The 72089-nt window shown below is 44.1% G+C and overlaps 6 non-coding genes and 1 pseudogene across 6 annotated transcripts; 5 read left to right on the top strand and 2 right to left on the bottom strand.

The window, feature by feature from the left end:
• Positions 1-4834: 4834 nt before the first annotated feature.
• Positions 4835-4906, top strand: trnaq-cug (transfer RNA glutamine (anticodon CUG)). The gene has a single exon. It is a non-coding gene; the product is annotated as a tRNA-Gln (tRNA).
• Positions 4907-30055: 25149 nt separating this feature from the next.
• On the top strand, positions 30056-30127 carry trnaq-uug (transfer RNA glutamine (anticodon UUG)). Its single transcript has one exon. It is a non-coding gene; the product is annotated as a tRNA-Gln (tRNA).
• A 502-nt stretch (positions 30128-30629) lies between these two features.
• Positions 30630-30833, bottom strand: LOC144485573 (U2 spliceosomal RNA; annotated as a pseudogene).
• A 5250-nt stretch (positions 30834-36083) lies between these two features.
• Positions 36084-36155, top strand: trnae-uuc (transfer RNA glutamic acid (anticodon UUC)). The gene has a single exon. It is a non-coding gene; the product is annotated as a tRNA-Glu (tRNA).
• A 3980-nt stretch (positions 36156-40135) lies between these two features.
• trnai-uau (transfer RNA isoleucine (anticodon UAU)) lies at positions 40136-40230 on the bottom strand. Its single transcript has 2 exons — positions 40193-40230; positions 40136-40171 (listed from the first exon to the last, which is right to left on the bottom strand). It is a non-coding gene; the product is annotated as a tRNA-Ile (tRNA).
• An 8394-nt stretch (positions 40231-48624) lies between these two features.
• Positions 48625-48706, top strand: trnal-aag (transfer RNA leucine (anticodon AAG)). The gene has a single exon. It is a non-coding gene; the product is annotated as a tRNA-Leu (tRNA).
• A 1528-nt stretch (positions 48707-50234) lies between these two features.
• Positions 50235-50306, top strand: trnae-uuc (transfer RNA glutamic acid (anticodon UUC)). The gene has a single exon. It is a non-coding gene; the product is annotated as a tRNA-Glu (tRNA).
• The last annotated feature ends 21783 nt before the right edge of the window (positions 50307-72089 follow it).

The following is a 72089-nucleotide window of genomic DNA, read 5'->3' as shown; positions in this document are numbered from 1 at the left end:
GTACTAACACTGCAGTAAAATTAAATGCAGTAGAAAGGATGGCACGGTGGCACAGTGGTTAGCAATGATGCCTCACAGCGCCAGTGGCTCAGGTTAAATTTCTCTGGGCACTCTGTGTGGAGTTTGCACGGTCTCTCCGTGTCTGCGTGGGATTCCTCCGTGTGCTCCGGATTCCTTTCCAAACATGTGTGATTTCGGTTGCTTGGCTATGCTTGTCAGCGGGATTGTCAGGGTAAATATGTGGGTTTCCGGGAAGAGGGCGTGGATGGGATTGTTGTCGGTGCGCACTCGATGGGCCGACCGACCTCCTTCTGTACAATAGGGATTCTACTTGAATATATCATTATTCATTTTGACTGGAGGAACCAAAAGAGGCAATGCAAATACAAATTGTTGTGGGTAATTGACGGGTTTGTGGAATGCGACGGAGTTTTCTCTGTACTGTTGAAACTGGCACCAACATCACTCCTGTTTTCGATCAGGAAGTAATTCCAATTCCACTTAAATCATGTGCTGCAAAAAAACAAGAAATCTTGATTCCCTGGCCAGGAATCGAACCGCTGCGGTGAAAGCGCCAAGTGCTAACCACGAGATCACCAAGGAAACTGCCTGCAAGTGTTTTAATCTAAACGAGCCATGCTAACTTGGCGCTTTGTTTCCATTTTAGCATTTTTTTTGTATACCAGGGACAAGTCTGTCTGACAAGTGTCTCTTGATATAAACACACTTACTGTAGATGCTGGAACCTAAAACAAGAACAGAAAATGCTGGAAAATCTCAACAGGTCTAAAAGCACATGTGAAGGGAGAATAGAGCTAACGTTCAAAATCTGGATGGCCTCCGTCAGAGCTGAAGACAAAGAAATCTGGACGAGATTTATACTGTAATGGTGAGGGATATGGGTGTGGGGTGGGTGACAAAGGTGTTACATATAAATTAAGAAAAAGAGAATTTTAATGGTGGTGATCATGGCTGAGAAGGGTGCTGCTGGCTGCCCATTAAGAGATCAGAATGTGCAAATGGCAGGACAAAGGAAATGTAAGAGACGGCCCGAGTGGGGTGGAGGGAGAGGGGGCAACAAGATGGAAAGTGAGATTTTAAATAAACAATGGAAAACATGGAAATTATATATATATAGATATATATAAGAAGTTATAAAATAATAAAAATAAATAAATAAGATAAAACGAAATAAAACAAAATAAATGGAAATTGGGTGAGGATGGAGGAAAGGAGATGCTCTGAAGTTGTTGAATTCAGTGTTAATTCTGGAATGCAGTCAGTGCCGAATCGGGAGATCGGGCGATGTTCCTCCAGTTTGCATTGGAGTTCCTCCTGATACCATTGTTTATTGCCCCTTCCGTCACGTTACTGATGATCAAGAGTAGACTGATGGTAATTTGCGGCGTTGGATTTGACCTGATATTTGTAAACCGGGCAATCTTGGGCAAATTGAAGCATTGGCGGTTAGATGGCAGTGTTGTAGCGTAGGAACAGCTTCGCTCGGATTGCGGTAAGATCTGAATCTGAATTCTTCAGCACCATTGCCAGAATATATTTTTACGGCCATAGCATTGGCTGTTTTCAATGCTTTCAACTTTCTTTTTCTTTAATTTAAATCAAATGGAATTGGCATTTTTTCCGTTCAGTGTCTTCCCCACTCCGTCTCTATCTTTCTCTTTGTCGATCTGCGTCGGTTATTCCCTCGCTCAGTCTCTCCATCCAATTCCCCTCTTTTGTTCTTTTTTATTCATTCTATTCTCTCCATGTCTGGGTGGAACCAAGCTTCATTGAATTGATTCCTGAGATGAGGTGGTTGTTGAGCTGGGGACCCATCTTGATCTTCAGTGGCGGAGGAGACTCAACGGGACATGTGATCCAATCCCACCTCATTGGTTCTGTTCACTGCCAATACCAGCTCTGGTAGCAATCACCTCTGATGGTGTCACTGATGAGAATTCGAGGACACTAAATTGAGGAGAGCGCTATTTGTGGAGGAATGGGTTCAAATTCCCCCACCGTCAGATACTCACTTAATTTGCTTTAAACGTTAAGAATAAAGTTGGTCAAACACGTGATCGCCAAAATGTTTCGCAGTGGAATGTATTATCATTCATTTTGATTAGAGGAACCAGAAGAGGCAATGTAAAATGAGAAACTAACGGGATTGTGGAAGCAGTTTTGTTGCTTCTCCAGTAAACCTGCTTCAGCTGCAAGGACTGCTGTGTTTCTGCAGTGTAGTGGTTATCACGTTCATTTCACACGCGAAACGTTCCTGGTTCAAGACCGCGTAGAAACATTTCCAAATGCTTGTTATTGCTCATTGATTCATATTTCAGAATTATTCTCGTTTCTCACGAAACTTTAATTGAACTGTTGAGTTATTGCAGCATTTAAGTCGGGAATTGCTCTGTCTGGGAACAAAACGGAAGCTATGTGTTAGAGAGCAAGAGAGGATGGACTCACTGACACAAGGAATGATGGACAAGTGCAACATTGAGCTGGTGATGGTGGAGTCCGGGTGATCTATTGGTGCCGAATCAGTGTTTTCACCGCCAGGGCCCGGGGTTTATAACAATCGATAACTAAGTAGAACATCTTGAATTTGCTCCGTTTATGGGGATAATTGGATCTGAACACAAGGAAAGAGGTGCGTTTTACTGGAATCATAAATTGATATCATGATTGAGTGAATGTGTCTCAGGCGAAAGTGGCCTGAAATGAAGCAATAACTAAAGCGATGATGATCAACTAATTGCAAATCTCTTAAATCAGCTTCACTGGAAGTTTCGTGGTCAGGATTCAGTACGGTGGTTCGAGTTTGATTTCCACCCAAGAACTGAATAACTTTCTATAATTCTTCATTGAATGCAAACACACCTCACAGCATCTGAGAAGGGCGAAGCAAGATTAATCTTCCAGCTGGATGAACTTGCACTAGAGTTGGAAAAGTCAGACATATAACATCAGCAATAAGCTCTGACGAAGAATCACACGGCAAACACATGGCAGACAGTGATCACTGAAAGTAACTGACACATTTCAAATTCTGCCGATTTCCATTAACATCTTTGAACTTCGTATTGTCCATTTCAGACATTTCCTATGAATCAAATATTACCCACAAAATCTTCGCTCTGATGCTCGTTCCACTGATTATAGAAGAGTAACTGTTAAAATGGGCATGCGGTTGGCTTCATAGCTCAGAGCGCCAGTCATCGTGGCTGGCTGGTTAACGTGATGGAGTTTGAATCCATTGGGATTTCCCGCTTCTGATTATTCCTGGTTTTAACTCTGTGTCCACAGAGCGAATTGAATCAAATCCACCCAAACAATCGGGCGGTTTCACATTTCCGTTCATTCACAAAAGCATCACGGAACCTGCAGTCAGAAATGGAACAGAGACGGAACCAGGTTGTGTTTTCAGTGTGTTGTCTCTCCTTCGGCCTCTGTCACGCTGGGTGCGTGTATGTGTCTGGGTTTCTCTGTGTGCGTCAATGTGCTTTAGCTCCCCCTTGGAAATGAACAGCTTTTTAGCGTCACAAAATTATCCACAATAGTTCAAAAGTTTAATCATGAAATGTTTCAGAGAAAAGATCAGAGTGAAAGATGTAAGAGGAGTTTGTAATGTTTGGAAGGAGGTGCAGCAAATAAATAGAAGATGGGAATGATGTTACTGCTGACTGAGAGGAATGCATTGTAACGGTGGGGATTTTATTGATCGGTTAACTGTAAACTTTGAATTCAGAACAAGCTGAGGCACCAGATGGAAACAGCGTTTGGCTTCACGTATGTTAAGAAAGGGTGCAAGCATCGCTGCAGCAGGAGGACGGTTAGCTTAGTCGCAGCATATCAGATGTAATTTCAGAATCGTTGATTGCAGCCCCACGTTAGACTCCATCGTGTTTAATCTTTGCTGCTTTCCTGGGTGAACTCCAGCTCTCCATCCCTCCGGCAGCGTCACCAATCAAACTGAATCTTTCTCCATCCCGCTTTGTTGATCTCAGTGAAGGAATGAAAACTGCAATCAATAAAGGTGAAAGAGTTTAATGTTCATTCGGTGAGAAGTTTTCTTCTTCGCCTGGGAATTTGTATCCAGAAATACGTGATATTTTTGTCAGTGTAAACGGGTAAATCTGGCCCATTAGCACCCAGACGTTACGTTGTATCACGATCTCTATCGGCAGAACCTTACAATCTATCACTGTCCTTCACTATCTGTGTTTGTCCTTTACCTGTTGCACATGTGACATTTCCAGCTCGCAAGCCAACTACAAATCTCACTCCACTGATTCTGACAGAGCTGCTATCGATCAGGAAGTACTTCAAGTTTTTTAAAAATCAAAACCATTAAATCTTAGTACATCGAAGCCAGTCTGCGACCCTGAAAACGCCGACCCCTCACCACTCGATGACCAGGATCCCACCTGCCCGATTCTCCCAGGTACTGATTACAGCAATGTGCACAGTGCCAATTATCCACAGTCACACTCTCCTTCCTGTCTGTTAAGGTTAGAAATTGTTCACATTTTCACACTGGCTTCCAATGCGACGAAAATAGAGGGTGAACAGCTGATGCTGTTCAGTAGATTTACCACAACAGAGTTTGTAACAGGTCGATGCTAACATTGCTGTTTGAATGTGGTGAGCTGCAGTGAAATTCAATGCAGTTGAAGGTAGAGTACTCATTATTTTCGGAGGAAACAGCAGGGCAATGTCAGTATGAATTGCTGTGGGTAATTGACGGGATTGTGGAATGGGAATGATTTTTCTCCCTGCTGTTCAGACTGGCACAGGTATTGCATGATTATTTGCAGGCGGGTATTGTGTGTTTGGTTCCGTGGTGTAATGGTGAGCACTCTGGACTCTGAATCCAGCGATCTGAGTTCAAATCTCGGCGGAACCTTGGTCAACGCTGATGGTTGATTTGCCGAAGGGCGTTTCGTTCAATTTTTTCACAACGTCCGAATCGAGAGGGCAATTTGTCAGCCAGTTCAATTGCTATTCCAATGCGCATTGCTGAGCCTCTGGCGCCAGATGCCTGCCGCGTCAATGTCTTTTCATATTTTATCTTCTCTTTAACTCCTCTGTTGAAAGAAAGGAGCAGCTGGTGCCGGAGCAACAGCCCTTCGAATGGAGTCCAGCAATTATTGGGCAAGTGTGTGTGTGTGTGTGTGTGTGTGTGTGTGTGCGCGCGCGCGCTCGCGCGCGCGCGTGAGAGAGAGAGAGAGAGAGCGAGTGTAGGTACGTGTGTGTGTTTTGGGAGACAAGTCTAGTGTCTTCGGTCACAGAGCTGTCGATTCCATGGTGTAACGGATCGCACTCTGGCCTCTCGCCTCCGAACTCTTTAAATTGGGACAGATGAGTGAGTGAATGACACGACACATGAAGATGGACTCCGCTGTCTACAGTGGCTTCCCTGCCTCTCAGCGCATTGTATTCCTGAGCAATCATCCTCTGGGGCTGATGCAATGACGCCAGGAGAGGCATTCGCTGCAGCGTCTGCAATTTGAATGCCGTGGAATTTGCTGAGATTTCGTCAGTGTTTAGATTTCCACTTTCTGACAATTTAAAATAAAATGCCCTTCTGCAAACCCATCATCGGCTTTAGCAAAAAAACTCAAGGTTTTGCCACGATACGAACTCGAATTGCTGGATTCAGATTCCAGAGCGCTCACCGGTACACCACAGATCACAGAACACGCCCATTGCCGGCAAATGATCACTCGAACAATTTGATCTCTTTCATTCGATGTGACAGCAACAGCAAGTATGATAACAATGGGTCGTTATAGGCCACCGTTGATATCAGAAAAGCTCAGAAGGCAGAGTGCCCCAAATCTCAAATTATTTCATCGCAAGACCTATCGGGAGATATCTCCAGAAATAGCCATGTTTCGCAGGTCATTTGCAAGTCATTGCGGTGCTCTGTGTTCCGTGGTGTAGTGGTGAGCTCGCTGAGCTTTCAATGCTGCGATCTGAGTTCAAATCTCGGTGGAGCCTTGCTCTCCTTTACCAATGCTGATAATTGATTTTCTCCATGACATTTATTCTCCATTTGTCACCATGTACGAATCGAGAGGGCACTTTGTCAATACACATTGCTGAGACTCTGGCGCCAGATGCTTGTAGCATCAGTGTTTTTCTTTTTTCATCTTTCGCTACTCTTTGACGTTCTGTCGAATCAGAGGAGCAGTTGGTGTCAAACAAAAACCCGACTGGAGCCTGGCAATAATTGAGCAAGAGTGTGTTTGTGTGAGATTTGGGTGAAAGACCTCCCGCATTAAAACAGCGCCCAGTTGGTTCCATGGTGTAACGGTGAGCACTCTGGATTTTGAATCCAGCAATCCGAGCTCGAATCTCAATGAAACCACTATTCTCAACGCCCGAACTCCTGCTTAACTTGGGGCAGATGACTCAGCGAATTATATCGGTAGAATAACTGTGGTTGGCACTGCTGCCTCCCAGTAACAGGACCCGTGTTCAGTTCTGGCTTCGGGTGACTGTGTGCAGTTGCACATTCTCCCCGTGTCTGTATGTGCGGAAGAAAACCGAGCACACGTCCTATAAGACAAAAATGTGCGGATTAGGTTGATTGGTCATGTTACGTTACCCTTAGAGTCAGGGGATTAACTGGGTAAATATGCGGGATTACAGGGATGGAGACTGGGTGCGATTGCTGCTGGTGCCGGGTAGATGAGCCAAATGGCTTCCTTATACACCATAAGGGTTCTATGATTCTGCCTCCGAACTCCTCATTTTCTTGAGCAATCGTCCTCTGTGGCTGAAGCCATGAAGCTCGGAAATCATTTCCTGCATCGTCTGCAATGTAAATGCGGTGGAATTTGCTGAAATTTCTTCAGAGATTAAAATTTCACTTTCTGCCAATTATAAATAAAATACCCTTCCGCAAACCAATCATCGGCTTTAGTAAAGGAAAGCGAGGCTCCACCGAGATCTGATTTCAGATTACTGGATTCAGAGTTCAGAATGCTCACCGTTACACCACACAACCGGGAACACGGGCGCCACTTGCAAATCGTCACCAAACGCATTTGGTTCTGTGGTGAAATTGTGGGCACTCTAGAGTCTGAATCCAGCAATCTGAGTTCGAATCTCCTTGGAACGTTGTTTTTCTTTGCCAATTCTGATGATTGATTTGCGAGATGATGTTTGATTTGATTTTGATTTGATTTATTATTGTCACATGTATTAGTATACAGTGAAAGGTACTGTTTCTTGCGCATTATACAGACAAAGCATAACGTTCATGGGGAAGGGAATGAGAGAGTGCAGGATGTAATGTCACCGTCATAGCTGGGGTGCAGAGAAAGGTCAACTTAATAGAAGGTAGGTACATTCAAAAGTCTGACGGCAGCAGGGCACAAACTGTTCTTGAGTCAGTTGGTACGTGACCTCAGACGTTTGTATCTTTTTCCCGACGGAAGAAGGTGAAAGAGAGAATGTCCGGGGTGCGAGGGGTGCTTAATTATGTTGGCTGCTTTCCCGAGGCAACCGAGGTTTAACTTTCTCACAAAGTATGAATCGAGAGGACAATTTGACAGCCAGTTCAACTTCAATGACAATGCACATTGCAGAAAATGTGTGTGTGTGTGTGTGTGTGTGTGTGTGTGTGTCTGTGACTAAGAAAAAGATCTGGGAAAATGGCCTGCTGCCTCAAACCAGCGGCCTGTGGGTTCTATGGTGAACTGGTTAGCTTTCTGGACTGTGAATCAAGCAAACTGAGTTCCAATTTCGTTGGAGCCACTATTCTTTCCGTTCTAAGTCTTGTTTAAATTGGGAGAAAGGGCTCAGTGAATGATACCGGTTGGGGAACCCCTGCCCTCTGTGGCATTTCCGGCACGGTTGCACAATGCTGCCTCACAGTGTTAGGCACCGGGTTTCAATTCTGGCTTCGAGTGACTTTCTGCAGTTTGCACATTCTCCCCGTGTCTGCGTGTGTGGAAGGACGCTGGGCATCCGGCGCAGAATTCAAAGGTGTGTGGGTAGGTTGATTGGCCATGCTACATTGCCCGTAGTGTCAGAAGGACTAAGAGGGTATGTATATGCGGATAGGTTCAGGATGGGATTGTTATCGGCGCAGGCTCGATGGGCCGAATGGCTTCCTTCTGCACTGCAGGGAATTTTTGATTCTGCCCCCGAGCTCTTTGCTTTCTTGAGCAATCGTCCTCGAGGGCTGAAGCAATAACACCAGGAGAATCATTCGCTGCATCGTCTGCAATGTGATTGCGTTGGAATTTGCTGAAATTTCCTCAGAGTCTAAAATTCACTTTCTGAGAATTTCAAATAAAATGTCCTTCAGCAAACCAATCACCGGCTTTAGCAAATAAAAGGAACGTTTCACCGAGATCCGAACTCATATTACTGAATTCAGAGTCCAGAGTGCTCACCATCGCACCACTTAACCAGGAACAGAGCCGCCAGATGCAAATGGTCACTCAAAGCATGTGACCTCCTTCATTCAATGCGGCAGCAACAACAAGTGGGTCAATTGCTTTGAGCGACAATTTGAAGCCGATTGCTGGTCTAACTGTGAGCACTCTGGATCCAGCGATCCAGGTATAAGTTTCGGTGGATCCATGCTCTTCCTTCCCATTGCTGAGGATTGATTTGTGAAACGACCTTTTATTGAAATTTATCATGAAGTGGGAATCTGGAGGACAGTTTGTCAGCCAGTTCAACTTCTCCTACATTGCACATTGCTGAGCGACAGATGCCTGCAACATCAATGTTTTGTTTTCATCTTTTCGCAACATACACAATTGTTTCCTTTTCTTTATGTTGAGCTCCTGTTTTCTGTTTTTGGTGTCTGTCACAGTTCTACATATATTGGGCAGCTCAGAGCACACGTGCTCTGTTCTCAATATGAAAATCAATCGTTATGTCCTCTTCTGTGAACTTTTAAAAAAGTTTCTGTGAAATGTTCTCTGAATTTTTAAAATGAATCTTGAATAAAATATGAACAAATTATCACTTTGCCAAACTCCTTTCCCCATCCGGCAAAATGGATATCCATCCTTGTGTCCAATCTGCGCTTCAAACCAAATCTCTCAGAGTAAAATATAACTCTCTTCCCCACTGCACGAGGCACACTGTCCAAGTATGAGGATCTCCCACACCACAACACAGTCCTGTGCAATCTCTCAGGGAGAAGTGGAACATTGAGGCTCATAATTCGAACAAATGCCACCAGAGGGCGTTTCAGCTTTACTCGAGTTTTAGCATTGGGATATTGACTCGCTCTCAGTGAATATATGCCAGATACTTACTTTCATACCTAACATAAATGGACATTAATGATTGCAACGCAGTTCAATGCAACCAAAAATAGGTATTTGAACAGGCATCTACGGAACTATGACCAAAAGTTCCTCAGCAACAGCACTGGTCGGCAGCTCAGTCTCGATATTGACATTCTCAATAAAACATTCGCCTTTAAAACATTTTCAACATTGAGAGCAGAACGGTCGAATACACTGGAGTGTTTTACCTATAGTGACGTGTGATGCGACAATGACCATGCTCCAATGTCGGCTGCAGGTTCCTACAGTCAATGCTTTTCCATTTTTTCAAATCTTCTGGCCTGAATATCATAAAACCATCGAATCCCTGCAGTGCAGAAGGAGGCAATTTGGCCCATTGAACCTTCACCGACTCCCTGACACCAATCCCACTCAGGCCCTATCCCCAGAAGCCTGCACATTCAGCCCGCTAATTCCCCTAACCTACACACACATCTTGGTACACAAAGGGGTAAGTGAGCTTGGCCAATCCACCGAACCTGCACATCTTTGGAGTTTGGGATGAAACAGCAGCACCGGGAGGAACTTTCTATTACTGGAAAAGCTAGATGTGCTACACATCCTCTTTCACCATATTAATAGTCCCGAGAGACCACAGCAGTTTAAGAACCTGCACACCCCCTCTCCTTCTCAAGGGTAATTAGGAATGGAGTTGAAATCTAGACTTCCCAGTAACGCTGACATTACTTCATGTATTAATAATAATTAAAGCCCGTGAGAGGAATTTCACTGCAGTCATGGTTATCACTACGCTGATAGTGGAGCAAAATCCGTGAAAACAAAGTGACAAATTCATTCAAAAAATATTTACTTTCTTTAGTACAATTAAGGTGAAGGTGTTCCTTCCCCAACTCCGGTGGATAATTCGGGAAGCATTTTCTCTGCAAGAATAGTGACTGTAATGCAGCTCGGGGTGATTCTCTTTGCTATCTGCCGGCCTCACAGCACCAATGGAAAAGCAAGGAGGTGAGGTGAGTATAGCCTGAGACACGGCAGCAGATTATTGAGGGCGGGGTTTAGAACGGTTGGCTAAATATCCAACCCCCTCCCCTTTCACAGAGCGGACAGAGACAATGCGGCTGCTCAGCATCTGGGTTGTGTGCGGAATATTTCTGGCAGGTAAATGTGGATGCGTTCTTTCATTCCCCAAGCTTGATTGGAATCAAATTCCAACCAGCCACCGGTCTATACTTTTCCTGATTAATTTATTATATTCCAGATCTGAGTCATGGAGATTCTGTCACTCAGCCGCTGCCCTCAGATGTTAAGGCAGAAGGAGCAGCGCTCATATTAACCTGTAACTATGAAACTACACAGAGAAACTATGCATTACACTGGTACCGGCAACTCCCAGGAAACCATCCCGAGTTTATCGTGTGGAGAAATACATACAACAGTGAAGATAAAGCAGATTTTGCCAAAAGCCGTTTCTCTATCGAGCTTCATACATCGACTAAATTCACCAGTTTAACCGTTTCGGATCTGCAGCTGACTGATATCGCCGTGTATTACTGCGCTTTCCAGCTATCACAGTGATGGAAAGCAGTCTCACCCCTGCACAAAAACTGCCTTTGGATTGTTGGTGCGAGCTCTGTTCTGTTGAGCCTTAAGTTGGACTGCAGCTGTTGCAGTGCAGCGGCGCTCGCAGGCGCTCAGATACACACCGAGAGGAAACCAAATTAATCTCGGATCAAACCGTCACCCAACAGTTAGCAGGAGAGACTGAGAAAATGAACTGCATAACTGCAGTGGAACAGAGAAACATCACATAATCATCATAGAAACCCTACAGTGCAGAAGGAGGCCATTCGGCCCATCGAGTCTGCATCGACCACAATCGCACCCAGGCCCTACCTCCACATATTTTACCCGCTAATCCCTCTAACCTACGCAGCCCAGGACTCTAAGGGGCAATTTTTAACCTGGCCAATCAACCTAACCCGCACATCTTTGGACTGTGGGAGGAAACGGGAGCACCCGGAGGAAACCCACGCAGACAATGTGCAAACTCCACACAGACAGTGACCCAAGCCGGGAATCGAACCCGGGACCTTGGAGCTGTGAAGCAGCAGTGCTAACCACTGTGCTACCGTGCCGCCCCAACTCCATAACTGAAGCCACCCGTTGTAATCCCCGCCCTCAATGATCCGACGTCCTGTGTGAGCTGGATGTCAGTGAAAGGAAACACCTCGATCTGTGCTGCAGCCAATGTCCTGGTGGGAGACAGCGTTCTGCTGTGTGGGTTGGTTTGTTAATGATCATCAGAAAAACAATAGTTAAAGGAAAAGGGGAAACAAGATTAGCCTCAGGAGACACCCTGACGCACAGGCAGCTCATTCTCAATTCTCAGTTACTACTTTGTGGAACATGTTGATTGCAGATACGCTGTTTCTGATCCAGTAACACGCACTGATTAAATATACCTCTGAACAGGCCAGTTGTAAGCTGCTGGAGAGTGAGAGAGGAGATGATAAATGGTTGTTTCATAGGCGGGCAGGCGGGGAAAGGATAGTAAAGGAGACAAAAAGCACATTAAAATATCATGAGTGTATTTGTGACGTTTAACTTCTGTATAAAGGCGACTTGTAATCAACTAATGTAATAAGTCCACTTGTGGCCATGTGAACATACAAATTTGGAGCTGGAGTAGGCAACTGTGCCACCTCGAGACTGTCCGACATTTGTTAAGATCCTGGCGGATTGAATTGTGACATCTGTATTTCCATGTTTCCCCTGTACACTCTGACTCCCTGGTCATTCAATAATCGACCCCACCCCGTCCTAATTGTTTTCAATGAACTTGCCACCACTGATTTCTGGGGAAGAGGATATCACAGACCAAGGAACATCATGGTGACAAAAAGGCATAATCTCATCATTTCTGAGGAGACCTTGAGGAGTTTATTAACATTATCTCCCAAGTTTTTGTCCCTGTCACAAAAGAAACATCCTTTCAGTTTGGAATTAACCTCTGCACATTCTATACTGATGTGCAGATGCCGGCGTTGGACTGGGGTAAACACAGTAAGAAGTTTAACAACACAATGTTAAAGTCCAACAGGTTTATTTGGTAGCAAAAGCCACACAAGCTTTCGGAGCCCCAATTGATCAGCTGTAAGTATTCGCATTCCAACCATTATTCATGTAAGTTGAGTCTGTGTCTTTATATGCCCTGTTTGTGAACAAAATTCCCAGTTACCTGAAGAAGGGGCTTGGGGCTCCGAAAGCTTGTGTTGCTTTTGCTACCAAATAAACCATTTGGACTTTAACCTGGTGTTTTTTAACTTCTTACCATTCTATACTGACCCAGCGATGATAACGGAAAAAACAGTATAATTCCAGGAATGAATGATACGGATTTTTTCTGTTTTATTCAAATAGGTTATGTATTTTTTTTGTATCTTTAACACTATGCTATATTACTCTGCACACAACTGACCTTGACAGGCCGGAAGGAGATTTATTGGAATGGTATTTGTGATCAGGGAGCTCTCCAAATATGGTCAGCTCATTCAGCGTAAAACTGATAGCAATTCCGCACCACTCCAGGTCACTGGGGGACGAGACACCAAAGATATCTCCAAAACAACCATTTTAAAATTAATTTGACAGAGTGTGGGCATCATTGCTGAGTCCAGAATGTATTGTATTTCCTAATTGCTTTTTAAATGGTGGTGATGATGTTGGGGCTGCCCTCTTCCAGGCAAGCTGATATCAAGAAAACCAAACTCAGCTGTGAATTCAAACTGCAGTTTCACTATCTTGCGATGAAAGTAATACAATATCACCATCTGGTGGTGACTTGCACTTACGGCAGGCGCTGGCCTCTGTGAGTCTCGGGGAAGTTCAGTCACTGGATGGTTGGAACTGGCATCCGGTTATAAAGAATCTTAGAAACCCTACAGCTCAGAAAGAGGCCATTCGGCCCATCGAGTCTGATCCGACCACAATCCCACCCAGGCCCTACTCCCATATCCCGAGATATTTACCCGCTAATCCCTCTAACCTACGCATCCCAGGACACTAAGGGCAATTTTTTAGCATGGCCAATCAACCTAACCCGCACATCTTTCGACTGCGGGAGGAAACCGGAGCACCCGGAGGAAACCCACGCAGATACGAGGAGAATGCACAAACTACACACAGACAGTGACCCAAACCGGGAATCGAACCCAGGTCCCTGGAGCTGTGAAGCAGCAGTGCTAGCCACTGTGCTACAGTGCCGCCCGTTGATGAAGTGCCATTATGGATTAGCATTGTTCATTCCATATTGCAAACTTTCATTCCTAAATTGGAATGAAAATTTGCAACAGGTGCTCGCGTGGTGCATTCGCCTATTTGTCACCAGGCACTGAATAAGAATTTTGTGACCCATTCCCCATGGGAGATATTGTCTGGAGTTGCAGTTCGGATTATTGTGTACATTAATATTTAAAATAAATATTATTGAAGAGATATGGCACGGGAGATACGTTTCAAGATGTACCGGACAGATGTTCTTGCTGTTTTGCGCAAAGGATATAAAACTGTTCTTTTTAATGTTGCCGGGATGCTTCTCTCTGACACCGCCGTGTATCTCTGTGCCACGGAGCCCACACTGCTGCAGAGATAGAGCGGATCCCAGACAATAAGCCCACACATGGGAGTTCCAGTTAGGTACCACTAGAGGGCGGTCTTACGCTGATAAACATAATCAATAATTCACTCTCCATGTGAGTCACAGGGACCTTCCCAAGAGATCAGAAGAAAATCACAACCTCAACAAGAGGTGAGCAACATTTGAGGAGTTATATTAGTTTATTTTAACTTGCATTTGTGCTATCGCCGATCTTCTTAAATCTATTCCATTTTGTTAGTTCACTTGTTGCCCTTGGATGCAGTTTCCGTGTCTCTAATATTGAGCAACTCGATCCCCATCTCCCCTGGCAGGTTGCTGATGTCTATCACCGCGGCCTGGTCACTGGGTTTATTTGATCCGAGAGATGTGCTGCTTCCGAGAAAGTGTATACACAATGAAGAAATTTCACAATGAAGTGACTGTGATCTTTTAAATAGACATTGAGCACAGAATTCCCCCAATGACCAGTGAACTTCAGAATGTTTCCTCAATGATGTTTGTTACTATTAGCAACCCAGAATTTGCAACTGCTAATTAACAGAGCAGGGTTTCATCCCCGCAACCCCATCCGGAAAAGTGCACCTGTTCCCCTATCGAGGTGCTGAAATCAGCTCGGCTCGAAGGATTTCCTTTCGATATCAGCCAGCTCACAACTGAGAGATCACACAGACTCATAGAGACACAATGATTGAAGTGGCAGGATACTGGAAACACTTGGACTGATCACAGGTTAATGAGCAATCTTGCATAACTGACAGTCACATTATGGCTGCATCTGCCCGCGATTCTGAGCAACCCGCAGCAGACAGGGTTTTCAACCTATAGTTAAAGACAGTTTTCATGCAGCAGTCTGACTGCTTTCCATCACTGAGAGTTTCAGCGAGAGCGCAGAAATACAAGGCAGCGTCAGTCAGCTGCAGACCCGAGATGGTCAAACTGGTGAATTTACTCGATACCTGAAGTTCTCCAGAGAAACGGCTTTCAGCAAAATCTGCTACATCTTCACCAAACATCGAGTTCTTCCCCATTGTAACAAAGGGTGTTGCCGGTACCAGTGTAAATTGTAGTTGCTCATTCTAGTATCATAGGTACAGTGTAAAGTCACCGTTTCTCCTTCTGTCTGTTATTCTGAGGACAGCGACTGAGTAACAGAATCTCCATGACTCAGATCTGAAAAACATGTTCGAACGCAGACAGATCAGAACGACTGAATACGTAAAAATCAGTTCAAAAACAAGGTTGTAAAATTAAAGTAGATATGAAATGCGTTTCTTCCATAATTCCCTGTCAGGAATGTGCCCCGCACAATCCAGAAGCTGAGTAGCAGCATCGTTGTTGTCTGCTCTGTAAAAGTGGAGTTGGATATTTGAAGACACCCTTTCCAAACTTCACCCTGTATATTTTGCTGTCGTGTCTCGGGATGCTCTCACTGCATTTCCCTGTATCCGCGGTGGTGCTGTGGGGTTGGTAGCTGGTGAGCTGTCTGCCAGTGAGTGGATTCACCCCGTGCTGGGTTCAGTCAGAGTTCCGATCGGACGAAACAGTTTCCTAGTTAGACACAAAGAACAAAGAACAGTACAGCACAGGAAACAGGCCCTTCGGCCCTCCAAGCCTGTGCCGCTCCTTGGACGAACTAGACCAATCGTTTGTATCCCTCCAATCCCAGGCTGCTCATGTGACTATCCATGTAAGTCTTAAACGATGTCAGCGTGCCTGCCTTCACCACCCTACTTGGCAGCGCATTCCAGGCCCCCACCACCCTCTGTGTAAAAACCGTCCATCTGATGTCTGAGTTATACTTCGCCCCTCTCAGTTTGAGCCCGTGACCCCTCGTGATCGTCACCTCCGACCTGGGAAAAAGCTTCCCACTGTTCGCCCTATCTATACCCTTCATAATCTTGTACACCTCTATTAGATCTCCCCTCATTCTCCGTCTTTCCAAGGAGAACAACCCCAGTCTGCCCAATCTCTCCTCATAACTAAGACCCTCCATACCAGGCAACATCCTGGTAAACCTTCTCTGCACTCTCTCTAACGCCTCCACGTCCTTCTGGTAGTGCGGCGACCAGAACTGGACGCAGTACTCCAAATGTGGCCTAACCAGCGTTCTATACAGCTGCATCATCAGACTCCAGCTTTTATACTCTATACCCCGTCCTATAAAGGCAAGCATACCATATGCCTTCTTCACCACCTTCTCCAACTGTGTTGCCACCTTCAAGGATTTGTGGACTTGCACACCTAGGTCCCTCTGTGTTTCTATACTCCTGATGAATCTGCCATTTATTGTATAACTCCTCCCTACATTATTTCTTCCAAAATGCATCACTTCGCATTTATCCGGATTAAACTCCATCTGCCACCTCTCCGCCCAATTTTCCAGCCTATCTATATCCTGCTGTATTGCCCGACAATGCTCTTCGCTATCCGCAATTCCAGCCATCTTCGTGTCATCCGCAAACTTGCTGATAACACCAGTTACACCTTCTTCCAAATCATTTATATATATCACAAATAGCAGAGGTCCCAGTACAGAGCCCTGCGGAACACCACTGGTCACAGACCTCCAGCCGGAAAAGACCCTTCGACCACGAGCCTCTGTCTCCTATGGCCAAGCCAGTTTTCCACCCATCTAGCCACTTCTCCTTGTATCCCATGAGCCTTAACCTTCTTAACCAACCTGCCATGTGGGAAGAGATTTGTAACCGGAAACATGGGGTCACTGATGGGGTTTATTTATTCCGGCTTCAATTCTTCATCTCCGATTCCAGTAGAATCGATGCCAGTGAATGTGGGCGGATAAAACCCGAGTCTCAGCTTCTTTGGTCAGTTCGACAGATAGACGCCTCAGTTGGATACGAAGCAGGCGTTTGACTCCTTGTAAATTCTTCCGAATATTAAACCCAGGTCCTGGTTCTAATCTGAACTCCCTGGACAACTGCTTCAGCAGAAATTTCATATGATCTGAAAAATGCTCCGAATTTACAGACTCTCTTTGCTGTGTTTCGCTCTGACATGCAATGGGGTGACTGGAGCAGATGAGGTGATGCAGCTTCCTCGGCGGAAGGTTGTTCGTGAAGGGGGAACCGTATCCACGAACTGCACCACGACCACTACATTTAGCAACGTATATTGGTACAGACAGTCTCCGAATCAGCCACCCCAGTATCTGGTGATGGCCAGAACAGAAACCGATCAACGCGAGAGGATCACTGCCTTAATCGGCGGAGGCAGCAAATTCAGCGCCCTGACTGTGAGAGACGCCAAAGTTACAGACACTGCCACCTATCTCTGCGCCGTGAGCCACAGTGTGACAAACATAGGGTGAGCCCATACAAAAACATGCACAGACTGCGAGAGCAGCTCTGCTGAGTCCGGAGTGTCGGCAGAGTGAATGGAATTATAAAAAGTCCATTAACACAACACAAAATAAAATATAGAATCTAATTATTATAATTCCGTCAGAAATGAAGATGGATGAAAACAGAGATGGAGAAGAAAAAAGAAGGAAGATGTAAACCACAATGAGCGAGCAGCAAATAGAAATAGAACCGTTCAATCTTCATAGGAGAGATGGACAGAAAATGAGGGAACTATCGAAAGGGAAATTGAAGAGACTGAAAAGCACTGAGAGTGATAAACGGGTTGAAGATAAGGTTAAATCATAAATAAAGAGAAGCTTTAATAAAGTAGCATGTGTTTTCTCTTTAACATTACTAATATTTACTTGCTATTTAAATAGTTGAATGTTCTGAAACATGCCACCGAAAGACCGGCCACTGCAAGTTGCCCGACCGGTAAATTTGGGCTTTACTCATTATCCCGACTGGGGGATTTCACATTCACTTCATTGCAGGGTTAATGTAACCTTTCTTGTGACAATGATCAATAAGCTTTAAAATATAAAACGGAGAACAAGCTACAGATGGCATTGAACAGATACAGCACCTGAGGTTTATTATCATGGACGCAGATTTCAGAACACAAGGGGACACGTGTAAGGCTGTACACATCATTGTTGAGAACGCAGTTCAAATACTTAGATCCGTGTCGCGACTTTTCGTTCCTTTGGCGTTAATCTCAGTGACAGTGTGGAAGAGTTACTGGGAAAGATGAAGTGGGGATGAGCGAGCACCATATTAAGCGGAGGCTCGTCAACCGATTCGTGTTAACCTCAGAGACAGTGAGTAAGAAAGACTGGGAAGGAGTCCTCTCACAGTGGGGATGAGAGAGCACAGTGCTCAGCGGAGACTTGAGCAACTGGGGATATTTTCAATGGAGCAGTAATTCTGCTCAGAAGTAGTTGGCAGATTTGTATCCAATCAAGTTTGAGAAAGGTTGAAAAGAAAGAGAGTTAATCGGCTGGTCTCTCAGTGCGTGACTGGATGGCGGCATTTCTGGTGATCTTTATGAAACGGAGGGAGCGATTAGAAGACTTTTGTGTTTTGAGCAGTCGACTGTGAGAGGTTGCAATGGTCCATGCCAATCTGTAATAGAGAGAGAGACTACCAGTAATTGTCAGAGGCAGGTGGATAACTGTTTGACTCGCAAACGGAAATTTTAAGAATATAAGATTTATTGAATGCAGGTTGCGTATCAAGAATAAGTGGATAATCCATCAATACAGAAGTACGTGAGCAATGGCCAGAATGATCTCTGTTAGTGCTACAACGATTCTAAGATTATGAACGGCTCTTTTCATTTTGAAAGAGAACAGAGCACCAACCTCGTGAAACAATTTACGCTGTTGCTACACACAGGAAGGGAAGAAGTTCGGAAGCAGTGACGGTTCAATTAGTCTCTGGTTTGAGAAACAACTAATCGCTCAGTGGCACCGTAAGTAACGTCAGGTACCGACATCCCATAAGAGCCCAATCGGTGATAATATGGACCTCCAATGTCGCATTCAAGAGGAGAAAGTACAGCTCACTCCTCCCAGTCCCTTCCCCACCATTCAGAGTCCTGGACTCGGCATCAAGTCCCAGTCTCGGAATCAGACTCGGATTGATCCTCTCGTGCATCCTCATCATCATGAAGCGAAACCCAAGCAAAGAACTGCTTCCTGTTGGAGCTCTGTTACTGCTGATATTGTGTGAGTTTATTTTTCTAATCAGATGTGCCGTTTCTAATAATCTCTTAATACCGTGCAATTTGTGGGTGATTATTTTCCTTCATAGCCGTTCAGTGTCAGGGTCCGAGCTCCCACCCCGAGCAGGTTGAGTCTCGGGAAGGGACATGTGTTGCACTGATGTGTGAGCTCTCCATTGGATCTGGCTATTCTGTGGCCTGGTGCAGACAAATGCTGCCGGGGCTGCGATATTTATCGTCTCCATTTACGATGGGAATGTGATCGAATGTGATCAAAACTGTCCTTTGGCCAAGTAAAGAATTCCAGCACCATATTTATCGATGACACGGCTGCCCAGGACTCCGGAATGTATCGCTGTGCGAAGCAGACACAGTGAGATAGAGAGCGGATCCAGCTGGACAATATTTTGTTCTCTGGCCTGTCTCCACAGCATTTTGAAACTTTCCCCAAATCAGGGGAAGTCATGTCGGTGATACTAGAAGCTGGGACATCCCACGTTTAACCTCCAATTGGATAGATTTACCACGTCCTATAACTGTCATTACAGATGCAATGTGCGAAACATATCCAGTCATCTATTTTGATTCGTTGTTAGACACACAACGTAAAATGCAGATAGGAAAGAATAACTACCTTTCAGATATCTAGGCAGATAGGTGTGCGAGAGAAAATTCTAAACAAGAATATAGAAATATGAAAATGTCGATAATAATTAGATGAATGGATAGAGGCACAGATAGGCAGACAGATCGATAGATAGACGCACAGATTAATTACTTCCGTCTATGTACACAGACTCTTTATTTAATTTTCCCTGTATAAACCTTAATGCTGATTTTATTCTTGTTTTGACAGCTGTTCCTTGTCGTTCGGAGACAGTTCAGATATCGATGTATCGGGTAAAGCAATGAAAAATCATCTTTCTTCATCACAATATTACTGTCACTGCAAGTGACTTTGTATTCTCGTACTGGCAATTCACCGATCAAACTACAGAGTATCTTTTATCCACATTCAGAGATGAAACAGCTGTGGGAAGGTTTCAAGTATCTGTGGACCGTGAGAAAGGCTCCACGACTCTCCCTGTTAACACGGTTGAGCTGTCAGACGCTGCAGTGTATTACCGGGCAATGAGGCACGGTGAGAGAGAAGGATACTGCACAATAACTCGCTCGACATGGGGACTGTGGACACAATACACAATCACTTTAGAGGTGAGCATGATTCAAGCAATACCGATACAAAATGTTCTTCTTGCGAGTAATATGATGGAATTAAAACATATTTTATTATTTATCGTAATAAAACTTGCAGATTAACCCTCAGTAGAAGCATATAACTCACTCTTTGATACATTTGCTTATTGAAATTTGGTTGGCATACTTGTTTGATTATCAGCCAGCGTCCAAAGCTTACGTTCTTTCGAAATGAACAACACAGACTTATCAGTTGTGGGTGTATGAGTTTATTAAAATGAAATTGATCCATCGACTCAGTTAAACAGGTACTGTGCTAATGGCGCAGGCGCCTCCGGAAACGGAGGCAAATGATCTGGTATCAATACTAAACAGCAAATGTAGCTACATTATAATAATGAGAAAGTTATCAGATGCAGTAGCACTATCATCAAACTAATAAAACCCATAATAAACTGCTACACTAAAAATCCCGCAATATCATGCAGCAATGTTAACAAAATTGAGAATTGCTGTTTCACAGATGACGGTCCCAGACCTCATCTTTCGTTAAAACCGGCAAAGCCGTCAGTACCCCTGTCACAGGTGACAGCTGGACTTACAGGAGGTATCTGTGCGTCTTCATGCCACCGCAAACCACAGTGCATTTCGGACAAGAATTTATATGTGAATTTCAGAAGCTCCGGCACAGAAACAGGTTTTCTGGACCAGAAGCTCTCGGACTTAAACCCACTTCGAGGCTTTATACTTACAGGAGAAGTGATCCGGTCCGATTATCAGCCTGCAAATTCTTCCAATATGCCTAATGACAGGTGACAAGATCTGGTGAGTTCCCACGTCACAGATATTGCACGAGTTAATAGAAAGCACTCAGGTTAGCACTGCTGCCTTACAACGCCAGGGACCCGGGTTCAATTCCCAGCTTGGGTCACTGTCTGTGCGGAGTCTGCACGTTATTCCCGTGTCTGCGTGGGTTTCCTCCGGGTACTTCGGTTTCCTCCCATCGTCCGAAAGATGTGCTGGTTAGGTGCATTGGCCATGCTAAATTCTCCCTCAGTGTACCCCAACAGACGCCAGAGTGTGGCAACTTGGGGATTTTTACAGTAACGTCATTGCATTGTTAATGTAAGCCTACTTGTCACACTAATAAATAATCTTTAAACTTAGCACTTTGTCATGCATGATCATGCACCAATCTAATTAAGTCCCTGGTCAACTAGTGCCACCTCAGGGTATGTAATTGGAGGATGAGGATGGAGGCACAGAGAACTTAGAGAGTGAACTCTATTGATCATTGCATTTCAGTGTCACTGGATAATTTGAATAAGACGTTTAGCACATTATTTCTAATCAATGTGGTCCCTCAATGAATCATAAAGAGAAGGATAGTGTGTGAGTGCGGTGTGTGTGTGAGTGCGTGTGTGTGTGTGTGTGTGTGTGTGTGTTTGTGTGTGAGAGAGATATTTCAAAGTAATCGGAAAATATCTGGACTCCTCAACGGCTTTACTCCAGGATCAGTGTAGCAACCCTTTTGGACAGAGAATTAAACATTCCCACTGATTTTTGTGTTAATAACGTTCCTAACATCACCACAGCGACTACAGTACAAATGAGTTTCCTTGGGTGAGAAAGTGCTTTGGGATATCTGAAGTCTGTAAAAGACTGTCAATAAAAGTATTTCCTTCTGTTTTCGAGTGAAATTTCTTTCTGGAGATTAACTTCATTGTCCATATGCTTCCACGGTCCCAGTAAAGTTTATTTTTAATTTCATTTTCTTTAGTTCAGTCCGTTTGTCTCCCGAATTGGGTTAATGAATGTTCACCACCTCCTCTGATTTCCCGGGTTCTGTCTGCAGTCTGTTCAGAAACTCTTTGCACTCCAGAGGACATCGGCAGTCTGGCAGGAATGAGAATCCGGGAATTTCCCGAAGGGACACTGTAGTGCTCAAGGAATGCTGCACCGTCAGAGCTGCCAGCCTCTCGATGACCTGTGAAATCTTCCGTCTTTCCTCTTAGGTGGAGGTGACATATCACATGTTCACTGTTTTCAAGAAGAGTAGGCGAAATGTCCTGCTTGATATCTGTTCACCAATCACAATTATTGAAACAGTCAGAACGCTACAATATTATTGAATGAAATGACACGCTGATGCCAAATTGGCTGCTGTGTTTCCCACAGTGACAGGGAAACAGTTTGGGAGATCAAACTCTAGAAATATTCTAATGCCCATTCTCTAAACTGCCCCCATTGTTTTAGTTTGGTAATATATTTAATAATAAAAAAGTGTATTAGAATTAAATTTTTAAGATGCCAACAAGACTCACTCTGATCACAACGTTCGTCTAATGCGCTGTTATGTTGAATGAGGCTCTGACAGTTTTGTACAGGTTCAGCCCAGCTGTGAGTCTCTGTGGGTCTCAGTGCGTAGTAATACACCACGGAGTCTGCCAGCTCTGTTTTAGACACCTTCAGTGGGACGGTGCGGGCTGTATCATTGAGCTCCGCAGAAAAACGGTACTCTGAAGACCTGTCTGTGTTCCCGGTGTATTTATTTGTCTGCACCAGATACTCCATGGACCCGCTGGGATACTGACGGTACCAGAATAGATAAATGTGGTTGCTTGTCGTTGTATAATTACAGAACAACCAAACATCATCTCCTTCAGTGACAGTGACTGCAGTCGGTGTCTGTGTAACAGAATCTTCTCGGGAATGTCCTGTAAGGGTACAAATAAATATTAACTTACACAATGCGACTTGACTGTTTCGGCCCAGAATCTGCCCGCCATGTTGAACAACAAAGTCATAAAGTCACGACAGTGCAGAAGGAGGCCATTCGACTTATCGAGTCTGCACTGACAACAATCTTACGGAGGCCCTATCCCCGTACCTCCACATATTTACCCTGCTAATCCATCTAACCTACGTATCCCAGGGCACAAAGGGTCTCAAACTCTCAAACTTAGCATGGCCAATGCAACTAACCCGCACATCTTTGGAATGGGAGGAAACCAGAGGGAAGAACGTGCAAACTCCACACAGACAGTGACCTAAACCGGGAATCGAACCCAGTTTCCTGGAGCTGTGAGGAAGCAATGCTAACCACTGTCTCACCGTACCGCCCACAATAATAACCTCAAAGACAAATCAGACAACTGAACAGAAAGATATTTTTCACAGTATATTCGCTGGAACGGGAAGGTGCTTGTGGTGATCGAATAAAACTTCCATCATAAACATTCCACACTTACTAACGAGATCAGTTCCTCTGTTACTGTAACAGGAACTGCTCACTCTCTGTGTTTAAAAGTCTGGCGTTTGCAAAGACATTCACTGGCACCAGAGGAGTTTGAATCTCAGCCCAACTATTCCTCTCTCATTCCCTGGGGTAAATGTGCCAACTCCCAACAAACAGTGTTCTGTTTTGAGACCAGCGAGATCCGAATGACTTTTCGAATTTGGGATCAATCCATTTCCCCGATCACCCACCCCTCGCCCGTTGCATTGACCCCATTGAGCTCAACAGAATATAATGTGTGGTAAAGATGTGAAACACAGAATTGAGTAACTTGTGAACCTACGGGTTAAAAGAGCTGACGCTGTGAGGAATAAGTACAGCGTAACAGGAGACATGTTTGAAGGGAGCTCGGACGGATTTGACCAGAGCTGGTTGAAGCTGAAATTGTTTGCGGCAAGAAATGGGGAGAAGTTGAGTCACATCCTGGCTCCTGCTGATTGGTTCATTGCCAACAACGTCATCACGTGGCATCCAATCGACTCAAGCTCCTGTTTTCCTGAATTCAACCAATAATTTCACAGCTCCTTTATAAGAACATAAGAACATAAGAAATAGGAGCAGGAGTAGGCCATCTAGCCCCTCGAGCCTGCCCCGCCATTCAATAAGATCATGGCTGATCTGACGTGGATCAGTACCACTTACCCGCCTGATCCCCATAACCCTTAATTCCCTTACCGATCAGGAATCCATCCATCCGCGCTTTAAACATATTCAGCGAGGTAGCCTCCACCACCTCAGTGGGCAGAGAATTCCAGAGATTCACCACCCTCTGGGAGAAGAAGTTCCTCCTCAACTCTGTCTTAAACCGACCCCCCTTTATTTTGAGGCTGTGTCCTCTAGTTTTAACTTCCTTACTAAGTGGAAAGAATCTCTCCGCCTCCACCCTATCCAGCCCCCGCATTATCTTATAAGTCTCCATAAGATCCCCCCTCATCCTTCTAAACTCCAACGAGTACAAACCCAATCTCCTCAGCCTCTCCTCATAATCCAAACCCCTCATCTCAGGTATCAACCTGGTGAACCTTCTCTGCACTCCCTCCAATGCCAATATATCCTTCCTCATATAAGGGGACCAATACTGCACACAGTATTCCAGCTGCGGCCTCACCAATGCCCTGTACAGGTGCATCAAGACATCCCTGCTTTTATATTCTATCCCCTTCGCAATATAGGCCAACATCCCATTTGCCTTCTTGATCACCTGTTGTACCTGCAGACTGGGCTTTTGCGTCTCATGCACAAGGACCCCCAGGTCCCTTTGCACGGTAGCATGTTTTAATTTGTTTCCATTGAGATAGTAATCCCATTTGTTATTATTTCCTCCAAAGTGTATAACCTCGCATTTCTCAACGTTATACTCCATTTGCCATATCCTCGCCCACTCACTCAGCCTGTCCAAATCTCTCTGCAGATCTTCTCCGTCCTCCACACGATTCACTTTTCCACTTATCTTTGTGTCGTCTGCAAACTTCGTTACCCTACACTCCGTCCCCTCCTCCAGATCATCTATATAAATGGTAAATAGTTGCGGCCCGAGTACCGATCCCTGCGGCACGCCACTAGTTACCTTCCTCCAACCGGAAAAACACCCATTTATTCCGACTCTTTGCTTCCTGTCGGATAGCCAGTCCCCAATCCACTTTAACACACTACCCCCAACTCCGTGTGCCCTAATCTTCTTCAGTAGCCTTTTATGGGGCACCTTATCAAACGCCTTTTGGAAATCCAAAAACACCGCATCCACCGGTTCTCCTCCATCAACCGCCCTAGTCACATCTTCATAAAAATCCAACATGTTCGTCAAGCACGACTTTCCCCTCATGAATCCATGCTGCGTCTGATTGATCGAACCATTTCTACCCAGATGCCCTGCTATCTCCTCTTTAATAATGGATTCCAGCATTTTCCCTACTACAGACGTTAAGCTGACCGGCCTATAGTTACCCGCCTTTTGTCTCCTTCCTTTTTTAAACAGCGGCGTAACATTAACCGTTTATCTCCAGTTAGTTCTATTGGTGGAGGGACGAAAGGGACAAAGTGAATTTCTTTATCGCACGACAGGGAATTTGACAGGAATTGAAAGGATTTTTGGCTGTTTAACCCTTCCAATCACTCGGGTGAAGATAACGGAAGGAAACAGCGTTTGATTTTTCAGTACCTGTGCCTGAGGTCTCAATTAAATTAGCTTCTCTCCAACGATGAAATATCTCCACAGCCGTAAGCTGCAGCCCGGGAGTCATGAGGGATTGGAATAGAACAATGTGTTAAATAGATAAACGCCACATTGTAAATGAAATAAATGATTGAAGGGAGTTCATTGTGTGTTTGATGCATATGCGCAGAATGGGCATGTGTGTTCAACGCACGGGCTCAGTGATGTTGGAGTGAGATGTTATTTAGAAATATTTATAGGTTTCTTCCTTTAAAAATAACTATGTTTCAATAACTTAATATTAACTAACAGAGCCACAGGCTTCCACTGAAAATTGTTGTTTGCATTTAAACCTATTTGATTCAATACACTGGTCAAACCTTCTTTCACAGCATCTTCCGAAACCGCAATCCCTAACAACTGTGATGATTGCGCCAAATCCTAATCACTGGACTACCAGGAAACTGCCTCCAAGGTTTTTAATCTAAACTACTCATGCTAACTTGGCGCTTTGCTTCTATTCCAACATTTACTTTTTGTACACCAGGAGCAAGTCTGTCTAACAAGTGCCCCTTGATATAAAAACATTTACTGCGGATGCTGGAATCTGAAACAAGAACAGAAAATGCTGGAAAATCTTAACAGGCCTGAAAGCACCTGTGAAAAGAGAATAGAGTGAACGTTCACTGTCTGGATGACCCTTCGTTAGAGCTGAAGACAAATAAATTTGGACGAGATTTATACTGTAATGGTGAGGGATATGGGTGTGGGGTGGGTGACCAAGGTGTCACATATAAATAAATAAAAAACAAAGGGAATTAATCATGGCTAAGAAGGGTGCTGCTGACTGCCCATTTAGAGATCAGAATGTGTAAATGGCAGGACAAAGAATATGTAAGGGATGGCCCGAGTGGGGTGGAGGGAGAGGGAGCTACAAGATCGAAAGTGAGATTTTAATTAAACAATGCAAAACATGGAAATTAATATATGTATGAGCAATATACAATAATAAAAATATATAAATAAGATGAAATTTATTAAAACAAAATAAATGGAAATGGGGTGAAGATGGAGGAGAGGAGATGTTCTGAAGTTGTTAAACTCAATGTTAAGTCCATAACGCAGGAAGTGCTGAATCGGGCGATGTTCCTCCAGTCTGCGTTCAAGTACCTCCTGATGTTTATTGCCCCTTCCGTCACGTTACTGACGATTAAGAGTAGACTGGTGGTAATTGGCAGCGTTGGATTTGACCTGACTTATGCAAACCGGGAAGGTTGGGCAAAATGTAGCATTGGCGGATGATGCCAGTACTACAGCTTAGGAACAGTTTCGCGAAGGTTGCGGTGAGTTCTGACGCGCAATTCTTCAGCACCATTGTCAGAATATTTTTCAGGGCCATAGTATTTGCTCTTTCCAATGCCTTCAAGGTTTTTTTCTTGAAAACATATGGAATAGTGAAGTGTATCTGTTTCTTTGAGTATCAATCCCACTCTGGCTCTGTCTTTCTTTCCCTCTGTAGTTCTGCCTCAGTCCTTCCCTCTCTCCGTCCAGCTATTCATTCCCCTCTTTTGTTTTTGTTCCTTCTATGCTCTTCCTGTCTGGGTGGACCAAAAGAGAAATTGAGTTGATTCCTGAAATGAGGCGGTTGTTGAGCTGGGGATCCGCCCTGATTTTAAATGGCGATCTAATCCAGTGTGATCTAATCCAACTCCATTGATTCTGTTCACTGCCAATATCGGTTTGATAGCAATGACTTCTGCTGGTGTCATTGATGGGAAGTCTAAGACACTAAGGCGCATCGAATGAAGCTTGTGTTCCTTTACATCTGCAAGAAACAGGAAAAGTTTTTTTGTTAATATGTTGAATGATACAGAGGATGAAATGAAAATGGGAACAGGGACAGCGTTGAGAGAGAGTAAGACAGTATTGCTGGAGACAGATGTCGAGTGTCTTCAAATGGCAGCGCATGGGATAGCTTGTGTTTCTTTACATCTGCAAGAAACAGGAAAAAGTTTTTTGTTAAGACCGTCGAATGATGTGTATGATGATGCCACCACCAAACACATCTGCCCTTCACTCCTTCTGTCAACATTCCGCAGAGACCGTTCCCTCTGGGATAACCTGGTCCACTCCTCCCCCATCACCTTCCATTGCAATCGCAGAAGGTGTCACATCTGTCCTTTTACCTATTCTTTGCTCACCATCCGAATTCCAAAACATACATTCCCGGTTAAGCAGCGTTTCACTTGCACGTTTTTCAATTTGGTGCATTGCATTTGCCGCTCCAAATGTGGTCTCCTCTATATCAGAGAGAACAAGAGTAGACTGGGTGATTGCTTTGCTGAGCACTTTCGTCATGTGCGCAATCAGTATCCTGACTTTCTGGTTGCTTTCCACTTTAACATGCGATCCTGCTCTCATGCCCACATGTCTATCCTTAGCTTGGTACAATATTCCAGTGAAGCTCAACGCAAAGTGGAGGAACAGCATCTCATCTTCTGGCAAGGCACTTTACAGCTTTCCGGGCTCAACATCGAATTCAACAACTTCAGATGATTTGCTCTACCCCATCTCGTCCCCCTATGTTTTCACTCTATTTTATTTAATTTTTTACTGTTCTCTAACTTTTATTTCTTTATTGTCTTTCTTCATTTTTTCTTCCTACTGTCCCCCTACTTCATCCCCCTCCCCTTATCTTCTTCCCCCCCCACCACTTCCCCTTTTCAACATTCTACCTCTGTCCCATCCCACCGATCACCCCGCCACCACAGCCGCCCCCCCCCCAACATTTTCATCTGATACAGCTTGCAGCTTCTCTGCCATTTAGCCATATACACCCTTTATTCTCTCTGTGGATAGCTATTAGCAGTATTTACCCCTGGTTTCTATAGCTATGACCCATCCTTCATTTCCATCCCCCTGCAGCATAAATATCTCCCATTTTGTATGCATTTTACCTTTGACAAAGGGTAATCTGGAATCGAAACATCAGCTCTTTTCTCTCCTTACAGATGCTGCCAGACCTGCTAAGATTTTCCAGCGTTTTATCTTTTGGTCGAAGGCACTAAATTTAGGATAGCGATATTTGTAGAGGAGTGGATCAAATCCCTCCACTGTCAGATTTTCACTTATATTACTATAAACGTTGTGAACATCTTTGGTCAAAGATGTGATTCCTAAAATTGAATGCAGTAGAATGCATCATCATTCATTTTGATTAGAGGAACCAGCAGACAGAATGTAAAGTGAGCAACTGACCGGCTTGTCGAATGAGCGTGGTTGCTCCAGCAGTAAGCCGAAACTACTCCATGCACATGAACTGTTTCTGTAGTGTCGTGGTTAGCACGTTTGCTTCACATGCTGAAAATCCACCTTTCGAGACCAGCCAGGAGCGTTTCCAACCGGTTTTATTTCAAATTGATTCAAATTTCAGAACGATCTCGTTTCTCACGAAACATTAATTAAGCTAATGAGTTCCTGCGGCATTGAAGACGGGAATCACTCAATAATTAGATTAAAAGGGAAGGTTTGTGATGGAGAGCATAACAGAATGGATTGACTGACACAAGGAATGATGGACCAGGTCAACATTGGTTGGTTCTCATTATTTATAAACTTTGCTGCTTTCCTGGATGAACTCCAGCTCTCCATTCCTCGGCAGTAAGTAACCATTCGACTGGAGACTGGCAATTATTGAGCAAGAGTGTGTATGTGTGTGTGTGTGTGCGTGTGTGTTTTGCGAGAAAGTCCTCGTGTCGTAGGTCAGAGTGCGACCGTTTCCATGGTGTCATGCTTAGCAATCTGAACTTTCGCCGTCCCAACTCAGGCTTATATTGGGACAGATGAGTGAGTGAATGGCACCCGTAGGTGGACCCCCTGCAAAATATATATTCAATTGATAACATCTTTTGAAATGATTAATCCTCATTTTATTTCATTTCATGTCAAACAGGGTGACACATCCGTGTATCTAATTTAAAAAAAAATCTCAACCCTTTAACTACGTAAGGAGATAAAGTTCAGTCAAAGAAAACTAATCCAAATTGAACGAGAAAAAAAGACGCTGAAGTTAATGCAAATCATTTTTACCAGAACATTTAATCCATCCATCCATCCATTTTTACCAGAATTTTTTTACCGCAGTCAGGTTTATAACAGTTCGATACCAGCATTGCTCTTTGCACGTGGTGAGCTGCATGAAATTTAATGCATTTGAAGACAGCTTACTCATTTTTTTTCAGGAGGAACCAACAAGGGCAATGTAAATATGAATTGCTGTGGGTAATTGACGGGCTTGTGCAATGGGACTGATATTGCTCCCGGCTGTCCAAATTGGCACAAATATTGAGCGACCATTTGCAGCTTGTTGTCGTGTGGTGGGTTCCGTGGTGTAATGGTGAGCACTCTGGACTTTGAATCCAGCGATCCGAGTTCAAACCTCGGCGGGACCTTGCTTCAATTTGCAAATGCAGATTGTTAAAAAATACTTTTTCAATTCTATCAAATCAAGTCCAATTCATGGTCTCAACAAGTTGAGAAATTTCCGATCCAAGCTGACAAGACAGGGCCTTCACTCTTGTCTTGCGCCTGATCTACATGAGCCAAGCTGATTGGAGTAGGTGCAAACTCACCTCCTTCAAGGCTTGATCTCATTTGCATCTTAGCCAAAAGGCCGAGATGCCGCTTTTAAAAATTGCTTCAAATGAAGCTTAAATGTAACCTAATGACCTCCACCAAGCGCAACATCCGATCCATACTAAACTTGATCTTAGCCAAAAGGCCGAGAAGCCTTTTGCAAGTACAGATTTTTTTATATATATTTTTTTTTAAATATACTTTTCTAATTCAATCAAATCAAGTCCAATTCAGAGTCTCAACAAGTTGAGACATTTCCGATCCAGGCTGGCAAGACAGGGCAAGCGACCATTTACCCTGTCCTGGGCCCGATCTACATGAGCCAAGCTGATTGGAGGAGGGAAAGCAATACCTCCTCCAAGACTTGATCTCTTTTGCATCTTAGCCAAAAGGCCGAGATACCGCTTTTAAAAATTGCTTCATATGAAACATATGAAGCTTCAATGTAACCTAATGACCTCAACCAAGTGCAGCATCCAATCCAAACTACACTTGATCTTAGCCAAAAGGCCGAGAAGCCTTTTGCAAGTACAGATGATTGATATACTGAAGGGCATTTTGTTTAAATTTGTTAAAAAGGACGAACCGAGAAGACAATTTACGAGCCAGTTCAACGACTATCACAATGCACATTGCTGAACCTCTGGCACCAGATGCCTGCAACGTCAATGCTTTTCATATTTTCGCTACTCTTTAACTCCTCAGTTGAAAGAGGGAAGCAGTTGGTGTCGGAGAACAATAAATTGACTGGAGTTCGGCATGTGTGTGCGTGCGTAAGTGCGCACGCGCGCGCGTGTGTGTGCGTGTGGCGGTGTGTGTCTGCGTTGTGGTAGAAAAGTCTCCTGTCTTCGATCAGAGTGCTGCCGATTCTAAGGTGTAACGCACTCTGGCCTCTCGCTCCGACTTCTTGATTAAATTGGGACAGATGAGTGACTGAATGCCACATGTAGGTGGACCCCTTGCCCACTATGGCTTCCCTGCCTTTCAGCGCTGTGTATTCATGAGCAATTGCCCTCTGGGGCTGATGCAATGACGCCAGGAGAGTCATTCGCTGCATCATCTGCAATGTGACTGCGGTGGAATTTGATGAAATTTCCCTCAGTGTTTAGATTTCCACTTTCTGCGAATTTAAAATGAAATACCCTTCAGCAAACCCAACATCGCTGCAGATATCAGCTGGCTGCTCTGTTGTAGGATCTCTGGTCTAATGGTGAGCATATGAATCCAGCGAACCGAATTTAAATTTAGGCGGATCCTTGCTCTTCTTTGCCATTGTTGAGGATGGATTTGTTGAAGGACCTTTTGTTTAAATTCCTCACAAAGCAGGAATTGGGGTGACAATTTGTCAGCCAGTTCAACTTCTATTACACTGCACATTGCTGAGCCACTGGCGACAGATGCCTGCATCAACAATGTGTTTTTTTAAATCTTTCACTACTCGTTAACTCCTCTGTTGAAAGAAAGGAACATTTGGTGTTACACACCAACAACCATTCGACTGGAGACTGGCAATTATTGAGCAAGCGTGTGTGTGTATCTGTGTGCGTGTGTGTGTATGTCTTTTGGGAGAAAGGCCGAATGTCAAAGGTCAGAGTGCTGTCGTTTCCATGGTGTGACTCTTCGCAATCTGGACTCTCGTCATCCCACCTCTTGTTTAAATTAGGACAGATGAGTGAGTGAATGGCACCCCGAGGTAGACCCCCTCCAAAATATATATTGAATTAAGAACGTATTTTGAAATGATTAATCCTCACTTTGTATTATTTCATGTCAAACAGGGTGACACATTGTTGTATCTTATTATTAATTAAAACATCTACCCTTTAACTACGTAAGGAGGCAAAGTTCAGTTAAAGAAAACTAATCTAAATGGAATTAGAAAAAAATACACTGAAGTTACGGCAAATACAGGGAGAGAACTCTATTTAGGACCTTGTGATAAGATGCAAGGCTGGAGTGATTGAATGACATTGCGGATGATTGTTGTTCCCACAGACACAATCTCCCGGATCCTCGTTCAAATCTCACGCAAAATGAGAAGAAAACTTCCCGCTGAATTAAGCACAAACTCTTCGAATGCCGGGGAAGCAGAGATAGGGTTAACTCAGAAAGCAGGAACCGTGAGATTAATAGGGCAGCAGGGTGGCACGCTGGTTCGCACTGCTTCATTACAGCGACACTGACCGTGTCGTTGTGATTCCCGGCTTGAGTCACTGCCCGTGTGGAGTTTGCAAGTTCTCCCCGTGAATGCGTGGGTTTCCTCCCACAGTCTGAAAAAGGTGCTGGTTAGGTGCACTGACCCGAAAAGGCGCTGGAGTGTGGTGACTCGGAGAATTTCACAGTAAATTGCTTGTCACTCAAACCAGGTGGGTAAACGGCGTCTCAGCATGTCCGAAGTCAAACTGTCGCCCCATTTTCAGTCGTTTCAATCAGCTCACCTCTCAATTTTCTAATCTAACGAGAGAACAGTCTCATCCCACTGCATCACTCCTCCCAGAACAACTGCCTCATTATAGGATTAAATCCAGTGAACCTTTGTTAAACGTAGAGAATAGAGGGAGCAAAGAGCAAAAGGGGGAACAGTGATCGATGCACAGACAGAGAGACTGAAAGAGTGAAAGAGTCTGAGACAGGTTTTCAGCAACAGAGAGGGACAGAGAGTGAGGCAGACACCCACAACCCAATATACAAACAACAACTCTCTGAACCCACAAGCATGGGATGCTCTGATTGGGTGAATAAGAATTAAGTGAATGTCCGCAAAAATTGTCACTTTTTGAAAATGTCTAGATTCGCTGTGAGTGTGCTGTGCTAACAGAAGCCTTGCAGTCAGTGCTCGGGTTATCAAGTCCTACCCCATGTGAACCAATTCCAACATATCACGGGAAATAAACAAACAGAATCCGCTACTTGTCCATTTCGGAACAAAGGCTTGCCCACAATTTGAACCCGGGACCGCTCGCACGTTTGCGGATTTTAACATCCGAAGCGAGAACCACACCCCTAGTCCATCAAGCCATCTCTCAAATAACATGTCAACCAAATGTATTTTCACTGCCATGTAAAAGCGGATCCGACATCTGCACTGAAATGTGTTGAGGTTGGAAAAACTCAGGAAGTTAACCGGCGTGTGTGCAGATGGAAACAAAGTTAAACCTTCACCTCCATGACCTTTCATTAACATTGGGAATGTTTAGAAATAGAAGAAGTTTTAAAAAGTGAAATCGAGCAGGGAGGAATCATAACAACATCTGGTAGCGTGGAAGCCAGGAGAAAATAAATGAGGGAAACAGAGAATGACAGAATGATTACACCACAGAATGAGACGATTACAACGTTACTTGCACGACTCACATGTGTTGTGGGTGTAGGGGAAGCAGAGGACGTACTGTACATATACTTCAACAGAACTGCAGTGATGAGGTTGGTGGGCTTGAAAATTGAACGTTACACATCGAATCATAGGAACATGGGAATTGGGAGCAGATGTCGGCAAATTCAGCCCTTTGGTCCTGCACCACCATTCAATCAGATCATTGTTGACCTCTCCTTGATCTGAAATCCACCTCTCCACCTGTTCTCCATATCCTTTAATGCATTTTTCTTTACCAGAACTAAATCTATCCTTTCTTGAAATCATTGAACGATTCAGATTCGACCGCGCTATGGAGCAGCGAGTTCCACCAATTCACCACCCTCTGCGAGCAGTAGTTCCCCCTCATCTCAGTGTTCAATGTACCGGCTCTCAAACTATAGACGTGATCTTTTGTTCGACATTGCCCCACAGGAAGAAACGTTTCGTCTACCTTTGCTCTATCAATCCATTTAGAGTTTTATATATCTCGATCAGATTCTCCTTCATCCTTCTAAGCTTCAGCAGCTTGTGGGATTATTTCACCTCACCCTCAGTTCCATGTCCCAACGAATTCAATCCGTGTTGTCATCAGCTGAAGGAGGCATTTATGTTCTATCCAAACAGAACATTTTGAAGGAGAAACATGTCACAAGTGAAAAAGATCTGAGATAGAAATAATAAGCAAGGGACATAAGTTAAGTCAGTTTAAAAAACACAGTTCACTAGTTTCCCTGGTAGTTCAGTGTTTGTGTTCAACACTCCCCATGGGATAACTTGTTTCAATTCCCGCTGAGGAAAATAAGACTATTTGCTCTCAGCAAACCATCAATAATGATCTGATTTACTCTCCGATCGAATACAGGTCTACTAGAATCAGCCGAGTGAGGTTTGCAAGTTTATATCAGAGCTGGAAATTTCACATGTGCAACACTTCAAGAATAAATACAGAAAGAGAAGGAAAGTGTAAGGCAGCAAACTACGAACGGTTGAGACGTTTTTGCAAGGTAAAATCTGTCTGGTAATGGGTCAGATTTTACTGTTTACAGTGACACTGAATTATGAAACTGTTCCCTCACCCTGCATTGAAAAGCATTTGGAAATATTTCTGTCCGGTTCCGAACAGTCGGAAGCAAAAGTGATAAATGCAGTGGAGTGTCCGTTGTATGTTATCATTGGCTGAGCACATCACTGGTGTTGAACCACAAGTTGCCATTTTGCAGGAGAAAGCTGTTTGTGGCGAAACTGGTCTGGCGTGAAAACAAAAGCAGCCTGGATAATTTAAATTCTAAAACACGCTGTGAGCTGGTGGTTAGAGTTTGACTTTTTCGCTGCTGTTTAGATTACTGGTCAGGAATTGAAGATTTATTGCCACCATCCAAACTCTGAAAACAAAGGTGAGTTATTGCCTGGATGAACATATAAAACATAATATGATCCTTAAGTGCAGACTCTGTGCAAATTCAACAGGAGGTTCCGTTGTCATTTCTGGCAGGAAATTGGGAAGAGACGAGCTGATGGACAGTTTAAATGATGCCGGCCCTTCACTGCAGCTCATTGTGTCTCTGACGTGAGATGATTTCTGTTTGTTTCGCAGTTCAGACTTACCTGAATCAGAGAAGGAGCAGGCTCCTTCCTCCTGATGGCCTTTCCAAGGTCCATTGCGTTTAATGAATTTCGGTAACATTATCATTAAATAGCATGATCGCGATGCGTTGCAATGTGGTAGCGCGGCCGAGCGGTCTAAGGTGCTGGATTAAGGCTCCAATCTCTACGGAGGCGTGGGTTCGAATCCCACTGCTGCTAGCATGGATTTGGCCTGACAGCTCAGTTTGAATACAGGAGTGTGTGCTGTGTCGTTTTTGTCAGGAACAACGAGCAGACACATGACCAACTGAAAAAGTTGCTGGGGTAAAGCAGCGTGTGTGCAAGTGGCTCCTTTCGAGAGCACACACAGGCTGAATTTCTGACTGCGGAGTCAGAAGACCTGTTGAGATGCTCCAGCATCCGCAGTATTTTGCTTTTCCCGCCACCATTTACATTCCGTTTTTTTTTGTCTATCACAACTTTGTCAACTCTTACGCACGGCTCCCACCCTCACCCCCCCCCCCCCCCCCCGTATCACCCACACTTAAAGTGTAAATCTCGTCCTCCTTTATTGTCTTCATCTTTGATGACTGACCATACAGATTTGAAATGTTGGCTCTATTCTCTCTCCAGAGATGCCGTCATGCCTGCTGAGATTTTACAGCATTTTAAGTTTTTCTTTTAAATTCCAGCATCTGCAGTAATTTGCTGTTGGCTGAAGGAATCATTGGTGTTCTATCTGAACATGAGGGTTTTTTTTCCCGACAATCCTTTCTTGAGTATTTGAAAAACGCTACAATGTATTGATCAGATGAAAGCAGTTGCTCCCATCTTCCCTGGTGGTCTAGTGGTTAGGATTTGGCGCTTTCATCGCCGCGTCCCGGGTTCGATTACCGGTCAGGGAACGTTGATTTTATAGCTGCCGACCAGCACATGATTTAGGAGGGGCTGAAATTACTTCCTGATCGATAACAGGAGTGATCATTGTGCCAGTTTGAGCTCCCTGGAGAAACAAAATAAACCCATTTGCACAATCCCGTCAATTGTCCCCGGCAATTTATGTTTACATCCTCCCTTGCTTTATATCACAGAACATCCGTTTTGTTCTTTTCACAGGTTGATTCGTGGCGTTACCATCAGAAAATGTTGGAAATACTCGGCAGGTCAGTTAATGTTTCGTGGCAAATGCGTGATTATTTCTGAAAGCTGAATTACTCTGAAATTGAAAACATTTGGAAATGTTTCTGTAAAGGTGAAATACTTCTCATGCTGGAACCTGAAACACAAAAAAAAATACTTGAAAATCTCAGCAGGTCTGGCAGCATCTGTGAAGAGAGAACAGAGCCAATGTGTCGAATCAGGAAATCTGATGAAGGGTCATCCAGATTTGAAACGTTTGTTTCCTCACAGAGGTTGTCAATCCTGCTGAGATTTTCCACCATTTTCTATTCCTGTTTAATAAGTTTCTGCTCAGGATTGAACCAGGAAATTTGCATGTGTACGGCGACCGTGATAAGTACCACACTACAGAAACGCTGCGATGCAATGATGTAAGGAAACTGGCTCCACAAACACGTCAATTACCTACAGCAATTTATATTTGCATTCTGTCTGCTGGTACCTCCTGTTAAAATGTTAAACGATACAATCTACTGCGTAGAATTCGTGTGATAACATGCACGACCTACCTTGCATTAAATTGATCTTTCTCTACACCCAAACTATGACTGTAACAGTACGTTCTGCACTCTCCCGTTTCCTTCTCGATGAATGATATGCTTTGGCTGTGTAGCGCGCAAGAAACATACTTTCCGCTCTATGCTAATGCATGTGACAATAATAAATCAAATCAAAGTTACTCCAGGAAGTTAATTAATTGAACATTTAGCTGTGATGGGCTTCGATCACGCGCTTTAACTAACGCGACTGCCTTGAATTCAGGACCTGAGACTTGAATGCTATCAGCAGAATCCATTGGTACCGGATCTGATATTGACAGTGAACAGAACCAATGAAAGAAAACTGGATTACATGTCCCATTGAGCCTCCTCCACGACAGAAAAAAGGCAGATCCTCAACCTCAACCCCAATTTCCCAGCTTATCCCAATAGGTCTTCATTCCCTTAGATTCCAAAATCACTCCAACTCAACCTTCAATATCCTCAGCGACTGAGGATCCACGTACCTCTGGGCAGCTGCACAATTCTAAAGATACACAAGCGTTTGGGAGAAGAAATGTCTCCTTACCTCAGTCATAAATGGCTGGCACCTGACCCAGAGAATGTAGGTCCAGAGTGCCTGACCGAGACACTTGTCGCCATTCTAACCCACTTATCCTCACACATTTACCATGGCTCATCCATCTGACCGACATCAACTGCACCGTGAGTGAGAGAGTGAAAGCAGAAATATGACGGTGGCGATTTTACTGAGCACATTTTCTTTCCAATAATTGGAAAAAATAATATTTTGTTGGATCCATATTCAGTTCATATTCAACAACGGAATACAATCTGGGAACTTTCAAGCAGTAAATTTCGATCATGTTCGACCCTGTTTCGAATCGGACAGTCTATCCTATATGATAAGCCTCACACTATAGAAACTCTGCTCATGACCAATGTGACCGGCCTAGGATATCAAACCGTGCAGTCTGATTGCAATTTAGAATCTTGCGTGGGTTCTTAATTATGCTGGCTGCTTTGCCGAGGCAGCGGGAAGAGCCAATGGATGGGAGGCAAGTTTGCGTGATGATCTGAGCTCCGTTCACGACCCTTTGTAGTTCCTTGCGGTCCAGGGCAGAGCAGGAGCCATACCAAAATGTGATACAACCAGAAAGAATGCTTTCTATGGTGCATCTGCAAACGTAGGTGAGAGTCGTAGCTGAGATGCCAAATTTCCTTAGTCTTCTGAGAAAGTAGAGGCGTTGGTTGGCTTTCTTCACTATAGTGTCAGCATGGGGGGACCAGGACAGGTTGTTGGTGATCTGGAGAACTAAAAACTTGAAGCTCTCGACCCTTTCTACTTCGTCGCTGTTGACGTAGACAGGGGCAATTTCTCCTCTCCGCTTCCTGAGGTCGATGACAATCTCGTTCGTTTTGTTGACATTGAGGGAGAGATTATTGTCGCCGCGCCAATTTCATCAGATTCTCTATCTCATTCTTGTACTCTGTCTCCTCATTATCTGATATCAGACCCACTGCGGTGGTGTCGCCAGCAAACTTGAAAATCGAATTGGAGGGGAATTTGGCCACACAGTCATGGGTATATCAGGACTGTAGTAGGGGGCTGAGAACACAACTTTGTTGGGCACCGGTGTTGGGGATGACCGTGGAGGAGGTGCTGTTGCCTTTCCTTACTGATTGTGTGCTGTGGGTTAGGAAGTTGAGGATCCAGTCGCAGAGGGAGTAGCCGAGGTCCAGGCCATGGAGTTTGGAGATGAGTTTCGTCGGAATAAGGCTGAGCTGTCGTCAATAAATAGGAGTCTGACATAGGCATCTTTGTTATCTAGGTGTGCCAGGGTTGAGTGCAGGGCCAGGGAGATGGTGCCTGCTGTGGACCTGTTGCGGCGGTAGACGAACTGTAGTGGATCCAGGCAGTCCTGGAGGCTGGAATTGATTCGTGCTATGACTCGCCTTTCGAAGCACTTTATAATGATGGATGTCAGAGCCACCAGACGGTATTCATTCAGGCACGCTGCTTGGATTTTCTTTGGTACTGGGATGATGGTTGTCTTCTTGAAGCAGAAGTAAAGAGAGGTTGAAGATGTCTGCGAATACCCACGCCTGCTGATCCACGCAGGATCTGAGTTCACATCTGGGTACCCCATCCGGGCCAGTCGCTTTCCGTGGGTTGAACTTCGGGAAAGCTGCTCCGACATCTGCAATGATGACCTCTGGTACAGTTTCATCCAAGGCTCCCAGGGTGGAGGGAACGCATCGTTTCTGTCATGTAGTGATTACACATTCACCGAACCAAAGATTCCCTGTTGGAAAGCGGGCGGAATTATACTTTTAACCTCAGAGTGAGGAAATGAGCAATAATTCACGTTTATTGCTGGATATTAACTGAATACTGTATTTTATACTGTGTTACACTTCCCCTTCCCCTTCACAGTTCCGCTTCAAACCCGACAGAACATTTTTCGCAGACTCTCCTTTCCAACTCTGAATGGTCAGAAAGCTTCCCTCAAACCTGCACAGTCCGGCTGATTGCTTTTGATTTGTTTGTGATTATTAAAGGCGAAGCCACGTTTCAGATGGGGAAACAAACCCAACAATGATTCTCTCTTCTCCGGCTCCACATTGGAGACAGGGACAAGCAGCAGGATTTTAACCCGCAGTCTCCAATCACCCGCTGACAGCAGAAAGGCGCGAATGCAGATGCACCTGTACGTTGGTTTAAACTCAGAGTGAGAATTTATTGTTGAAAATTAACTCAACAGAGTATTTTACACTGCATGTTACATTTCCCCATCCATCTGTACACACACAAACGCAATACTTTTCACTGACTCCCGTTTCCAGCTCTGACGGTTCAGAAAGCTTCTCTCAAACCTGCACATTCCGGATCTTCCTTTCGTTCGTTGAACAGAAGCACCGCTGATCAGCATTTATTGCCCATCCCCAGTTGAGGGGCAACCACTTTGCTGTGGCTCTGGAGTCATGTGTCGGCCAGACCATCGAACAACTGCAGATTTCCTTCCACGACGGACATGAGTGAATCATGATTTTTAGCAACAATGGATGTTGTTTGATGGCCATCAGTGGATTTTTATTCCAATCTTATTTATTGTATTCAAACTCCACTGGCTGCCCTGGCCGTCCCAAGAATATTAGCTGGTCGAGGGATCACACCACTGGACGATCGTCTCACCTAAAACAACTGCTCTAGGTGAGGCTCGAACTCACAACCTCGGCATAGCCCGCTGCCTGCACTGCTGTATAAGTACCGCGCGCTAACCGATTGCGCCACTGGAGCAGTGCGTTTGAATCGTTTGTGTCAGATTATTAAAGGTTACCGCAGCGTTACCTCCGTGAATAACAGTTATTCGAGGCCACATTTCAGACAGGGAAACAAATCCATCGCTGATTTTTTCCCCCCCGGCTCCACAGTGAGTGAGACAGGGAGAAGCAGCAGGATTTTATCCCGCAGTCTCCAATCGCCAGCAGAAAGCGGCGATTGCAGCTTCAATCAGCGGGTTACTGCCCATCCCTGGGACACAAGGTCTATTTCCGTTCAAACCTCCCCATAAACCGAACACAAGCTCAGCAAAACGCAGATAGATCATGTCCGGCTCACTAAACCTTCGAGAAGCATTTACACAACACATGAGTGATTCGCAAACAAAATTCACACGAACTTTCCAAAACTTTTCAGTGATAAATTCCTCCATTTGGTTGAAAAACTGAGTGTTGTGAATCGGGAAATGAGCACCATGGGATTTGTGTTACGCAGTGACTTGTTTCCCATGGTTCGCCCTCAGGTTTGCAATTCCATTTGTGTTGTATATTGACGTGAATCTGATATCAAAATTAGGAGAAACCAAGGGCAATATTAACTCTTGGAACAAATCGTGAGGGAAATGGATCAAAATATTTGGAAGGAGGTGCAGCTGAGAATGGTGTTATTGATGATTGAGTGGAAAGCATTGGTTCGCTGGGGGTCTGGTTTTCAGTTCCATTCCCTCCTGTTGAATTCCTCCCTGTGATAAGAGACATGGATTCATTTTACCTGCACGTTCATAGGAGAAAGGGAATAACCAACACACTACTGCAGTGCTGCGGAATCAACGGAACTAAAGAGACTTGTATAGAATTGTAAACAGTGCGGTCATGCTGCAGTTCTGGAACAGGCTTTGCAGAAATAGAATTGTGGTCATTGACACACTAGTTTAGAATACATTTAACAGCTGCTGCTGCAGTCTCTGTGGCGCAATTGGTCAGCGCGGTCGCCTGTTAACTGTTGGAGGTTGGTGGTTCGATACCACCCAGAAGCGGAATGTTGCTATTTTCTCACCATCAGCATTCACAGGCAAACAGTTGCGTGTTGGCAATGAGTTTGTGGGCGTCAATAAAAATAGTTCTCAATTGTGACCGGCTGTACTGTTATCTGGTGTTACCAACATTATTCAATGACGATTGACTTTACACATATTACATACAAAATTATATACATGCTTCCATTATTCCATTAAACTTAAAAATTACAATCGAAACATGGACTTTTGGCTGAGCATTTGTTCCAATTCCATATCCCTGCTTCCATTCATTCTTGGATAGATCATAAATCTGTCTAACCCAGAGTGAAATATGTTCAAGGATGGAGCATCAGAACCCTCTGGCTCGAGAATTCCGAAGATTCACGAGGCTTTGAGTGAAGCAAATTCTCCTCATCGCACTCCTAAATCATCAGCGCCTTATCCTGAGATTGTGCTCCCGTGTTTTAGATTCCTGGATCAGGAAAAAATAATGCCTCAGCTTTTCAATGGTACCTATTCTTTCTCGTGAAAGCTGTTGAGATTTTCCAGCATTTTCAGTTTTTGATTCAGATTCCAGCATCATCAGATTTTGCTTTTATTCTGTCTAAAATGCGGGGATCCAAACTGCGTACACTATTCCAAATGTGGCCTCAACAAAACCCTGAATTACTGTAGCAAGATACAAACACTTCTAAACTTAACTCCGTGCTCAAGGCTGGAAGGAGAGCATGACAGTGGATAATTCGCACTGTGTACATTCCTGCAATCAGTAACTGTAATGTAATCAGTAACTGGATCAGGAAGATGAGATATCTGTGTCTCTTTGTACAGTCATCTCTAAACTCCATCTCCTCTTAATGCCGTGTGGCATACATTCGCTTTCCCTGCTTTCCAGTTAAAGCTCGGGTTCACCAACTGTCTGTGTCTTTATCAAGCAGCTAATTGACCCTGGGAGCTGGATAGCCAGAGGGAGCTGGATGTGGGGCAGCGACAGAAACAGGAAGAGACGCGACATGACAGTGATCTTTCTGTCGATAGATCTGCCTCAGTCCTTCCCTCTCTCAGTCTAACTATCCATTTCCCTCTTCTGTTTTTGTTCCTCCTATTCTCTCCCTGTCTGGGTGGAATCAAGTTTAATTGAATTGATTCTGAAATGAGGCCGTTGTTGAACTCGGGTTGATTGTAATGGCGGAGGAGACTCAATGGGACATGTGATCTAATCCAACTCCAATGATTCTGTTCACTGCCAATACTAGTTCCGACAGCAATGACTTATGTTGGTGTCGTTGATAGGAAGTTTAAGGCACTAAATTTAGGATAGCGACATTTGTGGAGGCGTGTGATCAAATTCTCCCAATGTCAGATTTTCACTTAAATTACTTGAAACGTTACGAACTTTGATCAAACATGTGATTATTAAAATTGAATGCAGCAGAATGTGTCATCATTCATTTTGATTAGAGAAACCGGCAGAGAGAATGTAAAGTGAGCAACTGACGGGCTTGTGGAACGAGTTTAGTTGCTCCACAAGTAAACCGGGTCTGCTTCAAGTCATCCATCGCAAAGTTTCTGTAGTGCAGTCGTTACCATGTTTGCCTCACATGCGCACAGGTCCCCGGGTCAAGACCGAGCAAAAACATTCCGAAATGGGTTAATTTCAAATGATTCAGATTTATTCTTGCTTTTCACGAAACATTGATTGAACGGTTGAGGTCTTGTGGCATTTAAAATGGGAATCACTCAGTAAAGAGATTGAAAGGGGAGGTCTGTGATAGAGAGCATAACACGATGGGTTAACTGACACAAGGAATGATGGACAAGGGCAACATTGGGTGGTTCCCAATATTTTATACTTTGCTGCTTTTATGGGTGAACTCCAGCTCTCCATTCCTCCGGCAATTTCACCGCTCAAACTGAGACTTTCTCCATCCCGCTTTGTTAATCCCACAGTTACTTCTTTCTGAATGAAAACTGCTTGCAATCAGTCGAAGTCAAATAGTTTTGTGCTTCATTCAGCGAGAAGTTTTCTTATCATTTAGCCCGATATTTTTATCCAGAAATGAGTGACGTTTGTGCCAATGCAAACGGTTAATTCTGACCCATTATCAACCAGATTTTACCTAGTGTCACCATCTCCATCGTCAGCGCTTTCCATCCTATCTCTGTCCTTCACTATCTGTGTTTCTTTTTGACCTTTTGTCCATGTGACATTTCCAACTCGGAAGCAAAACTACAAACCTCACTCCACCGTTTCTGGCAGAGCGGCTTTGGACCAGGAAGTATTACAGTTTGTTTATCAAAAACATTAAGTCTTAGTGCATCGAAGCCAGCCTGTGACCCCGAAAGCACCGAACACTAGCCACGAGACCAGCAGGATGTAATTTTCCTGATTCTCGCAGTCACGGATTACAGGAATGTGCATAGTGCCAATTAAACACAGTCACCCACTCCTTCCAGTCTGTTAAGATATGGAATTGTTCATATTTTCACACTAGCTTCCAGTATGACCAAAGCAGAGCTGTGACAAGCTGATGTTGTTCAGAATTTTTACCACACTCAGGTTTATAACACTTCGATGCCAACATTCCTCGAACGTGGTGAGCTACAGTGAAATTTAATGCAGTTGAAGATAGCTTATTGAAGATAGCTTACTCATTTTTTTCAGGAGGAACCAGCAAGGGTAAAGTAAATATGAATTGCTGTGGGTTTTTGATGGGATTGTGCATTGGGGCTGATATTTCACTCTGCTGTTCAAATTGGCACAGGTATTGAACGACCATTTTCAGCCTGTAGCCGTGTGTTGCGGTCGGTGGTGTAATGGTGAGCACTCTGGACCCTGAATCCAGCAATCCGAGTTCAAAACTCGGCTTTAATTTGCAAATGCTGATGGTTGATTTGCTGAAGGGCATTTTGTTTAAATTTCTCACGAAGTACGAATCGAGAGGACAATTTGTCAGCACGTTCCACTGCTATTACAATGCATATTGCTGAGCCTCTGGCGCCAGGTGCCTGCAACATCAGTGTTTTTCATCTTTTCGCTGCTCTTTAACTCCTCTGTTGAAAAAAAGAAACAGTTGGTGTCACACAATAACAATTCGACTGGAGTCTGGCAATTATTGAGCAAGTGTGTACGTGCGTGTGTGTGTGTGTGTCTGTGTGCCTGTGTGTCTTTGTCTATGTGTGTGTGTGTGAGAGAGAAAGAGGGCGTTGGTGTGTGTGTGTGTTTTGGGATAAAAGTCTTCCATCAGAATGCTGTTGATTCAATGGGTGACGGTTCACACTCTGGCCTCTCGCCTCCTAACTTTTGTTTAAATTGGGACAGGGAACAGAGTGAACTACACCTCTAGGTGGACACAAAGCCCACTGTCGCTTCCCCGACTCTCAGCGCTTTGTATTCTTGAGCAATCGTTCTCTGGGGCTGATGCAATGACGCCAAGAGAGTCATTCTCTGCAACAACTGCAACTTGCACATTGCTGAGTCTCTGGCGAAAGATGCCTGCATCAGCAATGTTTTTTTTCATCTTTCGCTGCTCTTTAAATCATCTGTTGAAAGAAAGGAGCAGTTGGTATCACACAACAACAACAATTCGACTGGAGATTGGCAATTATTGAGCAAGTGTGTGTGTGTGTGTTTTGGGAGAAAGGCCGAGTGTTATAGGTCAGAGTGCTATCATTTCCATGTCGTAACGCTTCGCAGTTTGGACTCTCGCCGTCCCACCTCTTGTTTAAATTGGGACAGATGACTGAGTGAATGGTACAAGTAGGTGGATCCCCAACAAAATATATACTGAATTCGTAACATCATTTGAAATGATTAATCCTCTTTATGTTTCATTTCATGTCAAACAGGGTGACACATCCTTGTATCTTATTATTTAAAACCTCAGCCCTTTGACGATGCAAACAGGTCAAGTTCAGTCAAAGAAAACTACTCCACATTGAACGAGAAAAAAGACACTAAAGGTACTGCAAACCCCACCTCAAAACAGAAAATATTGGAAACAGCAGGTCAAACAGCGTCTGTGGTGAGGGAAACAGAATGAATGGTTCGGGTCGCTGACGTTTTATCCAAACTGGAAGAAGTTAGAGGTTTAATAGTTTACGAGCAAATACAGAGTGAGGGAGAATAGAGGGCGAGAACCCTATTTATGATCTTGTGATAGGATGTAAGGCTGGAGTGATTGAATGACAATGAGGATGATTATTGTTCCCACTGACACAATCTTCCAGATCTTGCTTTAAATCTTGCGCAAAATGAGAAGAAATTTGCTCTCTGAATTAAGGACTAAACTCTTCGACTGCCCGGGAAGCAGCGATAGCTTTAATTCAGAAAGCAGTGACGGTGAGATTAGTGGGGCGGCACGGTGGGACGGTGGTTTGCACTGCTGCCTCACAGGGACCCGAGTTAGATTCCTGTTTGGGTTACTATCTGTGTGAAGTATGCACGTTCTTCCCGTGGCTGCATGGGTTTTCTCCCACAGTCGGAAAGATGTGCTGGTTAGGTGCACTGACCCGAGTGGGCGCTAGAGTGTGGCGGGTTGGTGAATTTCATCATAAATTGCAAAGTTAGCCTTACTTATGACTAACAAAGCAAAGCGGGATAGAGAAAGACTCCGTTTGAACGGTGACACTGCCAAGACTTCACCAACGAAAGCAGCAAACACAGCGTGGGGCTCGAACCCACGACCCTGAGATTAAGAGTCTCATACTCCACCAACTGACCGCGAGGGACACATATCAGAACTGGCACTTAATATTCTAAAATGCGTGGAGACAAATATGGCTTTGCCATCTGGCGTCTCAGCTTGTTCTGATTACAATGTTTACAATTAATCAACCTACAGAATGCTTGAGGTAAGAAGGCACTCCTCTCTATCATCAATAACTTCATTCACATCTTCCACTTCTTAGCTTCACCTCCTTTCAAACATTGCAAACTCCTCCTACATCTTTCACCTGAACATTTTTGATCTAAATACTCAAAACAGGTGGGGAAACAGCGTCTCAGTATGTCCGAAGTCAAACTGTCACCCCATTTTCAGACGTTTCAATCTGGTTAAGTGAATGTCCGCAAGGATTGTCACCTTTTGAAAATGCCTGGATTCTCTGTGAGTGTGTCGTGCTCACAGCAGCATTGCAGTGTGTGCTCAGGTTCTCAAATCATATCCCATGTGAGCCAATTCCGCCTTGTCACGGGAATGAAACGAACAAAATCCACGTCTTACCCATTACAAAACAAGGGCTTGTTCAGGATTTGAACCCGGGGCCTCCTGCAAGTTTGGGGATTTATCATCACCCAAAGTGAGAACACCCCTAGACCAACAAGCTATCGGTGCCAAAGTGCATCAACTAAATATATATTCTATTGCCATCCAAAAGCGGATCAGACATCTGCACTGAAATGTGGCAACGTTGGAAAAACTCAGGAAGTCAGACAGCGTCTGTGCATAGGGAAACAAAGATAAATATTCACCTCCAAGACCTTTCATTAAAATTGGGAATGTTTAGAGATGTTGGGAGTTCAAAACAAATGAAATCCAGCAGGGAGGAAACATAACAACATCTGGTCGGGTGGAAGCCTGGAGAAAATGAATGAGGGAAACAGAGAATCACAGAATGATTATACCACAGGGTGAGACGATTACAAAGTTACTTGCACGACTGACGTGCGTTGTGGGTGAAGGGGAACCAGAGGACGTACTGTGCATATATTTCAACAGAACCACAGTGATTAGGTTGGTGGGCTTGAAAGTTGATCGTTACGCAAAGAAACATAGGAACGTAGGAATTGGGAGCAGGTGTCGGCAAATTCAGCACTTTGGTCCTGTTCCGCCATTCAATCAGATCATGGTTGACCTCTCTTTGATCTGAAATCTACCTCCCCACCTGTTCTCTATACCCCTTTGATGCGTTTTTCTCTATCAGAAATATTTCTATCCCTTCTTGAAATCATTCAATGATTCAGACTCCAACGCGCCATGGGGCAGCGAGTTCCATCAATGCACCACCCTTTGCGAGAAGTAGTTCTTCCTCATCTCAGTTTTAAATCCACGGGCTCTCAAACTATACACGTTCTTGTTCTTGATTGTCCCATAAGAAGAAGCTTTTGGTCTACCTTTTCTTTATCAATCCATTTAGAATGTTATATACCTCTATCAGATCCCCTCCCCATCCTTCTAAACTTGAGCATTTTGTGGGACCATTTCACCTCACTGTCAATTCCATGACCCAGCGAACTCAATCCGTGTTGTCATTGGCTGAAGGAAGCAATTATGTTCCATCCAAACAGGACATTTTGAAGGAGAAACGTGTCACAAGTGAAAAAAGATCTGAGAGGAAAATAATGAGCAAAGGGACATGTGTGAAGTCAGTTTGAAAAACACAGTTCACCGGTTTCCATGGTAGTCCAGTGGCTTGTGTTCAACACTCTCCCTGTGATGTCTGGTTTCAATTCCCGCTTTGGAAAAGAAGACTATTTGCTCTCAGCAAACCATTAATAATGATCTGATTTACTCTCTGATCGAAAGCAGATCTACTAGAATCAGCCGAGTGAGGTTTGCAAGTTTATATCAGAGCTGGAAGTTTCACATGTACAACAGTTCAAGAACAAACACAGAAAGAGAAGGACAGCGATAGGGTGCATAGTACGAACGATTGAGAAGTTGTTGCAAGGTAAAATCTGTCTGGTAATTCGTCAGATTTTACCGTTTATATTGACACTGAATTATGAAACTTTTTCCCGCACTCTTCATTGAAAAGCATTTGGAAATATTTCTGTCCGGTTTCGAACCGTTGGAAGCGAAAGTGATAATTGCACTGGAGTGTTTGTTATATGTTGTGATTAGCTGAACACATCACTGGCGTTGAAACAGAAGGCGCCATTTTGCAGGAGAAAGCTGTTTGTGGCGAATGTGGCGTGAAAATTAAAGTAACAAAAGCAGCGTGGATAAATTAAATTCTAAAACACGCTGTGAGCTGGTGGTTAGAGTTTGACTTTTTCGCTGCTGTTTAGATTACTGGTCAGGAATTGAAGATTTATTGCCACCATCCAAACTCTGAAAACAAATGTGAGTTATTGCCTGGATGAACATATAAAACATAATATGGTCCTTAAGTGCAGACTCTGTGCAAATTCAACAGGAGGTTCCGTTGTCATTTCTGGCAGGAAATTGGGAAGAGACGAGCTTAAGGACAGTTTAAATGATGCCGACCCTTCACTGCAGCTCATTGTGTTTCTGACATGAGGTGATGTCTGTTTGTTGCGCAGTTTAGGTTTACCTGAATCAGCGAAGGAGCAGGCTCATGCTTCCTGATGGCCTTTCCAAGTTTCATTGCTTTTATTGAATTTCAGTAACATTATCATTAAATAACATGATCACGATGTATTCCGAAGTGGTAGCGTGGCCGAGCGGTCTAAGGCGCTGGATTAAGGCTCCAGTCTCTGCGGAGGCGTGGGTTCGAATCCCACCGCTGCCAAAATGGATTTGCGTTTTGGTCTAACAGCTCAGATTGAGTGCAGGAGTGTGTGCGGTGTCGTTTTCGTCATGAACAACGAGCAGGGACATTACCAACTTAAAACGTTGTTGGGGTCAAGCAGCGTGTGTTCAAGTGGCTCCTTTCGAGAGCACACACAGGCTGAATTTCTGACTGCCGAGTTGAACAGCCTGATGAAGAAGCAGTGCTCCTGAAAGTTCGCAATTCCAAATAAGCTTTTTGGACTTTTACCTGGTGAGAATTCTTACTGTACCCACTCCAGTCTAACGCCGGCATCTTTGCATCATGATATAAATAACAGGATTACAAACAGTGAGACTGTATTCCCTGCCCAGGAATTAAAGTGATGGACTTGAATTTTCGAAGTGAAGTTCAAATCCTATCATGTACACTTCCCATCATTCCTCGTTCTAACCAGATATTTTCAGAATTAACCTGGCTCTTGTGATAACCACCGAACTACAGAAACACGGTGATGACCTCAGGGCAAGCAGATTCGGTTTATTGGAGAAACAACTAGACTGGCTCCAGAAGCCCATCTTTTGCCCACAGCAATTGATATTACATTGTCTCTGCTGATTTTTCCTGTCAAAATGAATAATGGTACTTCCTACTGCATTAAAGTTTCGTAATAACATGTTCGAGAAAAAGTATTCATGACGTGTAAAGCAAATCAACTGAACACCTGAAATTTGCGGCATTTGATCACTTTCCCCCACAAATGCTGCTGCCTCGAATTCAATGCCTCAGAACACTCATCAACGCTTTTAACAGAGGTGATCCCTATCAGACCTGGTGCTGCAGGGAACGGAATTAATGGAGTAGGATTGGCTCACATGTCCCATGGAGTCTCCTCCGGAATTTAAGGAGATCATGACGAATCCCAGGAATCAACATCAATTTCCAAACGTATCCTGATGGCCCTTCATTCCCTTAGATTCCAAAAATATCTCCCCCTGAAACTTCAATATTCTCATTAACTGAGGATCTACAGACCTCTGGCGAAGGGTCATCCAGACTCGAATCGTTGGCTCTGTTCTCTCTCCATAGATGCTGCCAGACCTGCTGAGATGTTCCAGCATTGTCTATTTTTGTTTCAGATTCCAGCATCCGCAGTATTTTGCTTTTACCGCCACCATTTACATTCCCTTTGATTATTTTCCATCACAACTTTGTCAACTCTTCCCCACGTCTCCCACCCTCACACAACATATCCCACACTTAAAGTATCAATCTTGTCCTCTTTTCCTGTCTTCGGCTTTGATGACTGACCATACAGATTTGAAATGTTGGCTCTATTCTCTCTCCAGAGATGCCGTCATGCCTGTTGAGATTTTCGAGCATTTTAAGTTTTTCTTTTAAGTTCCAGAATCTGCAGTAATTGGCTGTTGACTGAAGCAGTCATTCGTGTTCGATCTAAACATGAGGTTGTTTTTTCCCGACAAACCTTTCTCGAGTATTTGAAAAACGCTGCAAGGTATCGGTCAGATTAAAATGCCAATTTGTATCTTCCCTGGTGGTCTAGTGGTTAGGATTTGGGGCTTTCACGGCCGCGGCCCGGGTTCGATTCCCGGTCAGGGAATGTAGATTTTATAGCTGCCGACCAGCACATGATTGAGGAGGGGCTGAAATTACCTCCTGATCGATAACAGGAGTGATCATTGTGCCAGTTTGAACTCCCTGGAGAAACAAAATAAACCCATTTGCACAATCCCGTCAATTGTCCCCGGCAACTTTTCATTACATTCCCCTTGCTGCTTCCTCCTGTCAAAATGAATAATAATGCATTCTACCCCACTACATTTCACTGTCGCTCACCACATTCACAGATAATTCCTAACCTCTGCGTCTTCTGTAGCTTCTTGTGGGAAATCTGCTGAACAACATTAGCTGATCACAGCTCTGCTGTGATATCAGAGATTTGTATCTCATTGTTCATCATTACTGTCTCCATTGCTTTATTCCAGATCACTGTCGCTACAGATATAGTCATTAAAACTTCTGCAGCAAATGATATACTCTTTCTTTGCTTTCAGATACTTTCACCTCTCAGTGAAATGTTCTGTTGAGTTGACAGTTTATCATCAATTCCGGGCCTTGGACGTGAATGGATTGACTCTGAACGACTTGACCACCTGGCCTGCACCATCGCCAGCTAAATGTTGCCTTATCCATCACTTCTTGTTTCATTTAATCATCCTCCCTTGCTTTCTATCACCGAACATCCGTTTTGTTCTTTTCACAGGCTGATTCATGGCGTTACCATCAGAAAATGTTGGAAATACTCGGCAGTTAATGATTCGTGGCAAATGCGTGATTAATTCTGAAAGCTGAATTACTCTGAAATTGAAAACATTTGGAAATGTTTCTGTAAAGGTGAAATACTGCTGATGCTGGAACCTGAAACACAGAGAAAGAATACTGGAAAATCTCAGCAGGTCTGGCAGCATCTGTGAAGAGAGAACAGAGCCAGTGTGTCGAATCAGGAAATCTGATGAAGGGTCGTCCAGATTTGAAACGTTGGTTTCCCCACAGATGCCGTCAGTTCTGCTGAGATTTTCCAACATTTTCTATTCCTGTTTAATACATTTCTGCCGAGGATTGAACCAGGAAACTTGCGTGTGTACGGCGAACGTGATAATTACCAGAAACGCTGCGGTGCAACGATGTAAGGAAACTGGCTCCACAAACACGTCAATTGCCCACAGCAATTTATATTTGCATTGTGTCTACTGGTACCTCCTGTTGACATGTTTAACGATACATTCTACTGCATGGAATTCACGTGTTAACATGCACGACCTACCTTGTATTAAGGTGATCTTTCTCTACACCCTAGCTATGACTGTAACAGTACATTCTGCAATATTTCGTTTCCCTCCCGATGAACGATATGCTTTGTGTGTGCAGTGCGCAAGAAAAATACTTTTCACTGTCTGCTCATGCATGTGACAATAAAAAATCAAATCAAAAATACTCCATGAAGTTAATTAATTGAACATTCAGCAGTGATGGGTTTCGATCATACGCCTTAACTAATGCTATTATCCTGAATTCAGTGTCTGAGATTTCAATGCTGTCATCAGAAGCCATTGATACCGGATCTACTATTGATAGTGAACAGAATCAATGAAGTAGAACTGGGTCACATGTCCCATTGAGCCTCCTCCACGACTGATTCAAGGCAGATCCGCAACCTCAACCCCAATTTCCCAGCTTATCCCAGCAGCCCTTCATTCCCTTAGATTTCAGAAACCACTCCAACTCAACCTTCAATGTCCTCATCGACTGAGGATCCACACACCTCTGGTCGCCTGCAGAGTTCTAAATATTCACAAGCCTTTCAGAGAAGAAATATCTCCTTACCTTAGTCATAAATGGCTGACACATGATCCAGAGAATGTAAGCCCAGGGTGCCTGACCGAGACTGTTGTCGCCACCTTAACCCACTTAAGCCCACACATTTCCCATGGCAAACCCATCAAACCGACATCAGCTGCACACTGAGAGCATTTTTTCCAATAATTGGTGAAGAACAAATTAATATTTTGATTGATCCATATTCAGTTCACATTCAACAACGAACTACAATCGGGGAACTTTCCAGCAGTAAATTTCGATCATGTTCAACCCCGTTTCGAATCGGGGAGCCTATCCTGTATGATATGAAGATGATAATCCCCACACTATAGAAACCCTGTTCATGACCAATGTGACCGGCCGAGAATATCAAACCGTGCAGTCTGATTGCAATTTAGAACCTGGTTTTCTCCTATTCCAGTTCGGCTGAAAACCATAGCAATGTGGCATATTCATTGATCTAACGTAAGATTAATAAAATAATATTTGTCCCAATTTTTTTCCTTTCTCTCTGACTGCAGTTGTACAATATTATTCAAGACATGGCGAAGTGTAAATGCCTTATGGCTGTGAGACAATGTAATGCCTTAATATTTAACAAAAACAGTTTGAAATGAGTCAGTTGTTTCGAAAACATTTTGCCGCTTTGCAAACGCAATAATCGCTATAATTCAGAAACAGTTAACGCATGGAAAGACTTAGATTTTTATGTGTCCACAGATGCTGCCAAGTCAGCAGAGAATGTCTACCATCAGCTGTTTATATTATAAATACAGGTTTTATCACAATATAAAATACACAGAAAGTCGGTAATGATCAGTGGAATGACGATAGTCTTAAACTTTTAAAGAACGGTGCTTTTAAACCTACACAATGCTGTGGTGGAAAGCAGATAGTTTGAAGCGATGAACATCTGCTGTGTGTTACCTCATACGTTTCACAGGATCAGCAGTGATGAGATGGGTCTGTTTTGGAAATTGCAAGATACACATGAACAGCCTGTGAGACCTCACTGTTGATTCCTTGTTCCAGACAGCAACAATTAGTGTTTCATTGGCTGAAGGAGTCACTCGTGTTCTTTCTGGATGTGATTTTTGTCCAACAAATATTTCTTGTGTATTTAAAAAAATGCTGAAGTGGAAAAGTCAGGCTAAACGTTGCGTCGTTATCTTCTCTGATGGTCTAATGGTTAGGATTCGGCGCTCCCACCGCTACGACCCGCATTCGATTCCCGGTTAGGGAATGAAAATTTATTGAATGCGTGTAGCACATGAATTAAGAGGAGCTGGAATTATTTCCTATTGAAAACAGGAATAATAGTTGACCCAGTTTGAACTGCGGTGAGAAACAAAATCGCTCATTTTCACAATCTTGTCAATTACTCCCAGCAACTTATTGCCTCTGCTGGTTCCTCCTGTCAAAATGAATACCATTCATTTTGCTGCATTAAATGTGAGCTACTTACAAACTTCTCGTCAGAAATGGAATAAAACTACATTCTTTGTACAAACGCAACCAAATCGGCATTCATAAGTTTCTCACTTTTGAAACCTCATTGGAGGATCGATACACAAACAATTCATCCAGAGACTCGTGTGGCAGAGGATTCCACAGGTTCACTACCCTCAGAGTAAAGATATTTCTCCGTGTCGCAGATCGAACTGGCTCCCCTGTATCCTGCAATTATGAACACTTGTTCCAGTAATGTCGATAACACCGGTTAACAGCAGAGCTGGAAGCACATGAGAAATACTTTCATTGAGGCCCATGGACGAAATGATAAAGAAAAACTATGTAACAATAAAAGCTGGTGGGGGTAAATGAAACACAGCGGCAGTGCCGTCTCTGTACGGTCTCGAATCACCAATATTTCGGTTAATAACCATGTTCGCTGACCATTCAGGCCAGAGAGGATGGCACGGCTGTAGCCACGCGCGACATTCTAAATCAGGCTGGAAGCTTTTTTCTGCAAATTTGACGCCAGTTCGATTTGCACCAAACCTGATACAGGAAGACCACATGACGATATAGAAACATAGAAACGTAGAAAAACTACAGCACAAACAGGCCCGTCGGCCCACAAGTTGTGCCGAACACATCCCTACCTTCTAGACCTACCTGTAACCCTCCATCCTATTAAGCTCCATGTACTCATCCAGGAGTCTCTTAAAAGACCCTATTGAGTTCGCCTCCACCACCACTGACGGCAGCCGATTCCACTCGCCCACCACCCTCTGTGTGAAAAGCTTACCCCTAGCATCTCCCTGTACCTACCCCCCAGCACCTTAAACCTGTGTCCTCTCGTAGCGGCCATTTCCTCCCTGGGAAAAAGCCTCTGAGAGTCCACCCGATCTCTGCCTCTCAACATCTTATACACCTCTATTACGTCTCCTCTCATCCTTCGTCTCTCCAAGGAGTAAAGACCGAGCTCCCTCAGCCTATCCTCATAAGGCATGCCTCTCAATTCAGGCAACATCCTTGTAAATCTCCTCTGCACCCTTTCAATCTTTTCCACATCCTCCCTATAGTGAGGCGACCAGAACTGAGCACAGTACTCCAAGTGGGGTCTGACGAGGGTCTTATATAGCTGCATCATTATCCCCGGACTCCTAAACTCAATCCCTCGACTGATAAAGGCCAGCACACCATACGCCTTTTTAACCACCTCCTCCACCTGCGGGGCCGATTTTAGAGTCCTATGGGCCCGGACCCCAAGGTCCTTGTGATCCTCTACAGTACTAAGAGTCTTTCCCTTTATATTGTACTCCTTCATCCCATTTGACCTACCAAAATGGACCACGACGCAATTATCTAGGTTGAAGTCCATCTGCCACTTGTCCGCCCAGTCTTGCATCCTATCTATATAGTTTTCAAATCTAAACAACTTCCTTGGGCTACTTTACCTCCACAGTGTTGATTTTGATGCATGGTTAAATCCTTCTGCCAAAAACGGAAAAAGGGCCGTTTGATAGAGCAGATATGGACAAACTATTTCCATTGACTTGAGTCAGTAAACAGAGGACTGGGATTGAAGATCGTTAAATACAGTCAGACTTGCATTTATATAGAGCCTCTTCCGACCAGCGGACGTCATAAAGAACTTTCCAACTACTGAAGGACTGTCCGAATTACAAAAAAATCCAGTTAAATACACTGAAGAGTATACCCGAATTGATCAAGGAACCTCTAGATATGCAGTCAAATGCTCGACAATTGAGCGTCAAGCCTCCGCCTTTGTCGTTCCTCAAGCGTCTGTCACGCTCACCGCCTATGTTTATGTTTGCTCCTCTGTGTGCGTCACTTGGTTATGTACCTGGAGGGAACATGTGGACATATTTTTAGCATCAAATCTCTGTTCAATTACTGTATAAATTTTCACGCTAAATGGTACAAAAAATGGCAAAAGCTTTGAAGTTGTAAGAGGGAATGACACTTTTTTTTCTGAATGGAGACTTTATTGGGTCAGTTCCCGCATGTTTCATAGCGGAAGCTGATTAAAATTTCACTGATCAACATTTAAGCGGGCAGTGGATTTACTCGGTGTGATGGTGCGTCATAGTTGTATATCTACAATCACAGCATCAATTTCTATCGGTTACTGAGAATGAAAATAGATTTCATAATATGTGCAGGACTGATATAATTTGTCTAATTTTATTTGAATTCGACATTGCTAAATCTATTCCTATCATTGTGTCCCTGCAATGCAGAATCAGGACATGTGGCCCACCAATTCTGAACCAAATCTCTGATATAGCATCTGACACAGTTCTAAATGACCAGCTCCACATCCTGAGAATGTGTCCCGTCTTTTAGATTCTCTGACCAGCGGAAACAATCTCCGTTCTTTCGTCTGACTTAAGAGAATAAACACCCAATTTACTCAGCCTTTAATCATTGGACAACTCCCTCATCTCAGGATCCAATCTTTCGAGCATTCCCTCTACAAGCTTCAATGTAAGTCTATCAGTTCTCCATCGTGGGGATCAAAACTGCACAGAGTGTTGCAGCTGTGGTCTCAGAAGAACCAGGTTACAATTGTGGCAGACTTCTTGATTCTTGCATTTCATTCCCCTGATAATGAAGACCAAAATACCCATTCACCACTTTGAACATCAACACATAACTTTCTCAACTTTTTCAAGTCGGTCCTGTTCTTTCTACTTCTCTCCCTCCGTAACTAAATCTTCTTGCTCATTAATCTAAAATGTCTGTCTCCTCCCCACAACTTACTTCACCATCTAACTTGTTACCGGAATCTCAAACGAAACCTCAGGCTCCAGCGAGAATTTGACTCGCGACCATTGGTTTACAAAAAAAAAGTGCTGTAATGAAGCCAACTACTTGGGAAGATCAGAAAGTTTACCATAAACTGTGGAGTGAGGAGCAGGCTGAATTTTTGTTGCTTGATATTTGATGGGTGTGGAAATATCTGAGATGTAGAACAGGAAGTTAAAATAATGTGACTTGAGAGCGGCAGATTTGGTCATGTATCAGATCCTTGAGTGAACAATGTTTGGGCCATGTGATTTATCTTCTGAGCTTGATGTTGTTGTTACATCTCTGACTTTTCCAAGTCTGATACAAGATATCCAGCTGGAAGGTGAGTCTTGTTTTGCCCTTCACAGTCACTCACTGAAAACAGAAAATGCTGATTACGCGCAGCCACGCAATTGATGCTTAATGACGAATGCAAATCATACTGAAATCGGAGCTATTCTGAAACTGAAGCATTGGAAGTGCTCCTGTCGGGTTTCCGAAACAGAATTTTTCGCGTGCGAGGCGAATTTGATAACCACTACACTGCACATAAACGATGACGGGTTTTGAACTAGCGGATCTACTTTGCTGGAGGAGGAACGAAGCTGGTTCCACAAGCCTATCAATTGCCCACAGCAATTCATATTTGCATTGCCTCTGCTCGTTCCTCCTGTCAAAATGAATAATGCTACATTCTACTGCATGATTTTTTAGTGATTACATGTTCGATTAATGACGTTAAAAGTAATGACGTTTAAAGTAAATTGTAGAGTAACTGTTACATTGGACCTGCATTGGACTTAATAGCTTAGAAACTGGTAATCGTGTCCGAGTGATTAACGCGATCGAGTTAAAATCCATTGGGATTTCCCGCTTTTCATTATTCCTGCTTTTACTTGTATGTCTACAGAGTGAATTAAATCAAATCCATGCAAAAACTCGGGCGTGGTCCCATTTCCGTTAATTCACAGAAATATTCACGGATGCTGCAGCCGGAACTGGAACACCATCAGAACCACGTTAGTGTCAGGCTTGTTTTCATTGTGTTTGTCTCTCCTCAGGCCCCTGTCTCTCGGGTGTGTGTATTTGCTTCGTTTTCTATGTGTCTCTATGTGCTTCAGTTCCCGATGGGAACGAACAGCTGTTACCGTCACAAAATGATTCATATTCGTTCAAAAGTTGAATCTTGAAATGTTACAGAGAAAAGATCAGAATGAAAGATGTAAAGGAGTTTGTAATGTTTGAAGGAACTGCAGCTAAGAAGTAGAAGATTTGAGTGATGTTATTGATGATTGAGAGGAACGCGTTGTAACCTTGGGGATAAAAGCAAATTGCTGCGGATGCTGGAATCTGAAACCAAAAGGGGAAATGCTGGAAAATCTCAGCAGGTCTGGCAACATCTGTAAGGAGAGAAATGTGCTGACGTTTCGAGTCCAGATTACCCTTTTCAAAGCTGACATTTCAAATTGAGCTTTGGAAAAGTGACATCAGGACTCGAAACTTCAGCTCCTTTCTCATTCTGGCAGACCTGCTGGGATTTTCCAGCATTTTCTCTTTTGGTAACCATGGGGATGCTGTTGGTCCGTTAATTGTAAACTTTGTAATCAGAACAAACTGAGACACCAGATTCGAACAACATTTGGGTTCATGCATATTAAGAGTCGGACGAAGGTTATCACAGCAGTAGCCTGGCTATCTTAGTCGGTTGCATAACAGATGTAATTTCAGAGCCTTGGGTTCAAGCCCAACGTTGGGCGCCATAGTTTTTAAACTTTGCTGATTTCCTGGTTAAATTCCAGCTCTCCATTCCTCCGGCAGTGACACCACTCAAACTGAGACTTTCTCCATCCCGCGTTGTTCATCTCACAATGACGGATTTCTGAATAAAAACTGTTTGCAATCAGTAGAAGTCAAATAGTTTAGTGTTTCATTCAGAGAGAAGTTTTCTAGAAGTCATTTAGCCCGAGATTTTTATCCAGAAATAAGTGATATTTCTGTCAATGTAAACGGTTAAACCTGACCTATTACCACCCGGATTTTAGCTTGTATCACCATCTCCATCGTCAGCGCTTTGCAGCCTATCACTGCCTTTGACTATCTGTGTTTGATCTCAGCCTGTCACCCATGTAAAATGTCCAACTCGGAAACAAAACTACAAATCTCTCTGCACTGATTCTGGCAGAGGTGCTTTGGAAGAGGAAGTATTGCTGGCTTGCTTATTTTTTTAAATCTGAATATATCGAAGGCAGTCTGCGACCCTGAAAGCGCCGAATCCTAACCACGAGACCACCAGGATCTCATCTGCCTGATTCTCCCAGATACTGATTACAGCAACGTGCACAGCGCCAGTTATCCACAGACACAAACTCCTTCTTGTCTGTTAAGATTTGAAATTGTTGATATTTTCACACTGGCTTCCATTGTGACGAAAACAGAGCTGTGTTAAGCTGATGTTGTTCAGTACATTTACCGCAGTAAGGTTCATATCAGTTCGATGCTAACATTGCTCTTTGAATGTGGTGAGCTACAGTGAAATTTAATGCGGTTGAAGGTAGCTTACACATTTTGACAGAATGAACCAGCAAGGGCACTGTGAACATGGATTGCTTTGGGAATTGACGGGATTGTGAGTGGGACTGATATTTCTCCCTGCTGTTCAAATTGGCACAGGTATTGAACGAACATTGTCAGACTGCCCAGTGCTGGGTTCCGTGGTGTAATGGTGAGCACTCTGGGCTCTAAATCCAGCGATCCGAGTTCAAATCTCGGCGGAACCTTGCTTTAATTTGTCAATGCAGATGATTGATATGTTAAAAAGCATTTCGCTTAATTTTCTCACAAAATCAGAATCGAGAGAACAATTTGTCAGCCAGTTCAATTGCGAAGACAGTGCAAATTGCTGAGCCGCTGGCGCCAGATGCCTGCAATGTCAGTGCTTTTCATCTTTTATCTACAGTTTAAATCATCTGTTGGAAGTAAGAAGCAGTTGGTGTCACAAAATAACAGTGCGACTGGAGTCTGGTAATTATTGAGCTAGTGTGTGTGTGTGTATGTTTGAAAGAGAGAATGCGTGTGTGTGAAGGTGTGTGTGTGTGTGTGTTTTGGGAGAAAAGTGTAGTGCCTTGGCTCAGAGTGCTGTCAATTCCATGGTGTAACGGATCGCACTCTGGCCTGTCGCCTCCGAAGTCTAGTTTAAGTTGGGACAGATGAGTGAGTGAATGACACGACACATGAAGGTGGACCCCCCTGCCCACTGTGGCTTCCGTGTCTCTCAGCGCTTTGTATTCTTGAGGAAAAGTCCTTTGGATCTGATGCAATGACGCCAAGAGAGTCATTCGCTGCATCGTCTGCAATGTGATTGCGGTGGAATTCGCTAAGATTTTCTCAGTGGTTAGACTTCCACTTTCTGAGAATTTGAAATAAAATGCCCTTCAGCAAAAAAAAAGCAATGCGCTGGCGGGATTGAACTCGGATTGTTGGATTCAAGGTTCAGAGTCCTCACCGGTAAACCACGGATCCCGAAACGCGCCCACAAGCTGCAAATGATCACTCGAAGAATTTGACCTCTTTCATTCGATGTGGCAGCAACAGCAAGTGCAACAGAAACGCCTCACTCTGCGAAGACACAGTCCCCCAGTTCGACATCAAGTCATTTCCTTCGCAAGCCGTATCGGGAGATAGCAGCAGAAATAGTCATGTCTCACAGGTCATTTGCAGCGCTTTGTTGTATCCTGGGTTCCGTGGTGTAACGGTAAGCACTCTGGACTTTGAATCCAACGATCTGTGTTCAAACTTCAGCGAGGCCGTCCCTTTCTTTACCAATAATGATGATTGCTTTGCGGAAGAGCATTTCATTTAAATTTTTCACAAAGTGTGAATCGAGAGGACAATTTGTCAGCCAGTTCAACTGCTATTTCAATGCACATTGTTGATGCTCCGGCGCCAGGTGCTTGCAACATCTGTGTTTTTCTCCCTTACTTTTCGCTACTCTTTAAAGCTTTGTCGAAACAAAGGAGCAGTTGGTGCCAAACAACAACAATCCTTCGAAAGTAGTCTGGCAATTATTGAGAAAGAGTGTGCAAGTGATATCTGGGTGAAAGGTTTCCTGCCTTAAACATGCGCCATGTTGGTTCCATGGTGTAACGGTTAGCACTCTGGTTTCTTAATCCAGCAATCCGAGTTTGAATCTCGGGGAACCAGTATGCTCATCATCCCAACTCTTGTTTAACTTGGGACAAGTGATTCAATGAATGGTTTTGCTAGGGGAACCCTGACCTATGTGGCTTTTCTGGCACGGTGGCACAGTGGTTAGCACTGCTGCCTCACAGTGCCAGGAACCGGGGTTCAGTTCTGTCTTCGGGTGTCTGTCTATGTGCAGTTTGCACTTTCTCCCCTTGTGGAAGGAAAACGAGCACCCGGCGGACAATCCAATGATGTGCGGCTTCGGGTGATTGGCCATGCTAAATTGTCCATAGCATCAGAGGGACGAACAGGGCAAATACGTGGGGTTACGGGGATCGAGCCTGGGTGGGATTGTTGCCGGTGCAGGCTCGATGGACCGAATGGCTCCCGTCTGCACAGGAGGGATTCAATGATTCTGTGTCTGAGCGTTTTGTATTCTTGAGCAATCGTTCTCTCGGGTTGAGGCAATGACACCAGCAGAATCATTCGCTGCATCGTCTGCAGTGTTTAAAATACCACTTTCTGAGAATTTTAAATAAAATGCCCTTCAGCAAACCCTTCATCGGCTTTGGCAAAGAAAAGCAAGGTTACACCGAGATCTAAATTCGGATCGCTGGATTCAGAGTCCAGAGTGCTCGCCATTACACCACAGATCCAGGAGCACAGCAGTCAGCTGCAAATGGTCACTCAAAGCATGTGACCTCTTTCATTCAATATGGCAGCAACACCAAGTGGGTGAAATGCTTTGAGTGAGAATTAGCATCTGGCTGCTCTGTTCTATGTGCTCTGGTCGAATGGTGAGCACTCTGGATCCAGAGGCGGATTCTTGATTTCTTTCCAAAAGCTGATGATTGGTTTACTGAAGGAAATTTCGTTTAAATTTTTCACCAAGTACGAAGCGAGAGGACAAATTGTCAGCCAGTTTAACTTCTATTACATTGCACATTGCTGAGCCTCTGGCGACAGATGCCTGCAACATCAGTGTTTTTTAAAGTCTTTTCTCTTCTCTTTAACTCGTCTGTTCAAAGAAAGGGGCAGCTGATGTCACATAACAACAACTATTCAACTGGAGACAGACAATTATTGTGCAAGTGTGTGTGTGTGTCTGAGTTGGAAGAATGGTCTAGTGTTTTAGGTCAGAGTGCTGTCGTTTCCATGGTGTAACGGTTAGCACTCTGGACTGTCGCCGTCCCACCTCTTATGTAAATTGGGACAGATAAGTGAGTCAATAACATCTGTAGGTGGACCCCCTGCTTTCTGTGGCACCTCTGCCTCTGAGCCCTTTGTATTCTTGAGCAATCGTCCTCTGGGGATGATGCAATGGCGCCAGGAGACACATTCACTGCATCGTCTGCAATGTATTTGCGGTGGAATTTGCTGAAAACATTTCAATGTTCCGAATTCCACTTTCTGAGCCTTTGAAATAAAATGTCGGCTTCAGCAAAGAAAAGCAAGGTTTCACCAAGATTTGAACTCAGATCGTTGGCTTCAGTGTCCAGAAAGAGTCATTTTTCACAGGGGCAAATGCCCAGTCATAAATCACACAGAAACGTCCCTTCGGCCCATCGCGTCCCCACCAGTCAAAATCGTCTCTCAATTCTAATCCCATGTTCCAGCACTTGGTCCAGTGCCGTATGTGCTTTAGCTTCACAGTGCATATCGGAATATGTCTTCAATGTTAAGAAGGTCTCTGCCCCGCCATCCTTTCAGCTAGTGATTTCCAGCCTCCCATCACCCTCTGGGGGAAAAGTTGTTTTCATCGCATCCCCACTAAACCTCGTGCCAATTACATCAAATCTTCACTCCTAGTCATTGGTCTCTCCACCAAATGGAAAAGTTGATTCCTGTGTACTCTCGCCATGGTCCTTATAATTAACAGGGACATGGAAACAGTGGACAAGGAACAGCTGTTCCTCTGAGCTGAATGGTCAGCCACAAGAGGACACGGGGTTAAGATGAGGCATAGGATGGATCTGAGGATTTCCTTTCTTAACCAGAGGGTGGTGACGGTTTGAAATCCGCTGCATGGGAGGCTGTAGAGGCGGATTGCTTCACATCCTTTAAGAAGTATCTGGATGAGCACTTGACACACCATAACATTCAGGGCTATGGTCCAATGCTGGCAGATGGGATTAGGTGGCAGTTCGGGTGTTTCTAATGTGGTGGTGTGGACTCGATCGGCCAAAGGGCCTCCTCTGCGCTGTATTATTCGATGATACTAAGAAATCCCGGGTCAGAACCAGCCCTGGTGTGAATCCGATCACAACCGTGAAGTATTTGAATGGTCCTTCCCCAGTGTGACTCTGCTATTGTATCAGTGAATGGGATGACCGAGTGAATCCCTTTTCACTGTCAGCTGCTAATGACCTTATTCACACTTTGATTTTACCAGTCAGTTTTCAGCTCACAGGGGGATCTCAGAGCTTTCTTTGCAATAATTCCTTATTGCGGGAACTCACCAATTAAACACAGTTATCCTGCTGCAGATGATTTACATTGCAATAAAAGCAGTAAATCCTGGAACTTTCAGCCAATCTGAGTGCGTCTGTGAAGAGCGAAACAGTGTTTACATTTCCAGTCTATGTTCTTTCATTGGAATTGCATTGTGTCTCTGCGCAACTCGATTGGCTCTGTTTATCAATACACTGAAGCTGTCACTGAAAACTACCCCCCTCCGCCCCTCCCCCTCCCCACACCTAACCCCCCCCCCCCCCCACGCCACCGCCCCCCCCCCCCGCCGCCCCCCCCTCCCCCCCGCCCAACTTCACTGGGAGTAAATGGAAAACGTTTATCATTGCAGCCGAACAAATATTCCTTTATGGGATATTCCATCAACATCTGATGGGACAGAGGGGACATCAGTTTAAAATATCCGTCAGTGCAGGAAACTCTCAGTTATTGCGGGAGTTTTAACCTATATTGTTGTGTTCAAGTGGCAGTAATACAATTTGGCCGAATGACATTCCAAAATCGTTACCAACAGAGTCACAGGAAATTAAACTATTGAATGTAACAGAATTAATGGCAGGATTAGAGGGAGTGGTTCAGTAATGCATTTCACCCAGGCGGTGGCTTATAGAACTCACAGCCTGAGCTGTGATGAGGCAGAACCCTCCATTGGTTTTAAAAATAGAATACTTGGAAAAATAGTTGTGGTCCTGTAACCGACGGAGATGCAGAGAAACAGATACAATGTGGGATAAAACTGGAAGAAATTAGAGATTTAATGGTTTACAAACAAAAACAGAGTCAAGGAAAACAGATGATGAGAGGAGGAAAGATCAAACGTCCTTACGATAAAATGAAAGGCTGGAGTGATTGAATGACAACGGGAATCATTATTGTTTCCACTGACACAATATCCCAGATTTGGTTTCAAATTTGGCGCAAAATTAGAAGAATCCTTCTCGCTGAATAAAGCACTAAACTCGTCGACTTGCAGGGCAACAGAGATAACTTTAAAGCAGAAAGCAATAAATGTGATGTGAACAAAGTGGGATGGAGAAAGTCTCAGTTTCAGCGTTGACACTGCCGGGGGAAAGTGGAGCTGGAGTTCACCCAGGAAAGCAGCAAAGTTTAAAAGTAATGACACCTAACTGGGGCTCAAACCCTGAAATTAAAGCTTCATGTTTTACCGACTGAGCTAGCCAGGAACATGGAAGAAGCGGCACTCCATATCCTAAAATATGTGAAGACTAGCCTGTTTTTTGTCCATTTGTTGTCTCAGTTTATTCTGATTAAAAAGTTTACAATTAATCGACCGACATAATCCCCAAGGTTTCAATGTATTCCTCTCAATCATCAATAATTTCATTCACATCCTCCACTTCTTAGTTTCATCTCCATCCTAACAAAGCAAACTCCTCTTACATGTTTCACCTTAATATTTTTGTTCCAAGTACCCCGGCTGGGTGGAATCAACGTCTTGGTATGTACACTGTAAAACTGTCTCCCAGTTTCAGAATTTATAATCAGATTACTTCTGGTTATTCTGAACTATAGAAAGAACAGACTCATCCCACTGAATGTCTCCTCCCTGGACAACTGCCTCATCACAGAAATCAATCCAGGGAATTTAGCTCACACAGACACAGCAGGAAAAAACAGCAAAAAATGAACAGTGCGAGATGCACAGACAGAGAGACTGAGGGGAGAAAACAATGGGACCGTTAGAATCTTAGAATCTTAGAATCCCGACAGCACAGAAAGAGGCCATTCGGCCCATCGAGTCTGCACCGACCACAATCCCATCCAGGCTCTACCCCCATATCCCTACATATTTTACCCACTAATCCCTCTAACCTACGCATCCCAGGAGACTAAGGGCAATTTTTAGCTTGGCCAATCAACCTAACGCGCACATCTTTGGACTGTGGGGGGAAACCGGAGCACCCTGAGGAAACATCGAGACAAAGTGAGACAGATAGTGACAGAGATTGGGATGGACACACAACCCACGAATGAACAATAATAAACACACAGCCAGCTGTCCGAATTACAAGCATAGAGTCATGGAAGTTTACAGCATGGAAACAGGCCCTTCGCCCCACATTGTCCATGCCGCCACGTTTTTAAACACTAAACTAGTCCCAATTGCCTGTGTTGGGCCCATATTCCTCTATAACCATCTTACCCATTTAACTGTCTAAACATTTTATAAAAGACAAACCTGTACCCCCCTCTCCTACGACATCTGGCAGCTTGGTCCAGACACTCACCATCCTCCGTGTGAAAACATTGCCCATCTGGGCACTTTGTATCTCTCCCCTCTCACCTTAAACCTATGCCCTCCAGTTTTAGACTCCCCTGCCTTTGGGGAAAATATTGACTATCCAGCTGATCTATGCCCCTCATTATTTTATAGACCTCTATAAGAACAACCTCAGTCTTCAACTAGGGTGGCACGGTAGCACAGTGGTTAGCAGTGCTGCTTCACACCTCCTGCGACCTGGGTTCGATTCCCGGCTTGGGTCACTGGATAAAGAACAATACAGCACAGGAATAGGCCCTCCAAGCCCGCGCCGCTCCCTGGTCCAAACTGGACCATTCTTTTGTATCCCTCCATTCCCACTCCGTTCATATGGCTTTCTGGATCAGTCTTCAACGTTCCCAGTGTGTCCGCCTCCACCACCTTGCCTGGCAGCGCATTCCAGGCCCCCACCACCCTCTGTGTAAAATATGTCCGTCTGATATCTGTGTTAAACCTCCCCCCCTTCACCTTGAACCCATGACCCCTCGTGAACGTCACCACCGACCTGGGGAAAAGCTTCCCACCGTTCACCCTATCTATGCCTTTCATAATTTTATACACCTCTATTAAGTCTCCCCTCATCCTCCGTCTTTCCAGGGAGAACAACCCCAGTTTACCCAATCTCTCCTCATAACTAAGCCCCTCCATACCAGGTAACATCCTGGTAAACCTCCTCTGTACTCTCTCCAAAGCCTCCACGTCCTTCTGGTAGTGTGGTGACCAGAACTGGACGCAGTATTCCAGATGCGGCCGAACCAACGTTCTATACATCTGCAACATCAGACCCCAACTTTTATACTCTATGCCCAGTCCTATAAAGGCAAGCATGCCATATGCCTTCTTCACCACCTTCTCCACCTGTGACGTCACTTCCAAGGATCTGTGGACTTGCAGACCCAGGTCCCTCTGCGTATCTACACCCTTTATGGTTCTGCCATTTATCATATAGCTCCTCCCTACATTATTTATACCAAAATGCATCACTTCGCATTCATCAGGATTGAACTCCATCTGCCATTTCTTTGCCCAAATTTCCAGCCTATCTATATCCTTCTGTAGCTTCTGACAATGCTCCTTACTATCTGCAACTCCTGCCAATTTTGTGTCGTCCGCAAACTTACTGATCACCCCAGTTACACCTTCTTCCAGATCATTTATATAAATCACAAACAGCAGAGGTCCCAATACAGAGCCCTGCGGAACACCACTAGTCACAGGCCTCCAGCTGGAAAAAGACCCTTCCACTACCACCCTCTGTCTTCTGTGACCAAGCCAGTTCTCCACCCATCTAGCCACCTCCCCCTTTATCCCATGAGATCCAACCTTTTTCACCAGCCTACCATGAGGGACTTTGTCAAACGCTTTACTAACGTCCATATAGACGACATCCACGGCCCTTCCCTCGTCAACCATTTTGGTCACTTCTTCAAAAAACTCCACCAGGTTAGTGAGGCATGACCTCCCTCTCACAAAACCATGCTGGCTATCGTTAATGAGTTTATTCCTTTCTAAATGTGCATACATCCTATCTCTAACAATCTTCTCCAACAACTTCCCCACCACGGACGTCAAGCTCACCGGCCTATAATTACCCGGGTTATCCTCCCTACCCTTCTTAAATAACGGGACCTGTGTGGAGTTTGCACATTCTCCTCGTGTTTGCGTGGGTTTCCTCCGGGTGCTCTGGTTTCCTCCCACAGTCCAAAGATGGGCGGGTTAGGTTGATTGGCCATGCTAAAAATTGCCCTTAGTGTCCTGAGATGCGTAGGTTGGAGGGATTAGTGGGTGGATATGGGGGTAGGGCCTGGGTGGGATTGTTGGCGGTGCAGACTCGATGGGCCGAATGGCCTCTTTCTGTACTGTAGGGATTCTATGATGCTCCAGAGAAAAAAGTCCAAGGCTATCCATCCTCTCCTTATAACTCAAAATATCTGTCCCGGCATCATCCGAGTAAATCTTTTCTGCATTCCTTCTCGTTTAATAATATCCTTTCTATAATAGGGTGGCCAGAGTTGTACACAGTATTCCAAGTGTGGCCTTACCGATGTCTTGTACAACTTCAACAAGACTCCCAACTGCTGTGTTCAATGTTCTGGCCAATGAAACCAAGCATGCTGAATGCCTTCTCTCTCACTCTTTCCACCTGTGACTAAACTTTGAAGGAGCGATGAACTGTACCCCGAGATATCTTTTTTTCTAAAACTCTCACCAACGCCCGTCCATTAATTGAGCAAGTCCTGTCCTGGTTCGATCTACCAAAATGCATCACCTCGCATTCATCTAAAACAAACTCCATTTGCCATTCATCAGCCCACGAGCCCAGTTGATCAAGATCCCGCTGCAATCCTCGATAACCTTCTTCACTGTGCACAATGCCTCCAATCTTGGTGTCATCTGCAAACTTACTAACCATGCCTGCTAAATGCTCATCAAAATCATTAAAATAAATGACACATAACAGTGGAACCAGGACCGACCCTGAGGCGCACCGCTGGTGACAGGCCTCCAATTTGAAAGCAACTCTCTACACCCAGCCTCTGTCTTCTGTCATCAAGCCAGTTTTACATCCATTTGGCTACCTCACGCGGAATACCGTAAGATTTAACTTGATGCAACAACCTGCCATGCGGTATCTTGTCAAATGCCTACTAAAGTCCATGTAGACAACATCAATTACACTGCCCTCATCGACCTTCTTGGTTACCCTTTCAAAAAACTCAATAAAAATTCGTGAGACATGATTTTCCACTCACAGAGCCATTCTGATCAGTCCTTGCCTCTCTAAATGCCTCCGGATCCTGTTTCTCAGACTGCCTTCGAACAACTTACCCACTACAGATGTGAGGCTCAGCGACCTGTAGCTCCCACGCTTCTCCCTGCAACCCTTTTTAAACAGAAGCACGACATTTCCCACCCTCCAGTATTCAAGCAGATCACCTGGGCTTTCGATGATTCAGATATCTCTGCAAGGGGTCCTGCTATTTCCCCCGAGTCTCCCATAACGTGGGAGGTCGTCTGAAGGAATGAGGTCCTCTCAATTCGTGTCTGCAAGCAGAGTCAACCATTGAAAATGTTTCGATTTACTTGTGAGCCTGCTATGGTGTTAGATTGTGCTCAGGTTCTCAACCCAAAGCCCATGTGAAGCAATCCCGCCGTGTGCAAGGAAAATAAATTTACAGAACCAGTACCTTGTCCAATATGCAACAGAAGCAAAATGTGGGCTTGTCCGGGATTTGAACACGGGACCTCTCGCAAGCTTGTGAATTTCAACACCCAAAGCGAGAATCATACCCCTAGACCAACGAGCCTTCGTTGCAGAGATCTGCCAAAATAATTATATTTTCATTGTCATCCAAAATAGATCATATATCTGCATTGAAAGTTGAAAATGCTGGAATCGCTCAGAAAGTCAGAGAGCGTGTGTGCACAGAGAAACAAAGCTTATCTTTCATCTCTCTACCCTTTCACTGAAACTGGGGATGTTTAAAAATGTAGAACGTTTTGCGCAAATGAGATGCAGGAGGGAGGAAACATAACATCCTGTTGGGTGGAAGTCAGGAGATGTGAGATGACGGAAACAGAGAATCACAAAGCGATTAACCGCATAATGAGGCCGTTCCGAAGTTCTTTCCAGGACACACATGTGCTGTGGATAAAGGGGAACCGGTGGATGTAATGTACATAGATTACACTGGAGCCACATTGATGAGGTTGGTGGGTCTTGAGTTTTGAAAGTTCCACTCAGTAATATAGAAACAAAGGAATCAGGAGCTCAAGTCGGCAAATTCAGCCCTTCGAACCTGCTTCGTCATTCAATCAGATCATGGCTGATCTCTCCCTGGTCTCAAGTCTACTTTCCCATCTGTTCTTCTTTCCCCTTTAAACATTTTTTGAAACATCAGAAATATATCTATCTCCTTTTGAAACCATTCAATCTTTCAGAACCCACCACGCTCTGGGGCAGCGAGTTCCAGAGATTCACCACTCTGCGAGAACACTCTCTGCGAGAAGTACTTCCTCCTCATTTCAGGTTTAAATCCACCGCCTCTCAACCTATACCTGCGTCTTCTTGTTCTACATTGCCCCATAGAGGAATCATTTGGTCGACGTTTATTCCATTAGTTCCCTTTAGACTTTTGTACACCTCGATAACTTCAGCAACTTGTGAGACTATTTCACCTCGCTGTCGACTTCATGTCCTGGCAAACACAGTGGGTGTTGTCATTCGCTGAAGGAACCAATTATGTCCCATCTAAACAGGATATTCTGAAGGAAATACTTGTCGCTGATGAAAATGATCTGAGATGAAAATAATAAGCAAAGAGATGTATTTTAAAGTTTATTTAGTCATGTGACAAGAAGGCTTGCATTAACATTTCAATGAAGTTGCTGTGAAAATCCGGTGGTCACCACTCTTGGCTACCTGTTTAGGTAATTAGCAGAAGAATCAGCATAACCAATCCAAATACCGTGAGCATCTTTGGACTCTGGGAAGAAACCAGAGCATTCGCAGGAAACCCACACAGAAACACGAAGAACGTGCAGACTCCACACAGACAATGATCCAAGCCAAGCATCGAATGCTTGTCTTTCGCACTGTGAGGTAGCAGTACCAAACGCTACACCACCGTCCCATAGGGTACGTCAGTTTAAAAATACAGTTCACCCGTTACCCTTGGAGTCCAGTGGTTTGTGTAAGTAACCCCCGCCGCCCCCCCCCCCCACCCCCACCCCATCCCCGGGTTATGTTTGCTTTCAATTCCCGCTCAGGAAAAGAAGAATCATTTGCCGTTTCCAATTTTGAGGATCACGGACAGGGTGAACGGAAAGCACCTCTTCCCCTTGGTTGCGAAGTTAATCGTTGCTCTCAGCAAATGGTTAAAAGTAATCTGATTTAAACTCTGATGTAAAGCAGATCAGTAGAATCAGCAGAGTGAAGTTTGCAAGTTTACTTCAGAGGTGGAAATGTCAAGAACAAACTCAGAAAGAGAAGAACAGTGAGAGATTGTAATGAGTTGGAGCTGCTGGCATTGTGCGGTGGGCACAGAAATAAATCTAATAACACCAGGATAAAGTCCAATAGCTTTATTCGGAATAAATAGTTCAAAGAAGCAGCGCTCCCTAAGCTGGTGATTCCAAATAAACCTGTTGGACTTTAACCTGGTTGTTGTGAGACTTCTAAAAGTAATAGATTACAAATCGCTGAGGACAGCGATGGTGAAGCAAGGTAAAATCTGGAAGAGAATGGATCAGATTTCACCGTTTATACTGACACTGAATTATAAAACTTTGAAAATTATCTCACTCTGTAATGAACAATCTTTGGAAATATTTATGTCCGGTGTCGCACCCTCGGAACCAAACGTGATGACTGCAGTGGAGCGTTTGTTGTCATTATCTGAACACATTCAATTATGGATGATGACAAAATAACAAATAGAACGTGGATAAATCAAATTGTAAAACACGCTGCAAGATGCTTGTCTGGGGGTTAGAGTTTGACACTTTCACTGCTGTTTTAATTGCAGGTCAGAAAATGAAGATTTATTGCTCTCGTCCGAACCGTGAAAATAAATATAGGATATTTCCTGGAAGAACAGAGAAATCTCAGTCTCACTTCGTGTCCGTCCTTTCTGAAGTGAAGACCGTGATCAAATACAACAGGACGTTTTATTTTCATTTCGCAGGAGATTGGGAAACAGGCGAGGTTAAGGTAGTTTAAATGGTGCCGACCCTTCACTGCAGCTCATTTTGTTTCAGACTGGAGATGGATTCTATTTGTTACACAGTTCAGGATTACCAGATTCAGTGAAGGAGCAGATTAAAGCCTTCTGATGGCCTTTCCCAGCTCCGTTGCTTCTAATGTATTTCAGTAACAAAATCAGTAAATAACACGCTTACCATGTTGTTTAGCGTGGCCGAGTGGTCTACGGCGCTGGATATAATACTCTAGTTTCTGCAGAAAAGTTCCTTCGAATCCCATCGTTGACAGAATTGTTGTTTGCTTTGGCCCTTGCAGCTGAAGATAAACAGCTCAGATTGAATGTAGCAGTGTGGGCGGTGTCGTTCCTGGTAGGAAAAAAGAGGAGGAACAGTGCCAATTAAACAGTTGTTGGGGTAATGGAGAATGTGTGCAAGGAGTGTAGTTGCTCCTATAGGGGGAACATACGGATACACCGGCTGAATGACTGGCTGCCGATATAAGCAACAGTGAGACTGTATTCCCGGCCCAGGGGTTAAGTTCTGGATAAAAGCAAATTACTGCGGATGCTGGAATCTCTGAAAAGGAGTCATCTGGATTCGAAGCTACAGCTCTTTTCTCTCCTTACAGATGCGACCTGACCTGCTGAGGTTTTCCAACATTTTCTCATTTGGTTCCAGGGAGAAATGTGATGAATTTAGATTTTCCAAGTGAAGTTCAAATCCTGTCATGTACGCTTCCCATCATTCCTCATTGTGACTATGTTTTTAGGGAAAGTTATTTGAATTAAAGCAATGGGTACGGAGATGATCATCTCATTACCAATGTGTCACATCAGCTTCCCTGAGAGCATAATGACCAGGATTCGGCGCAGTGGCCCCACGTTCAATTTCCAGTCATGGAGTCAATCATCTTTTGTTCAATTCTTCATTTAATGAAAACACGACTCACAGCGCCTGTGAAGGGAGAAACAAGGTTAATCTTCCAGCTGGATGAACTTGTATCAGAGCTGGAAAAATCAAAGGTGTAACTTTGACAATAAACTCTGAAGAAGAGTCAGATGATACACACGACGCACATGTCAAATCTTGCCATTTTCAAGTTGCATCTTT

The sequence above is a fragment of the Mustelus asterias genome, unplaced genomic scaffold (genome assembly GCF_964213995.1).
Source record: "Mustelus asterias unplaced genomic scaffold, sMusAst1.hap1.1 HAP1_SCAFFOLD_199, whole genome shotgun sequence".
Classification (NCBI taxonomy): Eukaryota; Metazoa; Chordata; class Chondrichthyes; order Carcharhiniformes; family Triakidae; genus Mustelus; species Mustelus asterias.
The sequence above is the reverse complement of the archived record's forward strand: the minus strand, read 5'-3'. Positions and strand labels throughout refer to the sequence as shown.